Source organism: Pelmatolapia mariae, linkage group LG8 (genome assembly GCF_036321145.2).
Source record: "Pelmatolapia mariae isolate MD_Pm_ZW linkage group LG8, Pm_UMD_F_2, whole genome shotgun sequence".
NCBI lineage: Eukaryota > Metazoa > Chordata > Actinopteri > Cichliformes > Cichlidae > Pelmatolapia > Pelmatolapia mariae.
In genome coordinates, this window is record NC_086234.1 from 26,508,138 (window position 1) to 26,580,226 (window position 72,089).

General features: G+C 39.8%; 2 protein-coding genes and 1 long non-coding RNA gene across 3 annotated transcripts in view; 2 read left to right on the forward strand and 1 right to left on the reverse strand.

The window, feature by feature from the left end:
- The first annotated feature begins 10,369 nt into the window (after nt 1-10,369).
- Nucleotides 10,370-26,791, forward strand: hs3st3l (heparan sulfate (glucosamine) 3-O-sulfotransferase 3-like). Its single transcript, XM_063481696.1, has 3 exons — nt 10,370-11,202; nt 24,500-24,729; nt 25,222-26,791. The coding sequence occupies exons 1-3, from the start codon at nt 10,703-10,705 to the stop codon at nt 25,608-25,610; spliced, it is 1,119 nt and encodes a 372-aa protein (XP_063337766.1). The 5' UTR covers nt 10,370-10,702; the 3' UTR covers nt 25,611-26,791.
- Nucleotides 26,792-26,907: 116 nt separating this feature from the next.
- Nucleotides 26,908-53,661, reverse strand: gsg1l2b (gsg1-like 2b). The gene is made up of 5 exons (XM_063481697.1): nt 53,198-53,661; nt 52,197-52,244; nt 48,303-48,455; nt 33,258-33,369; nt 26,908-29,903 (listed from the first exon to the last, which is right to left on the reverse strand). Exons 1-5 carry the CDS (start codon nt 53,496-53,498, stop codon nt 29,603-29,605), a joined length of 915 nt encoding a protein of 304 aa, XP_063337767.1. The 5' UTR covers nt 53,499-53,661; the 3' UTR covers nt 26,908-29,602.
- A 6,673-nt stretch (nt 53,662-60,334) lies between these two features.
- LOC134633313 (uncharacterized) overlaps nt 60,335-72,089 on the forward strand; it is a 17,878-nt gene continuing 6,123 nt past the window's right edge. Inside the window, exons 1-2 of the long non-coding RNA XR_010094707.1 lie at nt 60,335-60,471; nt 61,003-61,024. This is a non-coding gene — a long non-coding RNA (uncharacterized LOC134633313). The remainder of the gene's footprint in view (nt 60,472-61,002; nt 61,025-72,089) is intronic.

A 72,089-nucleotide genomic window follows, 5' to 3' on the forward strand; every position in this document is an offset into this window, starting at 1 on the left:
GACAAATTTTGGAACACCTGCTTTGTCCTACAAATTAATCATCTGGTATCCGGTCATGATTGCAAAGTTTCTGTGAATCAACACTTAAACTGACGAAAGGCTGGTAACTACACTAAGCATCTAATCCCGATTGAAATCAGAGGTTAAAGGTAGCACTAATGTAGTGGTATGAAATGCAAGAGGGAAAAAGTTAATCCCTTTTTCAGCCGTGTATGATTACTTTTTCCTCAACATACCCTGCTTTGGTGATCCAGCACTTAAATATGGACATATATATATATGCATATACAATCACTTTATTTATATAGGTGTACAGCACCTTCCATTTATTGTATGAGAAAAACACAGATGGATAGCTAATGGGTCAAATAAACAAATGATAATGAATATGAATAAAAAGCCCTATTGTTTAAATCGGACACAATCCTGAAACGGTGCAAAACTGCAAATCACTTTATAGCCATGAAAATGTTCTTTCTTATTGTAATCAAGCAAAAGCCTGAAGTTGGACAGAATGCATAATTATTCCAGCAAATCCATATGAGCAATGCTCTGGATTAATTTTCTTTCATTGTAAGCCGTGGAATGAAAAAACGAAACAGCTTTCACAACAATGATACGTCCATTAGTTGCAGAGGCCGTCTCTGAGCCTCAAAATGAGCTTGTAAATGATATAAAAACACACTTGCGGAAACAATTTTGTGAAGAGAAGTCCTTTTGATGACAGCAGGTTTTATAAAAGGTGAAAGAGAAAACTGGATGGGATTACTCTCATATTGCTATGCTTTCTCTCTGTCTTTAATCCCCTTGCAGAGAGAATCCCTGCACAAACCCTGGATAACAGATTTATCTGGGATAACGTCCATGTCGTTACACTGTCTCCCCTCCTCTCAGAGGCAAAGGGGAGCAATAATCCGTCTCTCTTTACAATGGGATGTTAAACAATACTAGCAGATGTGTCTGAAAGCCTGCGGAAATGAGGACAGGCTTTCCAGCAGGTAGTCTTAATCTCTTTTTTCTCCCCGTATCTGTCTCTCTCTTACGCACTCGTACACTTTATCTCTGCACTCAGCCCCGCTGAGTGCCGGGACATTAACCTGTTGTCTCTAGTGGTTAGAGTCAGGTGGTTAGGCTGAGTGAGGTTGGATCCTGTCAATGTTTGTTATGAGTATTCATCCGTGGCCTATGTAATAATACATTTTAATGGCAGAAAACTGCGAGAAAAATACATCACACCACTGGTTCTCCTTGTAAAAGGCAAATCAATATGGAATGCAAGGTCTTCATGCTTCAGCTCACTGCAGACGGGTCAATACTAAAAATGCATCAAGACCCAGAGAGAGGCTCTTTGCAATTACAATTCATTATTATTCCATTAGGATCCATAAAGGAACACTTCTGTCGATACATACAGAGTCTTGCAGCACCTGTGGGCTCATTCCAGCTTCTGAACTAACTCTAAATGTTGTCCATCCCTCCATGTGGAAAAACCTTCATCCCTTCAGCTGCGCTAATCTTTTAACTTAGGGCTTAAAGGGTGTGGCTCTGCTGATTAGCCTGACTGTGAGGACACGTGGCTATGCTGATAGCCATGTTGGCACCTGAATCAGGGCATTAGGGCAGATTAAGGCTGGCCTAATACCCCCCCCCTCGGAGAAGTTCTTGAGATCTAGAGAAGTCACAACCTAACCCAACTGCTGAACAAGACTTTAGTCAGGTAAGACATTGAGACACAATATGACCCAACAAGTCCTCACTTTTACCTCTTACAACTTTAAACACAAGTTCAAGCTCCCAGTTCTGTCCTGTCTAAAGGTTAGTAAATGCTGGTAAACGAACACATAGTTTGTAAGCACTTTCTAACACAGCTACTAAAAGGCCAATGAGTTTAAAATGTGAATAAAATGTAATTGTAGGCCATAAAAAAAGAGCACGCGCAAACAAGATTGTTGTTCTGGGAAAAGGTAGTGTCTGTGTTATGTCTACGTTATGATCTGTAGATTATTTGGATAATGACTGCAGTAATGCATGAACTAATCTTGTAACCACATATTTTAATCAAATTAATGCCACAATTTGACTTTTAGACATCTACCTCTTCCATAAAGCATAAAAAGAACTTTGATGAATTTTTAAACTGAGATTAATTTAGCTAAAGCTAATGTACTCTTCTTCTCTAAAGTGGTTTCTCCTGCAGTTCAAATGCTTCATTAACATGCAGAGCAGTGTTTATATTTTTAAAAATCTTATTTTAACCAGGAAGTGAAATGCCTAAGATTAAGACTCTTTTGTGAGAATGAACCTGGCATCAACAGGCAGTAAGGTTTTTCAATGGGAGGAAAAACCAACGCTCCTGGAGAACAGGAGCGTTGTGCAACTTTGAAATTTTCAAATTTCAACCACAGATGCTTTTCCTTATGAACTTGATCACTACAATTTATTTAGAAAGATGCACTATGCGTCACCACTTAGGTTATTTAGACTGCTGTAAAGCCTTAGGGCCTCGTGTTTGACGCCTCTGCTTTCTGCAAACCATGTCGTATAATGCATAATGCATATAATTGCATAATCGTATAATGACATCTTGAACAAGTATTGAAGTGATAAATAATAATACAGCTTGACTGTGTCATGTATATAAAAGATAAAAACACTGAACCTTGGAGTGTTTTATTATTTAAGGCTGAACATGAGAAAAAAGCTCCTAGTTGTCACTCAAAGGTGACCATAAATAACATTTAACCTTGACACAATTTCAATGGTTAGTAATGTGTAATAATTATTTCTGCTGTAAAATGATGCATTTTACATGGAAGTCTCTGGGACTGACTCACTTTTGGAAGCATTTGAGGAGGTGAATGTCATTATAATTATGGACAATGTTTTACATCATTGTGATCAATTCACAAATCAAACTGCAAACAGCAAGTGTGGCGTTGATGATCCAGTCAGTCCTGTGTTCTACACTTTTTACATGTAACAGTGTGTGTTATCATTTATCCAGACATGTTATTAAGATACAAATCAGATCTTAATATAATAATAATTCTTTATTTAAAAGACAGTGCAGTTTAATATAGTCCAAATATAAAACATGAAACTGATGTACTGCACATAAGTTTATAGCTATTGCTAATTTAATATTTAAATGCTGTACTGTATATCTTCTAAACACTGTAACAGATTATATATGATTGTGCATAAAGACTGGATCAGAAGGTAAGGATTAGTCTCCCATTTATTTCCTTAATTATTAATGATGATGATGATATCAACTGTACCTATGAGGGAATTTGCCACTTAACCTTTTATGTATGCCGAACATTACCATTTACTTTTTGAAAAATTCCCTTTTATACTGAAGATTTTGACATAAGCTTAGCAGCTGCTGACAACAAAATGTTGCTGCCAGTAAAGTTACAAGTGTTAAAATTGGATTTTAAGTGCCTTCACTGTCAAAACATAATTGTGAACTTATTTTCTCTGACATGATTTTGAGAATGTTTTGATGAAAGCTGACTAGCTGGTGCTGGAATTGAATTTCGAAGACTGAAATCTGACTAATATTTCTTCTTGCTGAGTTTAACCTGTATTCTGAAAAATAAATTTAACTAGTAGGGATAAAAAGCTCATAAATAAAACCTGGTTGCAACCTACATACTTACATCACTGAAACAGCTGAGTCGATCAGTGGAGCATGACCTGGATTTTCTAACCACGCAATAACCTCATCGTAGCTGCGACATGAAGGGGTCAAAGAAGCACCTTGCTCATTAAAACCAAGACCATACACACAAGAAAGCCTTGAGGGCTCACACAAATGAACTGAACACACACACACACACACACACACACACACACACACACACACACACACACACACACACACACACACACACACACACACACGACCCTTCTGAAAGCAGCATAAGTAGAGCTTATCCTTCTTGGAAAGCCTTGATCTGATCTGATCTGGCACCTACCTCTGATCTCTGTTCACCCTATGGGTCAATCACACACTCACACACACACTTACTCGCTCTTCACCAGGGCACTGTGTGGTTTCTTGGCCAGCATGTGAATCAAATGACAGGTGGAAAAGGTGCTGGGAGAGCAGGAGGTGCAGCCTCTGATCAGGGTGTGGCTCTGGCAGGACTCATTGGCCCAGCAGTCCTCTAATTTAGAGACATCAACAGGACACCAAGTCTCTTCAAAAGAACTGTAGATTTGTTTGGTACTATATGTGCGGTGATCATAATGCTTTACTCAAACGATTCATTCTGACCCAAGTAGCATTTTTACACTCACACACAGTTACTGGAAGAAAAGCAGGTCAGAATTGAATTACTTTGATCCTATAGTATTAGAAACATCTAGAAAAGCTAAATGATTATTTGATTTTACTCAATTCATGTTTCTAGGCAGCAAATAAGAGGTTGGCTAGCTCAGTTTATGGGGGTCTCTGTCAAACAAGTTCTTCACAGGCTCAACCATACTGTATGCCTAATGTGGACTAATCTTATACAATCTTGTCAGTGCTCTTAATGCTCCTTTAGCATAACGCCTGCTGTTGAGACATCAGAAATCATAATATACGATGAGCTTCTATATAGTGAAGTAAAGCTGAGTGATAAACAGTCAAAACTCTCCACTATAGTCACACTATATGTATTCGTGCAAGTTTTTTTCATTGCACTTAGTCTGCTAGGCAGCTAGTTTCTGTGTTGGATGGATTCTTATTTATCATAGACTGCATATAAAACATGGTCATACTCTCTACATTTTGAAGCCTGAATTTAGGAATATAACTGCTGCTGTAGTTTTTGGTACTTTTTTGGAGTCAGAAGTTAGCCCTACTGTATTTGGATAGAAGGTGCAGTGTGTGCTAATGCTTGCAAGCTTGGTTAGCTTGTAACTGTTAGCTTGCAAGGTTAGCTGGCAAACTGTTTAGGTGGCACCAGTGTTGCCAACTCCTTAGCAAGGAAAATCGCTGTTGGCTGTCCTAAAAGTTGCTAGCTTTGGCATGGGCGAGGTGCCCACGTCAGCACCTGCTGCTTTAGAGTAAGAGCGATACGTGCTTTCATGTCAAAAAGTCATCATAAATAAGTCTCCAATAACACCAGAAAAAGTCGCCAGATTTGTCGCTAGTCACTTTATTAAAAAAAAGTCGCTAAGGGGGTCTGAAAACTCGCTAAATATAGCGACAAAGTTGTTAAGTTGGCAACACTGGGTGGCACCCATGTGGTGGAAAGGTCAGGTTCAGTGATTTTAAAGTAGGGGGAGTGAGGGCTCCCCCTACTTTAAAAAGTAACCAGACACACACATCTAAATGTATTTTTTGTACCTATAAACATGATCCTAATGTTTTTCTTGCTATTTTAACACTGGTGTGTATGTGACCGACTTACTTTTGGTGCCAGCCACTAGAGGAACTCCAGTTTTTGGCACTTGTGCTTCATTTTTCAGCCTCTGTAGTTTCTGCATGGATATGTCTCCAAGTCTCTGGTGGCTGGCTGCAGTATAGGTCAAACCCTTGCCCTGCCCCCCAAAATACAAGTGTGTCTCAAAAAAACCCATATGAAATATGTCTTCAGTTGTACAAAGTACTTTTTTATTTTTACTACTTCGAAAATCAGTGCTCCTTTTGTATGTATTGCACTGTATGAAAAACTTCCCCTCACACCCCCCTGTTTGTCTTTGTAATTTATGCTTGTAGTTTCACAGAAAGATTACTACCCTTTGAAAATAGGACGTTTCAAACTGGATTGACGCAATAAAAACATACAATGACTCGTGTCACGCACTAATGGCAGATGGGTTTTAAAGAGCATGGTCAACCAAATCCCCCCAAAACACATTTTGTCTCATTCTCGATGCCATTAAGTGAGAAAATATGCTCTTCTCTCTTTTTTGGTAATATGGGTGCGGCGACCTTGTAAGCACTCCACAAAAACCACTTCAGCACGGCCTGTGGTGCTGAGAGATGTTAATACCAGGTCCTTATGTTTGAAATGGATGGTGAGGTCAGTTTGTTAGTTTGTGACTGTGATTGGCTTGCAGGTATGAGGCTCTCCACTGAGTGAGTTATGGCTGTAATTTAGCCCTGATTACATTTACCATTACTTTACCTCTAATTAGACTGTCAATCAGGGCAGGTGAAGATGAAAGATGCAGTCAGACTGGCTGTATAGGAATTATACTAAATTCAGGGTTGGTGACAAATGCATTGATTCAAGACGAGCTCGTGTTGCACAAAACCACCTCTTAACCTTCTGAAATTAATTACACCGTCAAGTCAAAGAAATGTAAACAAAAGTACAGAGTGTCTCGCGTTCATATATTTATGTTTTTTAAATAAACACTCTCCATTTTATATATCGGGATACAGAATGTATTAATCACCTTGCTCTGTTCCCATTTCGGATAATGAATCCCCGCCTGGGTTTCAGCCCTGACCTCAGGGTCACACTTCATAGACGACCACTTCATCACAGAACAATCTGCAGGGCGACTGCAGACAAAAGACACACAGCCTCACCTGATGACCTTGCATCTTGATCCATGGAGAAAGGTTGGAGAATAAAATAAACAGGAAATAATAGGATATACAAAGTGTAGTTGATCATCTCTATGGAGCCTTAGTGTACGTGTTTTTTATGTGTAGTTGGAAAGAAAGGAACACTTAAGGGTGACTTTGGTATAAGTGTTATTGAGTAATTGGGGCATATAATGACTCTCTTATTTCAGGGTCAATTGAGCAGTGGATGGAGTTTTTACTGAACTGACACTTAGGGGTTGGGTGGTTTTGGAAATTTATCAGAGTAGGGATACTTTTGATGGTCTCACCAAAAGGGATCTTAGGCAGTGGCAGTTAAGTTAAAGTAATTGATATTTTTCAATGTCCTGTTTCTTTTTATACATAAGAAAAGCGCATAAGAGCTGGCGATAAGTAGTATCTCCAAAACCAATGTTGATGCGATTGTATTTTTTGGGCTTATTTGGGGCAGGTCTGGCTTTACTTGTGTCACCCTTGTTTCATTTTTTTTTTGCCATAGCTGCCGTGGCTGGAGAGGGGCATACAGGAGCCCAACAATAAAATCAGTGTGAGTAATGTTGTCTGATTGCTGAAAGGGTCAGCCACGCTTGATGTTTTCAAAATGAGTCTAACATTTGTCCCAGTGATCTTTGGGAACACTCCCAAAAATAAGTGATAATAAGTAACAGTGGCTAGGATGTGCCTAAGGCTTTGACTTTATGTATATCAGGTACTTTCACATTGACAAGTACGAGATATCTGAAAACAACACAATCTAGGGAATGGAAACTACTTCATGTAAGCACTTTGCCCCAATCAAAAGCTGTTCAAACAAGTGATTGCATTCTCACTTGAACAGTTTGCTGCAGATTGCCCATGATTTTTCTGGGTAGAGTAAGTATGCTCTGACTTCTGGCAAAACTGGATCAGATGGAGTAGGGGATGCATGTCCTTGCCTAGACCATTTTGCACTATCCCAAAACAGGTGTGGCGCAAAATACTTGCTATTACTTCTTTTCCCACCAACACAGTGCCAATTCCTCATCTAGAATCACTTCTATGGATTTACACAAAGACTAATTTGCAGTTGATTTGCATCAGTGGCTCAAGGATTTGCAGATACAGGCCACAGATTTTGTTTTCCATGGTTTTCTTTAAAACAAAATGATTCCAGAGTCAATCATGTTTGATTCCCAAACTTCCACAGTGGCGCCAAATCAGCGTAAAATTCAAATATGTACAAAGACTGTGGCAATGGAGCCTAAAACACCACAGAATGCAGACCTTTCTTCTCCAGTTGGACCTGATGGATGCTTATGAGCTCCACAAGATGATACAGGGCATGTTTACGGAGACTCCAGTGACATCATGGAGTATTTGTAGTATGGTACAGCTGGTGGCTTTCATCGTGACCCTGATTCAGGGCTCAAGACGTGGTTAAGCAATAAAGCTGCTATGTACACCACAAATGCAACTGCAGCTATGACCCCTGCACACCACCTCTCAGAGCTTTACCAGATTTACCAGGGAACTGACAGGGACAAGAAGAGTCCATATGGCCTTCATGATGGAGAGAATAAGGTTGGAAGAGTGGGGTAAGAGTGAGCATTCACAGAGTGGGATGTATAGGATACCATTCTCCACAGGTGTATTTAAGGAATAAATAGTTGTTGACAAAAGGAAGGAATGATTTTACTTTTTGGTTTTTGAACATCCACAGGTGCGCTTGTGAAGGGCCCTATCTGGCCCTTTCTAAGTCTTTGGTACTCCAGTGAACCCCAGTAACAGCGATTATCCACACCTTAAAAAAAATTTGTAACACAGAGAATCCTTCCCACAAGTTTATTCAATTCAATTCAATTTTATGTTCACAGCACCAAATCACAACAACAGTCGCCTTTATATTGTAAGGTAGACCCTACAATAATACATACAGAGAAAAACCCAACAATCATATGACCCCCTTTGAGCAAGCACTCTGGCGACAGTGGGAAGGAAAAACTCCCTTTTAACAGGAAGAAACCTCCAGCAGAACCAGGCTCAGGGAGGGGCGGGGCCATCTGCTGTGACCGGTTGGGGTGAGAAAAGGAAGACAGGATAAAGACATGCTGTGGAAGTGAGACAGAGACTACTTCAAGAGAGCATCAATGATTCACCCAGGAAGTAACAAATGAAGCCAGAACAACATCTAAAGACCTGCAAACACTGCTTGTCTGAGTTGTGATACAAGAAAGAGAATGGGCAAAAATGAGGGAGTTCCAGGGCAAAAACCACTGCTGACCTAAAAGAACACAAAAGCTCATCTCAAATTTGCCAAAAAAAGACATTGATGATCTCAGTGAAATGTGGTGGTGATAATGTAAAATGACTTGACCTTAAACTGGTCATTCGTGCTCTTAAAACCCTCCAGTGTGGGTAAATTAAAACAATTCAACAAAAGCATGGACCAAAGATTCCTCCCCAGTGATGTAAAACACTCACTGCCAGTCACTGCAAATACTTCATTGTTTTTCGTGGCACAGCCAGTTAGGTTGGCATTTACTTTCTCACATAGGGCCAGGTGGGTTTGGACATTTTTTTCCCTTAATAAATGAAATGATCACTAAAAAACAACATTTTAAATTTGCTTGGGTTATTTGTTTGATGATCTGATACATTTAAATGAGGCAAATATACAAAAACCACAAAAAAATCCTAATAAATCAGGAATGGGGCAATACTTTTTCACGGCACTTCAGCTTTTCACAATACTTACTTATGAATAAATGTATCACTATAATAAATAGAAGTATGATTATGGCTAAATAACATAAAGTTTATCTTGCTGTAAATAGATGGTGGCTCTTATTAATCTATGCAGGACAATGCAGTGGTTTTATGGCATGGGTCACATCTGCTATGGGATAATGACAGGGGTAAGCCAAATGGAACATGAAGTATGTGCTTATTTGTGTGGGTAAGTGAACGTGTGCGTGTATGTGTGTGTGTGCATGTGTGCACACGCGCTGTGCAAGTGTGGTTGGGAGGGGGAATAATGAGTCTCCTATGAGCTATTACCCCTACCTTAGCTCCGCACTCTGCAATAATAAAAGCCAACATTGCAGAGCTCCCTAACAGGAGACTGCACACTCAACACACTCCTGATGCCAGTGATAAAGCGTTCACTTTTGACACGCAAACCTTTTTCCTGGATCAAAAATAAGTACGCTTTTCGATTAATGTATCGATACCATTTGTCAATAGTTTGGGAGTTTATCATGTAAGGGATCAGAACAGAATCACTGCATCCTACACAGAAAACAAGGTTTCAAGGCATTTCTGAATGATTCACTGTGGGCTAACAGTCTGTCATTTGAGGTCAGTCAGCTAACTATTGGCGGCTGTACTACATCTAAAACTGTCTGACCCTTAAGCCAATTATGCCATAGGTTTTACAGTGCAGAGTTTCAGCTCTAAGTACGATAAATCCAGATCCAAATGACACCAATACTTCTTTGGGGATCCATCAGAAGAGTTTTCCACCTATACAAATATGCAATGGAGAGAGATAATAAGACTTGATGCGCTGATTTGTGGCATAAAGTCCCAGAAATTAATCATTTGTTTTGATAATAATGATTATTGAACATGTGAGGTGATCTTTTTCTTTAATAACTTCTATAAGTCTTCCCCAAATAAATAATACTGTAATTAAAAGAGCCCCAGGCCATAACCCCGCAATCAAAGGTATCTGAGGGAAAAGACAAAGAGAGAGAAAACTGTGGACGCGAATCCCCTTAGGATAAGCCGTGGTAGAGAGACGCAGAGTAATCCAGTGAAGTGGGGAGAGAGAGAGAGAGAGCGAGAGAGCGAGAGAGAGAGAGACCCGCTGCAGCGAGGCTCGGATATCACAGCGTTATTAGTTCCCCTAGGTTGCCAGGGTGGGTGAGTAAGTGGGCGCATATCCTGGATGTCACGTAAACACTAGTTCCAGTGATTTACTGAGTTTGAGCGGCTTTATGGTTCGAAGAGTTCTCAATATGCTCCAAACACGCGACGTGAACGAGCAGGAGAGCAGCGGAGCGGACTGACAGAGACTCTCCAAGAGTTCGCGGGATGTTCACGGCGTTAGGATGTGAGCTGAACTTGTGGTAGAATGGCCCATTATCACACATGGGCCTGTGAGGAATGGCAACTTTTTACCACCACCACCACTCCAACCATCATCATCACCACCACCCTCCGAACACGGACCTGCGGCGGCTTTTCCACCGGCTCACCATCGCGTCCTCGCTGAGCATCCTCTGCTTTTCATTGGTCTACTTTCTCACTGGATGCTGCGAGTCGGAACTGACAGAAAACTCTGAAATAAAGTCGCCCACGAGCGAATTCCTCGTGTCGGGGTCAGGATGGCCGTACGAGAGAAACGGAACCAGTTTTGCCAAAGAGGGTGTCACCGCAGCTGGAGAAGGCGCATTCGGCAGCGAGCATCCCGAGCTGGAGGCGAACAGCTCCGGGAAAGAGTGGACAGCCACTCGGAGGTTACCCCAGGCGCTGATCATAGGTGTTAAAAAAGGAGGCACCCGAGCACTGCTGGAGTTTCTGCGGCTCCATCCAGACATCCGCGCCCTGGGGTCTGAGCCGCACTTCTTTGACCGACATTACGCGCGGGGATTGGACTGGTACAGGTACGCGCACTTTACGCACAGAATCCAGCTCACCAGAAGTGCTGAACGTACTTTAGTTTTTGCATGAGTTGCTCTTTGTTTTATTTTTCCTTTACAAAGTTTATCCTAAGAAGATGTGTCTTACAGAAATCTGTATTTTTTAAAAGAGAAAACCAAAATGCTACAGTGCCCTAATGAAACCCGTCATTAGTGATTCTTGTTATTTAAATGACACAAATGATTCCAGTATTAGGTTTTTGTATTACATTCGAGAGCCAATTAGCAACCGCCAGCTTCATCTTGAAGAAACGAATGTCGTTGTGTTGTTTGCGTACCCAAACACATCTACTGCTATTCCGAAGAGGTTTAGGTGACAGTCAAAGAGACTTTGCCATCTGGCTATGCCAATCTGTGCATGCGTACACGTGTGTGCTTGCCATACTTGCTGTGTGCGTGCATACGTGCCTGTTTGTTTGTAGGGCTGCAGAGAAAGAGAGCAGAGGCCTACCAGACTGACTTCTCACAGAGCAGCAAAGTAATCATCTCTGGAGCCAGAGCCAGATGTTACTGTTGTCATGTGGCTCAGTTCTTGGGCTGTTTCATGACAACTTGGAAACACACACACACACACACACACACACACACACACACACACACACACACACACACACACACACACACACACACACACACACACACACTCCTCTAGGTCCAATTCAAGTTACTTAGACCTGGTAGAGGGGACTTTGAGGGAAAAAAAAGTTCCCAACAGATGCTGGATTACACATTTTTGATTTTCATTCTGCTTTTCTAACTGTGCCTACTGTAAGCCTGTGCACCCACAGACCCGCAAACTGCTCCAAATATGACAGATTAAAACTGTATCCAAATCTGGATACAGTGTTGCATGCTGTTAACCAGCTTACAGTATATTACAGGGGCTCAATAATGACTCTCATTGGCCTGGATCTGGGAGCCTGTTTGATACGTCAGCAGCAATTTAACCTATGACTCAGAGAGATAAAGTGAGAGAAGTAATATCTGCTTCCTGGGGAGTGTTTTTACATTGATGTGATCACATGCAAAGACAGGAAAACACACCACAGCCACCATCATGTCAAAAACTGTGGGATGTAAACATAATGAGAAAATTCCACAAATCTGGAAGTACTGAGAAAGCCACAGAGGCCTCATCTGTCTGCCTGCATGTCTGCTCTGTGTGAGAGTGTGTATGTGTCTGTGTGTGCCACAAGGTTATGTGTACGTGACACCAGATTGTCACATCTTACCCTCAGACCAGATGGGCCTCGCTGCATGTTGGGCCACTTGACATCACTGTCAGCTCTGTCAATTGACCTCTGACTCTAGGTCACTTTACGCTGAGAGTTAATGATGTGTTCACACCACTTCATAACAAGCAGTTCACAAAGGACAAAGGACACGGACCCCTTTGTTTCTGGTTATTGAAAAAATTCTTAAATTATTATTGTTTTTATTTGTATTTTTTAATGTTGATTTAAAAAAGACTGCAGTTCAAGAAGTTATACTATATATACATACACATATATATATGTGTATGTATATATATATATATACATATATAGATAATAATCATGTGAACAAAAGCCTTTCTAGTGAAAGTCTCGGAACTCCTATTACTCCTATCACTGCAAAGAAAACAGTTTAATCACACTGCTGAGCTATTTCTCACAAAACGAAAGCCAATCTGTCTTGAAGGTCAAAGCTGAGCTGTAGAGGAAACTTTTCAGCATTATAAGAGAAACACAGCACTCAAAAAAATTACATTTATTTGATATCCGCTGTAACACCGGGCAGCATGGTAGTGTGGAAGTTAGCCCTGTTTCCTCACAGCAAGAAGGTCCTGAGTTCGACTCCACTGTTCTGTGTGGAGTTTGCATGTTCTGTGTGTTCTCTCCAAGTATTCCAGCTTCCTCCCACAGTACAAAGACATGCAATTAGTCGGGTTAGGTTAACTGGTTATTCTAAATGGCCCATAAGCAAATGGTTGTTTCTCTCAATGTGTTAGCCCTGGCTGGGAGCCTAACACATAGAGTGTACCCTACTTCTTGCCCTATGGTAGCTGGGATAGGCTCCAGCCCCGCACAACCACAAGGATGGATGGATGAATTCTAACAAAGAAGTAAATATTGCCAAAAGCTTTAAAAACTTTATTTTGGGGCAAACTGACCAAAGTTTTTTTCAGATTTGACTGGGCTTTCATACAGTTTTGTGTGTCAGTGAACTTAAAGTTATTATAGACAATGCTGAAAAACAAACTGAGTAAATGGGTGCATAGAAGTATTAAAGATGGCTGCCAAGTTATGAGACTTACTTCTGGAGTGAGCACAAATTGCTTCCTTAGCTACTGGTCACACAATCGTTATTATTATTATGTATTTCTTGACAATTAACATTAAAGTTATTCTTGTTTCTGTGCAAGTTTGAAAGAAATGAATACATAAATTCCAAAATATCCTTAAAAAGGCATCCTAATTTTTTTTTTTTTAACAAAATGTAGTTGATTTTGTTTTGCTTCTCTTCTATAATTTATGTGTGAAATGTAAATGCCAGAACATGACATGCAAAAATGAAATTAGCATATTTTTGAGGGGGGTTAGCTTACAAGTAGTCTTATTATTATTATTATTATTATTTTCGATTAATTACTTGAACCAAAGATGGAGTTTGTATAATGCAAACATACAAGCTAGCAACAAGTATAAACAGAAATAGCCTACTCAAAAATGCAGATTTTCAAGACAAAGCTGTCTTAGTTGTGATAACATTAGTTGGCGGGGAGGTTGTTCCATCCTTGCAGAAGTCCACTCTGCAGGTGGGGGAGAGACATAGGAGAGGTGGAGAACAAACCTAACCTGGGTGTCTGTTGTCTTGTGTAGTCTGGGAGATGATTGAATGTTAGGGTGGGTACAGTTTCCTCTGCGGTGGGGTAGGGTGGGCTTCCCTGGGTCCTGTGGGGCTTGGCGGTGCTGCTGCCGTAGGCCCTGGTCTGGATGGGCCTGGACTCCCTTGCCTTGGTGGGTGCCAGAGGACGGGGGTGCCTACTGGGGTCAGCGGGGGAGCTGGCCCTAGGGAGGAGCATCTTGCCCCTCCTTTCTTTTCCTCCCCATCCCCGGCTGCCTCCCTCTTCCCGCTCCACCACACCCACCCACACAGGTAGGGCCTTGTGGTGTGGGTGTGTCACCAGGGTGCAGGGGAGACATCCCCCCCCTCTGTCCCCTTCTGGCCACCTGTGCCTCAATTTTATTCCACAACTTAGACATCCACATTATTCACACTGTCATAACACACACATATATATAGGGCCTTGAGGGTGACCACGCCAACGGCGTCCAGTGAATGGTCTGAGTATTCAACCCTACCTCTGGCGCCGGTGCCCACCTCTCAATTTTAAATCCATGTAGACATTGAGGGTTCTCGGGAGGGGCCGTGCTAACACCTGCTGCTCTCCGGCAGCAGCACCATGCCCTCCCCTGTTTTAAATGCACTTTAGAACAACACGCAGCAACACTACACATGAGCGGGAGGAGGGAGGTATGGGGTCTTCACACACCCCCGTTCTCTGCCAGCCATCGGGGCGGGGGGCTGGGAGGAGGTGTTGGCTGACAGATTGGCCTCCCTGCTTCTGCGAGGCCTGGGGCGGCCTGCTTGCCTCCACCCCAGGGGGAAAGGGTCACATCTCTTGGGTCTGGGTGCCGTTTCCCCCTCTGGGGGCGAGGGTACCTGGACCCGGGGTATAGAGTATGTTTGGGGAGTGCGATTGTGTGTACATGTGCATATATGTCTATTCCTACGTTGGATGAGTGCTGAGTGTTTGTATATGTGTGCATGAGGGTGGGAATGCATGTTTGTGTCTGTGTGTGCCTGTTTGTCTGTGTTTATATGTCAGGTCAGGTCTTAGACTCCACCTCCCTGGGAACACCCAGGCCCTCCAAAGTGTGGAGGCCTATCTCCCCTCACCACACTCCCTGCCGGTAACTGATGCACTCAGGGGTCGGTGCATTGGTGGTTCTTGGTGTCCGGGGCTGGGCGCTCAGGTATACACCAGCTCACTCCCGGTGGCTACTTGGCGGGGCCTGGTGCCTGTCGCTCGGTCAGGCCTCTTCCGGGGCAAAGGGGGCCCTCGAACCTCCGGCCTCGGGGCCTGCAGCTCGGTTCACTCTGGCACAGCTGGCTGCCGGCAGAGCCGGCGGGCGCGCCAGTGCAGCCCCCTCTGGCTTCTGCTCCGTGGCTACTGGGTGACCCCTTGTCTGGGGATCTCCTCAGCCCTTCCCAGGAGGGTGGCACGGATGCCCCTCCGGTGGTACTCCTTGGGCTCTCGCACTCTGGGGTCCCTGGATGTCTGGAGCCTGGATCTCCTCCATGCCTGCTTCATGCCCTGGGGGACGGGGCTATGGCCCCCCACACCCTCTAGCAGACCGTTACATGGGGAAACCTTCTGTATACAAGCGCGCTGATCCACACGGGTGTGCACATGGGTGTTCACTGTTCGTAGACATAAACTACACCTTTCTTAGCTGCTACTTCAAAGCACATTGTGCGCTGTCTGTGCTGCACAACAACATTCAATATTTAGTATTTATTGCTGTTTACACTTAGCTAGATTAACATGATGGTGTTGTGTTTAGTATGTTGCTTTGTTTTTTTTTTTGCTTGTTTTCTATTCTTTTTCTCTCAACAGGTGATCCAGGAGATTTTTTTTTTCTCTTTGTCTTTGTAAGTAAAATATTAAAAAAAAAAAAAAAAAAAGATTTGCACAGAAGGGTATAAGCTAAGCGGTCACTTGATGTGTGTTTGCAATGATATCAGCTGCTATCAGCTGATCTACCAGGACTGTGGCAGACTGCCTTTGAGTTTGTAGTCTATCTATAACAGAATGTTCATTTTTGTCAGTCTGGATCCATGATTAATATAATTCATAAAAACAAGAAGCTAAAAGAGGTCAACGGCAGAGACTTCACATGAGAATTTCATTTCACTGTATATATGTAACCAGGACTACTGTGTTTTGTTGCATTACCAGCTGCTTCTAATTTAGGTCTGTATTTTTATATATAAATTCAGTCATGTATATGTTGATGGTATAAAGTATCAGTAACAATCAAAAAAAAACAAACAAACAAAAAACAAACAAACAAACAAAAAAAAGTTGTGATAACATTAAGGCTGAATAATAATTTTACAGTTTATTTTCCCTTTAAAAAAGTCTGGCTAACCTGTACCTAGACACAGCTCTCTGTGAATGTTATTCATGGCCATTGATCAATGGTCTTTGATCAGTAGTTGTTGATTAATGGTCATAGTAAAGATCAAGAAACTGACCTCACAGCCCATTGTTCCTTCAGTTGTACTAGCTTCAGTCATTATGCAAATATGCTGTTTATAATGTCGGGGAAACCTGCAGTCAGCTGAGACTGAAGAAGTCACCTGGATGATGACGAAACATTTCTCCCACTGAAAACGCCACGTGCAGACGAGCAGAATCAGCCTTTTGGGAGCTAACCTGTAGGTTTGTCAGGCTGCTCATATTCTGTGCCACATTCCAAAATATCAATAATTATTGCTTTACAATGTTTTGCAAATGAACTATAGCTTAGAGAATACAAATAAGACTCAGAATCAACTTTTGGAAATAAGACTCATGTTGTAATAAATGAAAACGATCCCATGAGGCAAAAATGCACTTTTTCTAACAGTTGGTTAATGGAGGGTCAGCTTCAGTGCTTACTTTGTCAGCATGACATTTTTGTGAAGATACTTTTTGTTTTGTTTTTTTCAATTTAAATTAAAGAGGATGAGATATAGTGTATCTTCTTTAGAATCACCCCTCTTCCATTTGGGAGTAAAATCACATTTAGCTTCCCCAGGACTATTGAGATCAGAGTCCTTGACAAAGATCCACTAATGGTGTTGAAGCAGAGATTGGATCTGGAAGAGCGCTGTGATGGGCCCTGAGATGGACTGGAAGTTTCCTCCTTACTGTGCTGCCTGGGATCGATAGCGCTATCTCCTCGCTCTGACCTTGGGTTGACTCCAGCGTTAGAGCAGTTAGCTTTGGTCAGCTCGGCTTCTGTTACAATTAGCAGGAAGCTTTCTCCTACATTGGCATAACCACCCCCCTCCCTCCCTCTCTCGCATAGGCACACAGGGGTCATGTTACTCACAGCTTTTTTCTCTCCAAGCAACTACGGATGAATCCATTAAAATTGCTCATCTAGCAATTCACATTCTCCCTCATGATGCTTTCTTATTGAAAGATGGCATGACTGGCGGATGGAGAGCAAAAAAAGGAGGGGGTGGGGGTAAAGTGGATGAGGAAGAGATAAGGCTTGGGTGAGCTGGAGGTTAAAGGGTGAAGCCAGTGTTACCGCAGCCTCACACATCTCTGCTGACCTTTGCTTCAACCCAGGGGACTGTTATCAGAGCTGGGCTCGTGTGTGTCTGTGTGTTTGTGTGTGTGTGTGTATCTTTGGGTTTGGCTATAGACGTTCTGTCCTCCAGACAGCTGAGCTGGTTGTATTTCGTTCCTGAGGTACAGTGAGATTTATCAATATATTATTGATTCTGATTTACTGGCAGTAAAAAATGTGACTCTTTTAATAAAAAGCAGCTGTATGCTTTGTGGTTGGAGGCCCATCGATAGCCATAGATAGTATAGAAGATGAATGTAGCTTCCATATTTGTAAAGTAAAGCCAACATATATGCGTGAAAAAACTGCACCTGTGACACTTTTTGATTGCTAAAAAAACTCCAGTTTTGCTGCAACAGTCTGTTGTAAAATAGTCCCCAGTTATCTGGCTCTGTGAGCTTAGTAAACACATTTCTGACCATATCCAGTTTCACAACACTACGATGGTGAGAAGCATGCAGCTCAGGGCTTTACAACAACCAGTGGCAGATGTCATGGAGGCTACTACCTGTCTAGCTAGCTAGCCTACTAGCTAGCCAGCTAACTGTATATAAAAGATGGATCATTAGTGTTTTGATTGCAGAAATGGTCGATTTCTGGAGTAAAAACTGGCTGTATTTGGCTGAGAGAGTGTTATCTGTTAAGCATTCACAAGCAGTCAGGTGCAGTGCAAATAGACACGAAGGTCAAAGTCAATAATTCAAATTAGCAGAGCTGAGGCAGACAGCTGCAGTTTAAAAGTGTAAAGGAGAGATCACCCAGACTACAGCTATAATAGCGTGAAGAGCTATTTAATTATTTATTTATTTATTGGTACCATGGTTGAAAAAAGTTTTTTAATACTGTAAAGTTGGGCATTTTAACATGTGATTTTATGGGAGGGGTTTATCTAACTGCTATCTGAGACAGCCTCATGTGACCACTAGAGGAGCTGCAGATTCTGGCACGTCAGTGTTAGCATCTTTTTTCAGGTGTGGAGGCAGTTTCTTGTTCCGTACACACCAACTTACCTTGGCATAATATCTACAAGTTCCTGAAAGTTGATTAAAAAAAAACACCAAAAAAACTTTTATTAAGTTCTTGGAGCAGTGTGAAATCCTAAAGTTCTGCTTTATTTGTAGTTACTTTAAGTTTAGTCTTCAGAGGTGAATGTTAGATTCTTCCTGAGCCTCACAGATAATTTATTTTTCACTACCTCAACCTGAAATTTATGCTTAGCATCAAATAAGCCAATAACATTTTAAGATATTTAAAGGCTAAATCTTTATGTATTTTTATGTATTTAAACAAGACCAATTTCACTGAAACTTTTTTAAAACATAAAACTATTTGTTGAAATTTATTCCATAAATAAATAAATAAAAATTAATGTTTTAATGCTCCATTATTTTACTTTTTTTCCCCCCAAACTGGTAATTTTTGTTTCTTTTCACCAGCATTGATATCAGGGGTTTGATTTCATAGTAAGCTGTTTAAACTACACTGACTGAGAGGTTTTCTAATGCTGTGGGAGACCTACTGGGACTTTTAATTGCAATCCAGGATCAGCTGCTCTGATGGCACTGGTGCATTTGCAATTAATCCTGAACTCGTTAAGGGATGCTTTTAAATTCATACCAATACACTGCTGAGTTTGTCTACAATGGCTCAGCACATGGTGTTACTTTTGTTTTTTGTGTATGCGTAGTAGAAAATAATTATCATGTAAATAACACAAGAACAGTTGCCTAAACATTTGATGTCCAGCAGGAGTTAGAGGGAAACATGAAACCGAAATTTTTAGATGAATCTGATCTGATTTATTGATATTCTTTGGTGATATTTCACACACACACACACACACACACACACACACACACACACACACACACACACACACACACACACACACACACACACACATTTGTGTGCATATTTGTGTGTATAATTTTGATAAGATGTTATGAAACGACACACTAAAGTATGACGTAATTAAAGCAATACTTGATTTTGGTGGCTTTGTGTAACTGGGGTTCAGGTGTGATCTCTCTGTTCCTCGTACTGTACAGGAGGTAATCACCATAAGGCCTAGACGGGTGGGGCGATCTGGCTCTCATTAGGGCACTCCCCCGGGGTTTGGAAAGCAAAGGCTGGGGGTGGTCTGGGGCCCCTCTATGATGGATGTCTCCTGGAAGTGGACAGGGCACATCCACAATAGACCGACCACTTAATGGTCCCCCATACAGAGGAAATGGATGAATGGTCCCTCAAAAACACAGTCATCCATACGTACAAACACAAAAATACACACCCAAATCTCATATTTGACTCATAAGCAGGCAGCCAGGTGTGTATAATGAATTCCGCCAATATGCTGCTGCTCTTTAAATGGCTATTGTTTCCTCCTTGGATCAAACATCAAAGATTAACAGACCACTTTTTCATTCTTTGATCCAGCACACCCTCAAATCCTCAGATTCTTTGCTGCATATTTCCTGCTATACATGATGAAGAATGCAATTGCTTCACATTTATTAACACACACACACACACACACACACACACACATCACATGACACAGTATGCTACTGATGAGCCTCTAGAGGGTCCTGGCTCCTTTAGTCTCCACCTGCTTCTCTTGGTCCCAGCTGAGGCCCAACGCTGCATTACTAGTTGTACTCCATCCCTTTACATTCACACCAGCACCCCCTCACTTCCCACCCCATCATAACATTCATCCCGGGTCATGTAATCCCTACTGTCACTGGCTAAGCACCATTCGCACCAACCTACACGTAGTAACCCCTAAGCCCCTACAGGATCAGCAGCCATTGGCCTTGGCTGGCCTGCAGTAATTCACCAGGGAGGTGTGCAGAAATATTGGAAATCAGGAGACAAAAGAGTGATTCCTCAAAGGAAAAGGGGCTCATTGTAAGCGGCTGGATAATCCACGTGTTCATCTTCCTGGATGTTTGATCTCGCGCTCAGGAGTAAATGAGCAATGAGCGGTAAACGGATGCAGCTAAAACAGGAGCTTCAAAACTGCCAATTTATTAAGCTTTGTTGGAGGTGGGGGGGGGGGGGGGGGGGGGGGGCATTTTCTCTGTAACACATGGTGTCTCCAGGCAGCACCTGCCAGTGAACACAAGAGGTTAATACTCTCCGCTCTTGCAAATTTGGCAAACAACTTTGAGTTTGGAAACCTTACGTTCCTCTTACGTTCCTCTTACGTTCCTCTTACGTTCCTCTTACGTTCAGTTTAATTTAAAAATTGTCCCTAATGTGGGGACAGACCATAAAAAGATACCACTTTGTCTCACTGTACAAAAGTAATGCCATCATAACATATTAATGTTGGCATTACTTTGGGAAGGTTTGTGATGCAGTATTCCTATTTATTCACCACCTGGTGACCCCCTGAGGCTGTTTATTTGGTCTACTTTGGGTTTTGGTCATGCACTTTAGTGAAGTTCAGGGTACTTAAGTTATACTTAATTGGGAATAATATTTCTTCACATAATGTTCTTCACGAGCAGTCATGCAGAACTACATGTAGAAAAAGCGGACTTTTTAAAAATACACTTGTAATATTTAATTTAGTTTGTTACTGTTTTTACTGTCTTGAAGCAACTGTGACCACATCATTTCCTTCTGATTATGCATTTATTTTTCATACCAATAACAAGTAAATATAGAACAACACACACTATAGTTTTTTCCTAGCAAAATTACTCTGTTTTGATCCTGCCCAGTCAGCACAACTTCAACCCGTGACATTGTTTCTGATTCGGACAAAATGTTGCATACCTTTATTCAGGTATAAAATGGAACTGAAGCCGGAGTCATATCTTCAAGAACACAAAGTTCCCTATGCCAAAAGTACGATGAAGCCATATTTAGTTATCAGAAAAAACTAATGGCTATTTTGTCAATCAATTAGTGTGTCTGTGCTAACCTCATAGCAGAAGCATATTTGGAATACATCTTATCTTTTGATGGTGCTCTTAGGAGCAGTAATTAGCTCTTTGTGCTTAGGTAATGGTATGGGGGCTCTTGGCTCTCAGGCTATTCACAGACAGATTGCTAATGGAGGTGCGTTTGTATCCACTCCCATCATTCCTTCATCAGTCACCCACCCCTTTCATTTAAAACACTCTAGCAAATGCTCTGGCACACACACACACACACACGCACACACACACGCACACACACACACGCACACACACACGCACGCACGCACACACACACGCACGCACACACACGCACACACACACACACGATCTTTTAAAGGGTCTGGTAAAAATCCACTACACCCACCATTTATGTCTTCAGAGCATTTGTGTGTGTGTGTGTGTAGGATGTTTTTTTTTTAAATGTGTCTTTTTCTGTGTGTGTGTGTTAGACTGTGAGAAATTGGTCCACAGGGAGACCAGAAGCATGACAGCAAATGCTTGACTAATGAGTGAATAATGAGTGTATGTTTGTGTTTTGCAGAATGTGTGTGTGTGTGTGTGCTTGTGTTTATGGGGCCATGTAACAGACTGTACGGCTCCTCCTGTCAAGGGTATTGGAGTTAAAAGGGAAGTCTTCAGGCTAAGTGGTGGTGAGCACTGCCTCACACTGATCAGATCAAATGAAATCGCTCTGAGTGTGTTTGTGAAACTCATAGAAGTAGGGCCGTGTGTTGGGTAGTAGGTAGATGTATTGACAGTAGGTTGCAGGTGCGACCTGACTGAGCTGACAGGTAGAACATCAACTGACCGCAGTTTCTCTTTCTCTTTATCCTCTTTTTGTAAAAAAAAGTATTCTTCTTCTTCTTATTAAGGTGTCATTTATGAGAACATTTTTATTGATTCTGTTTTCTGATACAACCTTTAAATAGGAGGCACACACACACACACACACACACACACACACACACACACACACACACACACACACACACACACACACACACACAGAGCGAAGATACCTTATTACTTATGATTTGTTTCCATTATGACAGAGAGGGATGAACCAGTGATAAACCAAAGACCTTGTATTTAGCAAAAGTGAACAACTTAAGGCAGCAGTAATCGGTCAGAATACTTTACAATTGTCATCTTGAGGTGCTTTATATGGTAAAATAAAAACAATAATATATTAGAGAGAAACACATCAATTAGAATATTATTTAAGGATTTGGCAACAGTGGGAACAAAGAACTCCTTTTTAATAGGTACAAACGTCAGAAGCAGGCTCACAGAAAATTACGACCAGCTTCCAAAAGTTCTGTGGAGCGTTTTAGTTTTTCTGAATACCGTCACTAAACAGGTTTATAGTGTTAGTGACATTTATGACATGACATGAATCTGGTGTATGTAGCAAAGCATTTAAAAGCAGCCAGTGATCTTATATACCTAAATTATATAGCACATAATAGCATTGTGGATATTAGTAGCAGTCAAATTATGAACATAATTCTTCATTCTGAATCTCAACTAAAGCTACAAGAAAAGTTTTGTTAAGAGAATACAGAATCCTAATTTAAGGTGATATTCAGTAGGATTAGCCATAACAATTTCCCATCTTTATTTATTATTTATTTCTATTTATTTATTATTATCATTTATCTATTTTTTAATTATTATTTCTAATAAATCTGTTTCTATTATTTACATTTTTATTCTTGGATTCTTCTTGAGTAGCTTTGCATCATTCACATTTCAAAGTAATCCTAATTTACTGAATACTGGCCCTTTGTGCAGTCTCTTAGTTCATCCATTATCTGAAACAAGCCTTTTTAGCTTTAAAACAGCTTTTGTCTGATTGGCTGTTCTATTTCTCAAAGGTGCCCAAAATAACTAACTGAATAATTGATAATGGAAATAAAGACACATAAAAAGGTTAAATCATTTTTATCTTCGCCAAATTTGTTGTGATGTTTTTATCATGGAAACTGATTGTCAGTCATCTTACTGCTAAATGAGACCATTTAGGGTCTACTAATATTCAGTATCATCAAATATAGAGAGGCTGTCTTTACATTTCATGTAAAGATTAAATTATAACAGGACACCTTGTCCATTGGGGTCCTTTTGGAAACAAATTAGATTTTCCTAAATCCGCTGAAACCCTGTGTTTGCCTTAATTACCTATTTAGAATGTATCAGCTCTTTAGCTTACAACCTAACACCAGCTGAAATGCTGATTCAGAGCTGGTTATGATCATTCCACTGTGGCTGCTTGTGTTTGGTCAGCCAGTCAGGTGTGTGGCAGGTGTGTTAGCAGATGTCCCTGAATCCCCAGACAGTCCTTTGGGGCCTCTGGAGTCTTTTATCTCTAAATGAGTCCCATCTGCTGGGCTTCTGCTGCGGAGGTGGAGGTGAACAGAGTGAGATGCATTCAAGGAAATCTGTTTTACGTACCTGCCTCTTTGTCTGGTTCACAGAAGAAGTCTTGCTCGGATACTCTGATGCGATGTGTGTCAAAATGATTAATAGGGTCATATGAGGGAATGTGTAGAGACCTTTGTGATTACTGTACCGATTTTAAAGAAAATATCTATATGTATCCGTATGTGCAGATACGTGTTTTAACCCCATGTTGCCAGCCTTAATGCTAAAGCCTAAGCAATTATAATTAGATTAAAGACATTAAAAAGGCACAAGGATATAATTTCAAATGCTGAACTAGTCATTTAAAACCTTTATTTTTACTCTTTAAATAGTCACATGCTAGACAAAATCTCACATGGTGGATAATGAAGAAAATGTACTAACATTAAAAAACATCGATCCATCATTTTTTCAGTGGAGTAATTCCTCCATATACACGCATATCATACCAGCCTCAATCTTTTGCAAGGATTTATGTTTCTGACTTGTGTAAATTCATCTGCTCATCTGCAGAAGTATAATGCCTAAAGCCCTGGATGGCCAGATTGTTATGGAGAAGACGCCTCGTTACTTTGTTACCGTGGAAACACCAGCGCGAGTCCATGCCATGTCTAAAGATGTGAAGCTGATCGTAGTCGTCCGTGACCCTGTGACCCGAGCCATATCTGACTACACACAGATCATCTCCAAGACCCCAAACATCCCCGCCTTTGAGAGTCTAGCCTTCAAGAACCAAACCACAGGTACAGATACAACTAAATGCAAGGATTTGATTGTACTTCTCATGAAGATGTTTTCATTTTTTTTTATTATGGTTTTTTTTTTCAGTTTGCCCAGTATTAAGTCAGCTATGCATAGCATCTCTAACTTTATGAGTCAGAGATTAGTTTAATTCCCAGACAGCTCCACTATCTGTAGGCATTTGCAAATGCTGCCACAAGCTGCACCAATTTAATAGTCTGTAACAATTAGCATTTATTTACACCTGCCAAAGTGTTTTACATCCAACATTTTGACAATGAGAAGTTTCCTTTTTCCTTACTAGAAGCTTGGCATACTTGGTGTTTACAAGACATCAGCATTCATCTTGGTTCTAGTGATATAGATGATTGGTGTGGGGTCAAAAAGTGAACACAGTGGGCGAAATCCTCGTCATCTGACCATCCTTATCTAGGAGTAAAGATGACATGAATCACATGCATTGCTCTCTCTGCCTCCCATGTCTTTGTCTCTAGGTCAGATCGACTCTCTGTGGAGCCCGCTGTGGATCGGTCTGTATGCCCAACACATGGAGCGTTGGCTGGCCTGGTTCCCCAGAAATCAAATCCATCTGGTCAGCGGGGAAAGGCTCATCTCAGACCCAGCCGGGGAACTTGGCAAAGTCCAGGACTTTCTGGGCCTCCAGAGGATTGTCACAGACAAGCACTTCTACTTCAACAAAACTAAAGGCTTCCCCTGCCTCAAGAAGCCGGAGGGAAGTAGTAAACCGCACTGCCTGGGCAAGACAAAAGGGAGGACGCACGCCTCCATCAACCCAGAGGTGATTCAGAGACTGAGGGATTTCTACAAGCCTCACAACCAGCGCTTCTATCAGATGGCAGGACAGGACTTTGGATGGCAGTGACCCTTTGACGGGGTGGAACTTGAGGCTTTTTGTTGGCACTGCTTTGAATAGACGCCTGTGCTAACATGCCATCTGATTGAGACAAATGCAGCGACTCAGAGTGCAGAAGAGAGAGCCAGTTATCTGCTTATGACCAGCCAAGCAGCACTGCAGAGACTTTGTTAATAAAAACCCTGTGTCAATCCATTCAACTCTACCAATCAATCACCTTATGTTTGAAAGACAGCCATGTCTTTTTCTATACGACAGATTGCTCAAACTGGTTAACTAAGGCGTTTATGTGTAAAGGTGGTCATGAGAATGTGGTTGCTGTAAGTTGTGGCTGTATAATTGTAGAACAGTGAAAACACTGTAGCTTTTAGTGTCTCTGCAGTTTAAACCCGGTGCTCAGTAGACTGTACAAGGAACTCAAGATCTGATGCATTTTCACCCTCCTCAATTTCCATAACTTTCTCTTTCGACCTGTTTGTTTTCTAATCTTGCTGGTTAAGAATTTAAGAGCAATCAGTGCCTAGATGTTGAGCACCATCCTCCAAGCATTGTTTCTGATTTAAAGTGGGATGAATCTTTTATGCGGCGAGCAGCAGAAGGGTGAGCAAGAGAATCTTTGTATGAGCTCAGATTTGACTGAGTGGTTTTGTATTCTTGAATAATGAATGCGGATAAATGGATGTAGGGGAAGCGGTGTGGATCGCTTGCCGCTTGGCACATTTATGTGAAGGATTTAAGTTCGTATCCCGCTGCAAAACCAGCATCCTGTGCTGCACCTTGAACAAGGTAAAGGGAACCACTGGAGGACAACAGAAACAAGACAAGTTAAATGAATGCACAGAGGTTCGACCCGTCGATGAGCCATTTCAGTGGACCTTGATGTACGAAGCTTTTCCGCTTCTGCTTACAGGGTTGTCAGTTTTCAGTTTGCATGTATTTGCACTAGTATGAAAGCATAAAAAAGGCACCTATTTTTCAGCAAAGATTTCTTTCCCACAGCTCTTCTTGCTCATTGTTTTCTGTTGCTATGAGCTCTTACTGAGCTCGAATGACAAATGATTGACTTTCTATTGAATGGCATTAGTGCAATTGCTTTGCAAATGTAAGGGCTGCAGATTGCCTCGGTGGTAAGATTAAAAAAGTCTGGTGGTATCTGTAATAAAGTGAAACAATACTTTAATGTCTGAACAGTCACGAGTGTGGTTACTGAGTTGGACTACAAGGGTGACTGAGTTCAATCTTTTGATTAAAAAACATCTTTATGTGTGCGTGTGTATGAGGGCAGTGTTGGCTCGGCAATTTCTGCTCATTTCAAAGTTAGGCAACACCGCCATCTTGTGGTGAAAGCAAGGAACTGTGGGGTTAAAGCCCAGCAGAAAATATGATTAAAAACAACTTCTTTATTATGACATATGCTCCTTGATTGCCTTCAAATCAAATCTTTTCATAAAAATGTATTATTCATATTAACATATTAAGCTTAAAACAATTATCCACAAAAAAGCAACTAATGAACACTACACAAAAATGCCACTGTAAATAAGTCATGACATACTTGTAAAAACACAACAATCCATGCTTCAGCGTATACTGCAACCCAGGAAAGTCAAAGATAATTTAAACTCAAGAAGAATAAGCTGTCAGGTCATCTACGTTTACATTTCACTTTAAACAGAACAAATAAATAAGGTACACAAAGATATACTTTGAAATGCACTTAAATGACTGTAAGTAGCAACAATCCCAGTGTGTCAATACAAGAAAAATACCCCCATCATCAAGTAAATATTAACACAGAGAGCTTCAAAAGACGCGCGGTTCTCTCGCTGATGGGTTTTGGCAGTTTGCACAGACAGCTACATGTTTCCTCGAAAGCAGTTACTTTTTCAGAGAAACAGCACTGCCCTTATTCATATGTTGTGAGCGCAGAGCATGCTGCGTGAGCGGAGGCATGCTGCTGGAAGTAAAGGCACTCAGCGTGGCCTGCAGGCATCCTCCACCCCCAGAACCTTCTTGCTATACACCTTAAAATCATCTTGTGTTTCCATGTGTTAGACAGAGCAATGCTGCTACGGTTCCTCGATCGTGGTCGTACTTCTCGGTTCTAAAGACCTAATGCAGTGTGTTTGATGCCACTAAATCCCATTTGGTTTACATGTTTGGTTAGGTGTGAGGCAGTGTATCAATATATGGATACTGTCGGTCCAGCAATGTCTATTTACAGCTGAGTGAGTCATGGACACACGCAGCTTTAGCAACTTTGTACACCTTCATCAATAGTTAATCTTTAAAATTCAGCAACCCAAGACTCTTTACGCCTCACTGAACTAATTGTAGATGTTGGAGAAGCGATCAGATCACTGTCCTTTCTATGGAGCTTTTCTCTTGGCTTTTGTTAGGTTCCTCAGCTTCACCTTTTCTCATTTATACTAACGGCCACCATGGGGTGACTCCTACATGGAAAATAAGAACGACTGAAGAGCGGCCTCTGTACAGCCAATGAGAAAAATGTATCCTATTTCTCAGAGTAAACATTTCTGTAATGTTGCTAGTTTCAATAGATGATGATATTTTTTTTTAAATGTTGCATTTAAAATAAAATAGACAGTTTATATGCTTTGGGGCACAGCTAACCTTCATCCAGTGTCTTCAGGTTCTCATCAAATCTGAACCATGCTTGTTACGCCCCCTGATGGAGACGGCCAAAACACTTAGGATTTCAAAACATGATGGCTATGTCTATCTTTTATGAACGGGGAAGAACGACTGTGGTGGGCTCAGCGACTAGAAGTACTAGACATGGAAGGAGCTACATGTACCACTTGAGCATTGGTGTATGCAGAAGTATCCTAGTTATGTTTTGTATATGTTTTGGTTTCAGAAATCTGGATAAGGCTATAACTCAGTTTTAACAGGACAGCTATGTAGGTTATAGGGGGCTTGATTAGCTTTAAACAGTTGGCCTGAACCAACTGGATCCCTGTGGAGTCTTTTATGTATCATGTTCTGAATTTGATCAGAACCAGGATAAGATTCCAAATCAAATTTCCATGTACATTTGATGAGTTTTGAGGTAATAAACAATCACTGTGATCACTGAGATCATTGCTGAGGAGATGGCAAACCTTCATTTTGAATTTTACAGTAGTGTAATTAGCTTCAATGGCACATTTACTGTATATTGACAGTATATTTGTTGATATGCTGTGCCACAGCAGATCAGCTTTGACCATAACTTAAATGGTGAAAAGCTTTTTTTTCAGATTTTTTGTTGTTTTATCTTTTGTTTTATCACTACACAAATATACAGAATAAGTTCCTAGTAAATAGCTTCCCTGCTTATTGTGAAGGGCAAAATTATTTTCTAACAAAAGATGATATGATGATCTGAAAATGCAAGTTTGTTTTTTTTATTGACTTTTTATTCAAAGTAAGGTAAATAGTCTTCCTGCTAGAAACAATAATTGTCGTTGTAGCCTTGCTAATGACGCATGAATATAAAACTAAAACTGGATTAAGGATGTGTAAAAATCCTTAATCCAGGATTTTTACACATCCTGGATTAAGGATGTGTAAAAAACCCCAAAACCTTTAAATCTTCTGCCTTAAATATGAAGTTATTATGCTGAAAATATGTAACATCCTGCTGTGCTTTTATGGTTTTGGGTTCATGGCTGTCATCACCCGTCAGCAAGTATCTGTTGAACACAGTGAACCATTTGCAAATTAAACATCCTGTTGTAGTTCTCAGGAATGGTGAAGACCAAAACAGAGCTAAAATTAAAGCAAATGCCAGAGTTATGTTTATCAAGTGACCAGAAATATGCTTCCAAATTAGTGCTCTGATTTACGAATGCTAAATGTTGAACATTTTGGCTAATCACTTAAAATCCCCAGAGGTCTCAATCATGATCTCATTATCCTTAAAGTATTTACATCCTTGTAAGACACTGGACATGATAGTGACAGAATCATGTTCCAAAATGCTACACGCTGCTCGTCTAGCAGTATTCCTCTCCCTGTGGATCTGGCAGGTCATTGAGGTCTAAGAAGATGGAGGTGTTGGACAGCTTGCGTCCATCTGACGACAGGTCGAGCAGTTCCTCGGCAGTGCTCGGCACAGAGCTGATGTACATGTCCCACACCTGCTCCGGAGAGTCCAGCTCCAACAGCTTCTGCTTGATCTTCAGGTTCTTCTCAATGTTCCTGCGCTTGTGCTTGAACTCCAGGATGGTTTTGGTGTAGCGGTTGATGGTGGTGACTGAGGATGCCATGCAGGCCGTGAAGGAGCTCCATGCCAAACTAAGGAAAGAAACGAAAACACCATGAACTCCTTCATTTGCTCCATATTCAACACCTTTGTTCAGTTTTCTATCCTTTACACAACCTGAGCTATTCCTCTGATATACTAACATTTAAATCGTGGCCACGCCCAGTAAAAATGTCACATTCTTCAACTCTGGCACCTCCACTTCCTTACTTTAAATATTGATAGCAGACTAGATATGAAAAATGTATCCTCAAGTGAAAACATGCATAGAAACATGAAAAAATGATTTTGAAAACTTTATCTTGATAGAAAGTCTCTTTTATATAATTTCAAAACACAAAAAGCCTCTTTCCTCCAAAATTCAGTCTACTGAAAACAGGTTGTCATATTATTTTGATATCTTGGGAAAACAGTTACTTTGTGACAACATAAAATGTTGTCAAGGTAATTTTTTTGTCACGATCAAGTAATAATAATTATTTGACAAGTAAACAAAGGCGTTGCTTTGATTAGGGATCAGAAGACAAACAATAGCTAAAAAAATATACACGCCTGTTTAGATTACTTTCTAATATTAAAGTTATGAATTTTATTGCAGCATATTACACGTGTGCACTATTGTTTAAAAGTTGCTATTCACAGCTTTATAGACTAAAAGACTATCTAAATCTGTTTAATGACAGCACACTATGAACTTTTTAGCATAACGAATGGGTTTTCTGGTACAGAGAGGTGAGTCAGTAAGAGAAAGCATTGGATATACAACAATGGCTACCTCACAAAAACCATGTTTATAGATACAGATTAAATACAAGGAGGGAAGGGCAATTGGGAACAGGTGACTTTAAAGGTGCAGTATGTACAATCTCACCAGTAGATGGTAAATGGACTGGTGCTTATATCGCACTTTTCTACTTTAAGTGCTTCACACAACTTGCCTCATTCACCCAGTCACACCCATTCATACAAACACTTTTCTATGTTTTTCCTATGCAGGCGCCTTCTATCAAACATTCACAGTCTGAATGGATGCATCAGAGAGCAACTTCAGGTTAGCATTTTCAGGTTAGGGATCAAACCACCAACCTTCTAATTAGTAGGTGTGCTACTCTACTGCCTGAACTGTTTTGTTATCTCACTCAATTCAAGTTCATAAATCTCAGCTACACTGGCCACTGTAGGACAAAAAACTCTGTAGGACTGCTGGTCATCTGCAGTAAGTGTAGGGTGTCATTCTACTGTTTAGCTCAGCTGTCTGGCACACTAGCTGGCACAATGTTAGCTTAAAACCAGCTGCTGTTTTTGTTCAGCTGGCTCATTGTCCAGAGACGGTGAGTAAGTAATTGCGACAATATTGAGACTAAATAAGCATATTTATGAACCTTTTCATGTGTTAGAGCCCCGACTTCAGTTGAGGAGATAAAGCTTGAGGTAAAGAGGATGAGGACGAGGTGGAAATGAGGAAGAGACAAAAGAAGAGGAGGAGGACAGAGGCATAATGAGAAGGAAATGATAAAAAATATACATGTACTAATGCTAAATAGCTGGAGCTTGAAAGAGCTGTTTGTGATCTTCTAATTAAAAGGAACGTATAAGGCATGCAACGTATATCTCTAGCCATGAACATAAAGCACTATTATGCTACTGTGTCTACTGTATTCAAGACGGCGGTGCAAGATGGTGGCTTCCAAAAACTGGCTCTCTTTTCTATGTAATTTAGTGATTTGATCCTAAATTTACAAGAATGCATAAATTATGATATTTATGAGTAAAAGATTCTTTTTTTCTATATTAAATAACCACCAGAAATTATGTACTCTGCTGATAAAAAACTTTCTATGTGCTTTCATCGTGTTTTTGCAGAATAAAAGTACAGCCAATGTGAAGGAGGAATTGTCCTCCTGGTGGCGCTGCATCATTATAAAAACCCTGCAAAGCTGTCTGCTTTATTGAGGCATAATTGTTAGTTTAACAAGGAATAAACATTGAACTGATAAGGTTTAACTAGAGCCAAACCCATTTGTTGTCAGGCTGATGTTACTGGCCAATATTATCTGTGTGCTGATTTATCAACATTAGTATTTATAGTGATTGATAAATACAAATTAAAACCAGTAAAAGAAAGAAAGAAACACCCTTCAGTTATGTTATGAGTTGACGTTAACTGTAACTTCTGCAGCTCTGTTGTGTTTCTATATCTTTTACCCTGTGGCCTGTGTTTGTCTTTGATATTTGGAGTTGTCATTTTTACAAGTGGTACAGTTTGACCACAAGAGGGCGCTCTGAAGCTTTCCCACTAGCAACACAGAAAAAGAAAAAAAATATTGGCTAATCTATTGAAATGTTTGCCTTTCAAATCAAAATTCAATATCAGCTGGGCTCCAATTTTAGCACAAAACAAACAAAAGTTGAGAAAAGAACTGCAATGCATGGTTAAACAAAGTATTACATATTTCTGCTGTTCTTGTGTAATTTAAATTGATCAAAGATGAAATAACCAATGTGTAGAACATTTTACCAAATCATTTCAATGCTTTGGGAGGACAAACAAGTGAGGACTCAAAGGGCCAGGTGGTGAAACAGTGGGATAAGAGAGAAATTACTAAAAAGAATGTAATGGGAGGGAGCAGGGTAAGGAGAAATACAGAAAAGTAGGCTGAGAGCAACAGCACAAGAGACACAAAGAGAAAAGACTAAGCTATCTTGTAGAGTGGGCTTTTTCCTTTATCCACTTAACAAGCTCAGTTTTTGGACCTGTGATTGCAGCAGATGAAAAGACTGAAAAGTAGGCTACAACTGAGGTGCTGAAAGGTTCAGTCTGGCCCACAGATGGCTTTGCAAACTGTTAAAATTGCATAGAACCAAGGCATAATTTGTGGACAATTTACTGTACCAGGAGGCACAGGAACACAAAAAAACGCCCCTGTAAAAGCTCATGTTTGAAGTTTAACAAACTCACGTATTTGGCAGTGAGCAGAACATAAATGTTCAAATCCTAAATGTGACAGAAAAGGAGTTTCATGCAAAAAAACATCTTGCAGTTATGTCCTTACACATGGTGTTGGACATGGGAGCATGACAATGTGTAATTTATAGATGTGCTAGCTGTACAAAACTATGATTAGAAGGATCATTGTTGAATTGTCAGTTCACCGATTTTGCTACAAATAAATTAAAAAAAGATGTTAGAATTTAATGGTCAGAAAAATTCTCCAAACTCGGCTTGGAGTGACTCACAAACCTTGTTGATTTTTAGATTATACGTCCGAACAAAACCTTTGAAAGATTTCCAGAAAGTCTGGAGAATTATTGTTCAAGACCACTTTAAAAATGACAAGAATGTCTGGCTGCTTGGGAGCAAAATAGAAAGAACCAACATCACTCACATGTATGACCAGCTGTAGTCCCACGTCTGAGGTTTCCAGTCCTCTGGGCCCAGACTGACTGTCAGCTGGAAGGCTGTGGTGAACATCATGTGGGCTACCATCCCCAACAGACCTGGACACACACACGTACACAAACACTGATAAATCAATAAGCTTTACCCACACTGAGAGCCAAAGAACCTGCTAAGTGTATTTCTTGATAGTCACCACTTGATGGCAGTATTGCACAATGTAACACATGACGATGCAAACATGAGCAACCATATACATGTCAAACACTGCTATTACACAAAGTTTAAACCTCTAAGAACTCAATAAAAAAATAGAGCAGAAGAATCTTCTCTAACTACCTCTCAGCTATTTAACATATCCTTTGACCAATCCCAGGATATAATACCACAGGACTAACTAAAATGTTATTAAAAATGAGTATTAACGGTCTAATAAGTCAATAACACTGTCACATGGACTGATTAGTCATACTCTGCATTTGCTGAATCTGCATGCTTCCTTCACTACTCCTTTTACTGCAAGGGGTACTGAGCTACAGTGAGTCACTGTTTAAGTGAGTCACGCCGAGTAGTGCTGCTACCTACTGAATGTATTTCTTTCTTTTAGGGTTGGCAAATGATCACATACAGAGAGAAATATTACAGGAGCTGAAATTCTAACTATGTGGTGAGACTAGGCACAGATTCTCTGTTTCTTTACTTATTTCACACATTCTTAAAACAAAATAAATACATAAATAAATATAGGAAGCACAACCATACAATAGAAAGAAAAACAAACAGGAAGAGACCATCTGTTGGATGGCTTGTAGGATCACAAGCCAGTGATTCTTCAGACACACACAATATGAAAAATATTCTCTTATGTTGGTATACCACACATCATAAGCAGAGCTACAAAAACATTAAAAGACTGTGTGATAGTGGTGTAAACTGGGGAGAATGCCCCCCAGGTATCATCTCTCCAAGTACAAACCTGTAAAACCCGCATGTTGGCAAAATCTGTCTCAAGTCTTGCTGTCTTTGCAATGATCTGTGGTTTCTGTAATGAATCACATGATTCTTTTTCTATGTTAGCTCCATGTGGTTTTACTGTATTTTCATTAACTTTCCTTCTCTCTTTCGTTCTCACTTGTTAGCATCACCTGTGTCTTATTACCGTTCTCTCCCAAGGACTGAGTCGTTAAACATGTCGTGTTATAAACCCACTGGAGCAAAGGAGTTTAGCTCACAGTGGGTTCATGTTATCATTTAACTGGCAAGTAAAGCACTGATTTCCTTCTTTGTACTGAATTTGAAATAAAGCAGCAGAAACAAATAATTCATGAAAGAGAGAAAACTATTACATCAACTCTAAGACAAGACTTTACTAACAGCTGAAAAATCAATCAGAAAAGTCCAAGTAGAGCACAAAATAAAAATAAAACTGTGAGAAATAAACAGTGAAATGAAACTTTCAGGTGTACCAACTTTTCTTTGTCTACTGCATTATTATTTTCTCATTTATTCCTTAATAACCAGAAGAAGTAACAGCGCACCAAGGAACTGGGAACAACACGGAGAACTCTGATAAAAAAACGTAAAAAAATATTACAAAAGCTGCGGCATTTAAATCACACTCGGTTGTTCAATCTTGGCTAGCCTGTGACCCAGCAGGTGCCACTGTTTCTTATTCTTAGCTGACATGACTGGTACATGGTGTGGTCTTCTGCTGCTGCAGCCCATCTGCTTCAAGGTTCACCTGGTTCATTCAGAGATGCTCTTCTGCGTACTGCAGATGTAACGAAGGGAGCTTTGTTGCTTACTTATCAGCTCAAAGTATTCTGGCATTCTCTTCTGACCTCTGACATCAACAACACATTTTCTCCCAGTTTCTGACAATTCTCTGTACACCCTGGAGGTGATTATGTGGGAAGCACCCAGTAGATCATAGGTTTCTGAAAGGACCAGGTTGTTGCCAGGCAGACCAGCTTGCCTGGCAACAACAACCCTCCCACCGTCAAAGTCACTTAAGTCAACGTTCTTCTCCATTCTGATGCTCGGTTTGAATATCAGCAGGACATCTTCACCATGCCTACTTACCTGAAACCACTGGGTCCCTGTTACAGTGATGGATTAGTATTTTTGCCTTAACAAAGTGGCCACCGAGTGCATCTCATAAACTCATAAGATTCGCTCTGTCACACCAAACACATCATATCCTCCTTCTCTACATCCATGAATCCCAAACTGTCTGTCAGATGTACTCATTTCTAATCTTGTCCATCACTTTCAATGAAAAATTTAACATCTTCAGCTTCGCCACCAGCTCCCACTTTTGTCTTCATGTTAGTGCCACCATCTCCAAACCTTATATTATAGCAGACCTAACTAGTATTGAGTAACTTTGCCTTTCAGTTTTGCCATCCTTGTGTCACAAATCACCCCTGACACCCTGCCTGCTTTGTTTTCTTTACCTCTCCTCTGCACTTTGTCGGTGTTTTAAACCATTCATTGAAGAGAGCTTTTTGTTATGTTAGTGAGTAATGAATGTACTATTTTTCATTAACTATTAATTAATTATAAACTGGGTGTATTTTACCATTTTATTTGAAAACATGGCACAGCTACTGCTCCCAAAGCAACCTCTGTGAGCAGCTCCTGCTAAAGTAGGTATATCCAGGCCCACAATTTCCCATGATGACAAGCTGACTCACGAGGTGAAAACAATACCATCCACGGTGCTGCTGCTGCTAATAAATCTTGCAGTAAATTTCAGAATACAGCAGTGTTGGTGGAGTTATTTACTTTTGCACGTAAGCAGGCTTCTGCTTGGGAATAGGATCAACTAGTGCAATGAAAGACACGAAGGCATAAATATGGTAATTACAGCCAATCGCAGCGTGTTACTGTTTGTGAGATGAAGACCACGAGAGTCAAGGGGAAAATAGAGAGAGAATTCATTTTTCCCTAAACCCTGTTCCCTTTAAGCTTCTGTTGCTAGGCATGCTCAGCTCAAGGCCAATATGCAATTTACAAGGAAAACAACAAAGGTTTTTAACTAATTGTAATTTTTACACTACATTTGAATCAAACAGTTGAGTTACACCAGCAACACACTGGTGAAAAACATATTTTGAAGAAACATTCATCCATCCATTTTTGGCTGCTTATCTGTGGCTGGGTTGTGTTGGCAGCAGTGGAGCAGAGAAACCCAGCCCTACCCTCCTACCATTGTAGGAGGGTAGGGCTGAATTTCTCCCAGCACTGCCTTATTCTCATCTGCCTTTAATCCTAACTGCACTCCAGTAAACATTTAGAAAAGCTTCTAGCACAGATGCAATGCACCCCAATAATATAGATGTGGTGATTTATGATTCCAATATTCTGATATATCAGGTGATATTTTTTCTTTTAGACACACAACAGGAAAATAGATTTCCCTATAATTTGGTGTTAACAACACCCAACATTCGACCCCTGGTGGATTGGAGTGTTTCTCCTACATTTCTCCTTTTCTTTCTCCTTTTTTTTGCGTTTAAAATTTTCATTTATTGGCCATTATAAATGCTGTCGCTAGCAGATCATCAAAAAAGCTAATATTAGCTTTTAATATCAGTCCTCCTATAATACTGATATTATTAATTTGATAAAATACATCCACAGACAGAACTATATATAGCAACCTATAAAAGGACTCAAAACTGCCTTGTCAAAGTGTCCTCAGGGTCACATTCGTCTCGAAGATACGTGTGAGTCATTGCAATACAATAACACACACACACACACACACACACACACACACACACACACACACTAGACTAAACAAGGTAAAAAAAAATTAGCCATGCTGTTGCTACTGCTAGCACATGAGCTGTAGTTAGCAAACAAGCGACAGTTAGCTTACTTTGTGAATTGGCTGAAGTTTTTTTGTAGCTGTAGCTTTTTTTCTAGCCAAATGATTTTAAAAACCCAAACAGTAACATTCTGTTAGTTAGACGCGAATCTGAGCAAGTAAAAGTAAAGCTATGTATCTTGGGCAGCAAGTTAGCTTTCCAACTAGCTTAAGATCCATGTAGAATACATGAAAATACGAAAGGAAAATGATGGATAAGAACATGCACAAGCTTTCCTAACTAACTTAACTTTTTTCAACTTTGTTAAAATTATGAAGTTTTTGAATGTACTATTAATAAGAGATAATAAAGCTTTATACTCAGAGGAACCATTAACTGGATGCAGCAGTGCCTGCAACAAACATACTTTTTGTTCGTTCTAAACAAATTTACTCTTTAGTTTTTGTTTTATTAAAAAACATACAAACAGTTCATTAATAGCGCAGTACAGTGTTTCACCTTTTATGATGCTAATAATGAAAACTCTAGCCACGAAAGAGTCTTTCTCTATTATGCATATGTTATTTATTCATACTGCGTTTTTTTGCTCTACTTTTTAAGCAACTCTTTATTATCTGGGCATGTTTGCAGGCTAAATGCCAAAAATTGAGATTAAAACTAGAAATTAGAAAAAACTAACAGATATAGACAACACCAACGAATGACATGCTTGCTGCCATTTGTAGTTCTCCCACATTTGCAGTGTTAAATGTATTAGAATATAAGCTGTTTAGCATCTTGGTATCATTTCCTGTTACATCTACCAGTTCAGCTTCCTGTGTACTTCAGGCATAGTTTATTTACAGTAGTGCAAACATATCTGCAGGATAAAATTTTCTGCTGTGGCAAATGTGAGAAAGGACAACTGTGAAAAATATTCCAACCTGATTTTGTGTAAAAAATGGAAAGCAGCAAAGGTGTTAAAATTGCCTATCTTTGTGTAAATCATATTTAATATTTTTTTTTCTTTATGAATGGAAAAGATGGAAACAAAAAGCACGCTCTGACTTTCAGCAAGATGGATAACACTGATGGGAGATTGTACTGAGCTGGAGAAGCTAGTAGAATAAAAGATAGCCCAGACATTACAAGACATCTCCTATTTATTTACACCCTTTTCATTATGTGAAGAAATCTCATGCTCAACAAGCGTGTTTTCATCCTGTAATAGGACAACTATTGTTTGCTGGAGGTTTCAGCAGCCATTAACTGAGTCCAATCCATATATACCAAGAACTGGGTGGAAAACGTAAAGTAGAGATTAGCAGCATCTTCCACTTATCCGGTATACTCTTTGTCCTTTCATATTCTTCCTGTCTCTTCCCCTCATCTGCCTCTTGCTTGGTTTTCTGTGCTTCACTTCATTTATTATTTTCATCTTTGCACCTGATTTTTTTGTGCTGGATTTTGCCTTGCCCACAAAACAGCACAGGAATAAAAAGCTACGGATTTGTAGCCTACCAATCCGATTACCACATAAGCCCCCCCCCCCTCCACAAATCCCTGGGCCGAACATGAGTGCACCAGATTCAGTACCAAACACCTAAATTCTCATCTCATCCCTATCAGAGCTCATGTTTATTCCTCAAGATATGACAGTGCTACATTATCATAATGCTATGCAGATCAGAGGCAGCCGTGCATCAGGATGAGTGGAACAAATTGCAGTTCCGAGTCTCAGCACGTTCTGTCATCTGGAAATTATGCTTGTTCTCCTAACACAAGGTCACTTTTTTCCAAAAGAAGTCAATACATGCCATTGAAGGTTATTTATTTTTAGTGTCAAAGCACTTAACATGGACAAGCAGCCTCAGAGATGAGACGCTTTTGATCCAGTTCAGCCGTACAACATCGAGAAAGCAGTTTAGCCTAATCTGTGCTGCAAAGCTCTCTCACAGCCAACAGGGGGCACCTAGATTTTTTTAATCTGTTTTGTCATTGTGCACAAGCTACAACTGAAGTCTGACACTAAGGATTATTTGTCCTTTATCATGCTGTTTGGAAAATGACTATTCATCCAATGTACAAAAGGTGGTTGAGCTTTTAATCCTGCGTTTAGGACTGCATGAGAAATCTGTCATACGACAAAGCGGATATGAAAAAAGAAAAAATACATATGTTTTTGTGGCTAATACAATACCGGTCACAGGACATATGTCAAACTTTACACTTTTTATTTTTCGGCATGTCAGACCTGTCAAATTGTAGCTATACAATATGCACAGCAACAACATCAAACTGCAAGTAGGGGCATGTCATTAATCTGCAATGCTCTCATGTGAAAGATTATACACAAACAATATGCTTTACTCAAAGTCACAAACACACGAAGAGCAATGAATTGTTTTTTTCTCTCTCGTGGGGCATTATGCCTCGTCTAATTCCAGTCGGCTGAAGAACAGTCTTTTTCTGAGTATCTGGTCAGAACATCAGAAACAGGATGTCACAGTGTGATTTCATACAAAAACACAGCAGAGTTATTTTAGTACAGACCGAAAAACATTTATTGTTGAGAGACATTGCGCAACATATTCCCTCGTATTGGAATATTAGTAAATAATAGAACCACAATACCAAAAAGTTGGAATAGTGTATAAAGTGTAAGTAAAAAAGAATAAACCCAATTGTTTAAACTGATAAATAATATTAGCTTATTGTAATTTAATGGCAGCAACACGTCTAACAGTTTGGTACAGGGCCATGTTTACTACTGTGTAGCATCCCCCTTTTTTAACACCACTGCCCTAATATTGTCTGATATAGTATTCTACCTAGTCAACAGTGTTGGGTCTTTTTTGTTTTATTTTTCATTTTGCAATGCTTCAAATGTTTATAGGTTGAAGGTCTGAACAGCTTCACTCTTCTACTACAAACCAACGCTGTTTTAATATCTGCAGTATGTGGTTCATGAGAAATATGGCTTGCTGAAATGTGCAAGGACTCCACTGAAAAAGTCAGGAGGATGTGGCATCAATGTGTGCAAAAAAAAAAAGAATTTCAAATTTCAATTCCTCTGACTACAAGAAGAGAGCATTCACAGGCATCACAATTTTACACTGAAGATCATTATTATGAAATTTTCCCACAACTTATAGACACATGTTCTTGAACAGTGGGACTGGGGCAGCATGGTGACATGGTGGTCAGCATTGCTGCCGCACAGCAAGAAGGTCCTGAGTTTAATTCTACCATCAGGATCAGGACGGGGTCTTCCTTTGTCGAGTTCGCATGTTCTCCCTGTGTTTGTGTGGGTTCTCTCCGGGTACTCTGCTTCCTCCCACAGTCCAAAGACATGCACTTAGTGGGGTTAGGTTAAATGGAAACTCTAAATTGCCCATAGGAGTGAATGTGAGTGCGAATGATTGTCTATGCCTATGTGTTAGCCCTGCGACAGACTGGCGACCTGTCCAGGGTGTACCCTGCCTCTTGCCCTAAGACAGCTGGGCTAGGTTCCAGCGACCCTGAAAAAGGATAAGCAAAAGCAAATGGATCGATAGTTCTCCTCATCTTTACATTTGAGAAACTGCCTTTCTAAGCTGCTCTTTTTATATTAAATTATGTTGGTTAAAACTCTTTTGGACAGTTCTTAAGTCTTTAAGAAGTCCCTCCTTTTTTCAAACTGGGTAATACCAAAGTACAACCTTGTTTTCAGGTCTTTTTTAAACTGTAACTCCAGGGTATGTGCTATTTTGGCTAAAGAGGATGTTTTTTGTGTTGAAAATGTAACAATAAGGTGTTACATCATGGGTAATCAGTGTATTAAAAAGAGATTCATATATATCTTGTAGTTATAAAATTGGAACATACCCAGATTGTTTGACTGACAGTGAAATACTATGTAACTTTCACTGCTTAATACAAAACCAAATTTCCACTTGGTCAGCTGCATAACAGGTTGATCTGTACTCAGCCAATCAATGAGAGGGACGATGAAGAAGCTGAAACAGGATTACAGCGACATAGCCAGGCTGTTCCATCTGTACCACACACACATTAATGTAATAGCAAACTGCAGTAAGGGTTTTCTTTAAGTTAAAAAACTGACAGTAAAGTGGTCTACAATTGGAAAGACGTACAGATAAATGGGTTGTTGTCTTTCTTAGCTTCTTTACAATGTAAACAAATAATTTTGTTTCAAGGTGTTTCAGATGTTTTCATAGTGGGTTGTGTCTTTAGTCATAGTGCATGTTTTGCTGCGTTCCAAATGCCTCTGAACTTGGCTTTCCAAAAAAGAAAAACAGGATTTGCTAGGTAGATAAGCTAGTTAGAGCCATTCATGTATCACTAGCAATACAACATAATACTTTTTTGCTTTTAAAACAGCTGGAGCACATTCATGTATAGAGCCTGGTCAGTGCTCTGCATATGGCTTGTTTAGTCAGTCACACATACACAACATTGTCTCCAAAAGTTGATTCTGTTCATCTGGACGTAGCGTTTTGTGGGAGAAACGTCTCGTCACTCATCCAAGTGACTTCTTCAGTCTCAGCTGACTGCAGGTTTCCCCAATCTTATAAACAGTACATTTGCATAATGACTGAAACCAGCCCACTGAAGGAACAATGGGCTGGGAGGTCAGTTCCTTAATCATAATTATGCAAATTCCCATGACCATTGATCAACAATCACTGACCAAAACCCACTGATCAACAACCACTGATCAAAGCCCACTGATCAATGGCCATGAGTACCATCCACAGAGAGTTGGGGAATGGCTGCAATCACAGCATTGTAAGATGGTGAAAGATGTACCCTTAGGCCCCCTCCTCGATTCAGAGATGGTCTTTCCATCCATTTAATGTAATGTAATGGCTTTTTAAATGCCAATTACTTGGGCATTTCAACACTGGAGTCTGGGGGGGCTGACTCACATATGGATCTAGCTTCAGTTGGCCATTAAAGGAACTGCAGATTTTGGCACTTCTGATTAGCTTAATTTGTCAGTCTCAGAGATTCCCATTTGGAAAGGAAATAATAAAGTCTCACAATTCACAGTGATGCACAATCCACAACGTCACAAAAGCAAACTGTCAATATGATTAACAAGTGACAAATAAAAAATCAGGTAAATCTTTGTTATCTTTCCCATCTTATAACATCCTTGCTACAACGTTTTAAACCGTCACCAGTTTTTTAAACTGACAATAGGTTTGGAGGTCCATTTTCTCACTTGAGCCTATGCCAGGCAAAAGATGGTCACCTGAACTCATATTCTAAAGGCTTGAGCAGAGTGTTAGTACTGTTGCCATCTTGGTGATTTTAAAATGAGGAGTGAGAAAACTGATAACCAGAGGAATATGTAAGGACTTGAGTGTTGCATAAACTGATCAGGAAAATTCTTACTAAGGTCAAAGGAGCTGAAGGCTGTTTTTCCATAGACTTCCATATAGCTTGATGCCTTTTTGAACATCCCTCCCTGCTGGCCATTAGAAATAATGTATGTTTAAGACACTTGCATCCATCTTTTATATACAGTTTGTGGTGATTTGTATGTAATGGCAATGTAGGTTTGAAGTCATTGTGATTACAAGCAGGGTGGGGTGGTGCTGATGTCATGACGATAAATACGATGCATTACCCATATCACTTTTGTACAAATCTATTTGAATGAGAACTTTCAATTTGCTTTTTACTTCTTTTTTTGTAAATATTCCAGTTTAAGAAAAAAAAGTAGATAGGTCATTCCCAGTTTATTCATCTGCAAAAAAAAGAAGAAGTCATATAGGATTAAGAAGGCACCTAATACACGATATGAAGTTTTGAGGACACTTAACTAGTAAGACTATAGCTCCGTCATTGCTTCATATGCCAACAGGATCAAAAGAGAACTTGGGTTACTCTGTACTTACCCTAAAATCAAAGCAACAGTCAGACTAGGGGAATCCAACTCTAACTTCAAACTAATCAATATGTAGCCTCAGGCTCACCACATATCCATATATGTCTCTTGAATGAATTTCTCTAGATCTTCTTGGTCTCTTAAAGTTTTTAAAAACTTTGCCTTCTCATCAGGGGCCTTCCTTCACAGACATAAAGCTGGATTCTTTGAGGAAGACAAATATGACAGAAAATTTGATCCAAGCAGAGACAAAAAACCTCATTCTTGCACCAATTTCCTACAAAATACATTTCACTAAAACAGACTATTTGAACAAAAGCATCAATCAAAGCAATGTCTGTAGATCAAAGAAGTAAAGTTCCTTTAGGTTTGAGCAAACGTAATATTTCCATTTTTTTGTAATGCTTTTAGGACACTGCTCTGTATCCACATTGTTCTTGATAGAGACTCTCCTTGTCGTGACCTTTTATCAAAATGAACAGATTTTCTTTCCTACAGTAAGAAAGTCAGTATTGGGCATTAAAAGCATTTTAAAACACCTTTTATTCTGGTTTTACTGGTGATTCTATACATGCAGTATTTATGTGACCACTGAAATTACAGTTAATTTAGCTAATTAATTAAATTAGGTTTCAAGATGTCTGCAAAGTTACAAGCTTGAAGCAAGGAGAAAATGTTATTGTGGATCTGACTTATATGTTTAAGTGAGTCATAGGTAAATGTTAAGTGGCTTAAAAAACAGAAAGTAGACTAGAATGACAATGAGTAGAAAAAGCAGCCAATGTCCACAGGGAAACTTTGAAAGACCTTCAGAAAGCCTGGAAAACTATAGCTCAGGATCACTTTAAAAAATTACTGTTAAGAAACTAAATCGTTGTCAGTATGGATCTGGGAAGGTCAGGAGAGAAGTACAACAGTGAGTGTCTACAACCATCTATGAAACACAGGGCAGGCTTTGTCATGGTTCTGTGTTGGGGATCTTGATAAAACTGATAAAATTATGAACACAGAAAAGTGCCATCAGAGTTTAATCCACCATGCAAAACAATTTGGAAAGTATCTGATTGGTTTCTTTTTTCAGCATGACAATGAAACACAGAACAGAAAAACACAAAATGAACACTATCAGTCATGGATTTGCCTTCCCAGTGCCTGAATCTCAACATTGATATTGAAGCAGTGTGGGATCATTTTGACAGAGAAGTGAAAAAGAGGCAACCAACATCCAAAGAAGTGCTTTGAATGTCCTTCAAGAAGCCTGGAGAACTATCCTGAAGTCTACTTCAAGTCTGTTTCACTTAGAAGAAAGTTTGAAAAACAGTTCAGACTGTTTATATATTGTTATCATACAGCACACACACACACACACACACACACACAGGCACACGCACACGCACACACACACACACACACACACACACACACACATATCTATATCTATATATATATATATACATCACGAAGATGGCCCCAACTGGCCACGTGCTCAGTGAATACCTCAGGCAGTAGAAACCCAAGAAAGAGGAGGAAGGCGAGGAACCATCATGGAAGGACAGGCCCCTGCATGGTATATACCACCGGCAGATAGAGGAGGTGGCTGATATCCAGAAATCCTACCAGTGGCTGGACTGTTAGACAGCACAGAGGCACTAATCACAGCAGCACAGGAACAAGCTCTGAGCACAAGATCCATAGAGGCTGGGGTCTATCACACCAGGCAAGACCCCAGGTGCAGGCTGTGTAAAGATGCCCCTGAGACAATCCAGCACATAACAACAGGGTGCAAGATGCTAGCAGGCAAGGCATACATGGAACGCCATAACCAAGTGGCCGGCATAGTGTACCGGAACATCTGTGCCGAGTATGGACTGGAAGTCCCGAGGTCAAAATGGGAGACGCCCCCAAGGGTGATGGAGAATGACCGAGCTAAGATCCTGTGGGACTTCCAGATACAGACGGACGAAATGGTGGTGGCTAACCAACCGGACATAGTGGTGTAAGACAAACAGAAGAAGACGGGCGTAGTGATTGATGTAGCGGTTCCCAATGACAGCAACATCAGAAAGAAGGAACACAAGAAGCTTGAGAAATACCAAGGGCTCAGAGAAGAGCTCGAGAAAATGTGGAGTGTGAAGGTAACGGTGGTCCCCGTGGTAATCGGAGCACTAGGTGTAGTGACTCCCAAACTAGGCGAGTCGCTCCAGCAGATCCCGGGAACAACATTGGAGAGCTCTGTTGAGAAGAGCACAGTCCTGGGAACAGCTAAGATACTGCGCAGGACCCTCAAGCTCCCAGGCCTCTGGTAGAGGACCCGAGCTTGAAGGATTGACCGCCCGCAGGGGTGAGCGGGGGATTTTTTTTTTTTTTACATATATGCTGTATGACTACATGTTTCAGTCTCTGCATGTATTTCCCGTTTTCCTCATAATATATCAAGAAATGAGCAGTGCTCAAGACTTTTGCACATTACTGCATTTCGGTTTATGAATGGATTAAACAAATCCAACACAACATGCTAATTTATGACGTTATGATGTTTTAGGCATATTTCAATAAAGCCAGACTAACTGTTCACTGCTGCCTCAGGTCTTTAAATTAAGCAATGCTAAACAATATGTGTCTCTAGCCAGCGATGAGAAGAGTACTGATTCTCTCATGTCACTGACATAACAAAAGCTGGTAAGTGTGTTTCACAAAATGCTAACATATTTTGGGTGAGCTGTGCATCAAGTATAGCATCAGTTTTACTCCAGGCCTACAAGAGGCTTTTCTATAGTCTAACTAGAACTGCCTGTAGTTAAAGACTAGATACAGTACACACATATGTTACAACCTTTAAGCATTAAATAAATTAGTCAAAGTGTGGACCTGGTTGTACAGGTTGTACAATTCTTCAGCCTGTAGCCTTTTCAGTTTTTTTAAAAACACATTTTCTGAATTTGACCTGTCAAAGCAGCAAAAAGCTGTGAGTCACTGTCGTGGAGTCGAGTATCTTTCATTGCTGAATCACTGCCCAGAGTGTGGTGGTCGGGATCATTTTCACAGAGTGGATTAGAGAGAAGGTCATTGTTAATTCCTCCACCGAGAGAGGGAGGCAGACTGCAAACCGGCTGGAAATCTTTTCAGGGGCTGAGAGGCTACAACTGGCCTGAATATATGACTGGATAAATGCCAACAAGGAAGCAGAACTAAGGACTCAGTGGTTTTAAAGTTAAACAGAAACAGAATAAAACCAGTATATATCTCAAGTGTTTGCTATAGTTTTCTTACAGTACTTGTCAAAAGTGTATATAAAGCTTGGATAAACGTTCCTGCAGTGAATGTTAATTTTTATTTCGGGGTCCTCTACAGGGCATGACTTTTCAGTTTTATATTGGCAAAGAATGCGGTGACTTTATGGACAATCAATGCAATACTGTCACTATTCATTTGGTGCATTGGTATGTTACCAAAATCAGGTGAAGTTACAGGATGCTGTCTTTTGTGCATTATATAATGCTGAAAAATACATTTTTGAGTGCACAGGAGCTGCCAATGCCTCAACAGGACCTAATAAAATTTAATAGTAACCTTGCCATTAATGCTAATAAGGGAGGTTAAGAAAGTTTCACTTTGGAGTTTCAGATTCTACAAAAATACTCAGTTTGTAGAATCTAGGGAAAGGCCCTTGTCCACAAAAAACAAAATGTGGTTCTTGATAGTTTTCCACATTTCAGCACTATAGCAGTCCATAAATATTCTGTTTTTGCAAACACTTGCAAGGTAGGCTAACTTCCTCCTCCTTAAATAAATATAAACTTAATAGAGTTGTAAAAAGTGAGTTGTAAAAAGGAGAGCATGGCTTAAACCACGACAAAAACTACAACTGACTGAAAAATGTCTCAAATTCAAATTCATATGCTCTTCTTCATAGTGCAAGTTATTAGCGCATTTGATAACAAACCTGGCTGTCAAGTCTCTTAGCAATAATCAAACCAGAACACCAAAGAGACCACGATCCACCACAATTCACAGGTTTTTGGAAAGTCGGAAGTACAGAAAAACAGGACAGCCATCAGTTCTAACACCTCCCATTTGAGCCCCAGCCTACCCAAGCATGCAGTTGCCTCCATGAACTAATCATACCCTGTCCTTGTCCCTTACATTGAGTGCATGGCTGACAGCTCCTCCATCATCTCAGATTCTTTCATCATCCCGTGTACAAAGATGACATCACAACCCCTTAATGCAGAGCTAAGTATAAAAAATCTGAATTGTCTGCTTTGGTTTTGATCTAAAGCTCCAGATTTCCTCCAATGTCCTTGATCTGTCTTACTACTGTTTACCTGAAGAGGGGTAAATTCTAAAACACCTCTTTTCCCCCCCTCAGGGCATATTGTTACACTCTTTCGGGAGCTTATGAACTAGATGGGAAAAACTGCCAATGTATATCCTCATCAATATGCATGGAAGAAATCAGGTGAGAGGCACAACAGTGACTGTCTAAAGTCAATTGTAAAACATGGTAGAAGCTGTGGCTGCATTTCAGCCAGTGTTGCTGGAGAACTTGTCAAAATTACTCAATTAAACATTGAATGAGTTGAATGAATGCAGAAAAGTACTGTAAGATTTTGGCCCATCCTGCAAAAATCATCTGGAAAGCACTGGATTAGCAATAGCTTCTTCTTTTTTTTTTAAGTACGACAAATATCCAAAATAGTTGCAATAAAAGCATAACTGGATATGAAAATCAAACAATGGAACACTATCAGTTATGAACTGGACATGAGTAATAGTAATGGAAGCAACATATCAGTTTATATGTGACAAATGGAAGACAAAGACTCCTGGAAGCAGCATCTTTCTGATTTAAATTTCAATTCTTTCTTTTACTGACCAACGCTGTCTGAGCAGGTTTTGGTTACAAACACGTAGAAAGCAGAAGAAATCTTAAGCCAGATATTCAGTATCTGCTACCCACATATGATTGGCTACACTGAAAATCCTCCCTTTAACGCAAGAGGACAACAATGAGTTCTAACTTTGGAAGCCAGTTAACCTAGTTTCAAGGTTTTCCAGTTGACTTTTGGGAGGCTATAAGACTCACTAATGGCAGCAACATATAGTTATATATAGTATAGTTAGTAATATGTCCAAATAAAAGCTCTTCTCATATAAAGTGGAAAAAGATACTGACAACAATCACAGTATCTGTAATCTTTTCATTGGAGAGCACAAAACAAACATGAACAAAAATAGCACTCACTGAATCACAACTATTTGATTTGATGCTTTTCACTAACTTGATGGCAAAGATGGTAATTATATTAATGCTTCTCACCTGACAGCACAGTGAATATGGCGGCAAAGGCATTGAGCTTGAGCCCGTCGATGACGTTGCCGATGTGACACACTTCTATGGACATAAGGATGCCTCCGGTGGCCAGCAGGAGAATGTAGAGGCACTCTGCAACTATGCACAGCCACAGCACACCTGTGAAAACAGTTTGTTATAGCAAAGTAATGGCCAAGAGGAAGAAGACAAAAAATCAAGTTGTGTGGATGGTGGTGTTGAAGTGTGACGTCGTGGTGAGAGAGAAGGGAAATTGGGGCGTGAGGGAGAATATGGGTGAGCAAGGGTGAAGGAAGGAAGCAGAGACGTGAAAAGGCAGAGGAAGCGGGGAAGAGTGAGTGGAGTAAGGTGCACCGGCAACCCCATCCCCCGTATCATTAACCTTCACAGTCAGGGAGAGGATATAGAGCATGATCTACCAAGAGACGCAGAGCATTCTGAGCTGGAGTCTATATACGTGTTAGGACAAAATATCAGCGGATTTAAAAACCTGTCAGTGTAAGCTGTAGTGTAATTGCATATATCACCCAAGGGCAGGCAGTTAGTGTGTGGTTAATTAATCATAAGGTGTGTAATAAACGTAACATGCCTGTTACCCAAAATATCCCTGAATGAATTACGGACAGAAATACGTCCTTCAGCTAAAAAGTCTTTTTCTTGCTTGCTTTAAATTGACTTCAGTAAAAGATTTCTTCAGTTTAATTTAGGCAGGTGGAAAAGATAGAGGCTTTAAAACACTGCAATTAAGCCCCTTCCATAGAAATGTTTCTTTGTTTTGCTATATTCTAGTATTTTAATCATGATGCTGGCAAATGGTTTGCAAAGAGATGGATGCTCTAAACTTGTTGTACAGAGACAACGGTACAGGCTTCTGTTTAAAGAGTCTGGCATCCAAGTTATTGTTTCAGACGCTGAAGATCTCTTTATACGAGGATCTATTTTGTCTTTGCGGCGAGGCTCATATGGAGTTGCCTGGTTACAGATTACTAATTTGCTGCCCACATCTTGTATTTATGCAGCATTTTACATGTGTGCACACTGTTAATTGTTTGCATAGTTAAGGAAAAGAAAGAAGCACATGTGTAGGAGGGATTAAAGGATAAAGATGGCATTTTTTATTGAATTTTCTTCTTTTTGTATAAAACAATTGAATGAAACAAAGTGTTAGCCTGCCATCGTCTGAGGGAGAACCTCAATCTTTCAAAACAGGTGTCATTTAAGTGTTTTTTCTTATTTTAAGACAGCAATATTTTTCTAAAACAGATGTACGCTGTAGTTTTAAGGCACTACAGTTCTTTGTGTTACTGAAACATAATGAAATAAGGCATTTTTGGGGATCTGGTTTAAGTGGAGGAGTGAGCTATAAACAGAGGTGGGTAGTAACTAATTACATTTAGTCAGTTACATTTACTTGAGTAAGTTTTTGGGGAAAAAAATACTTTTAGGAGTAGTTTTACTACACTGTACTTTTTACTGTTACTTGAGTAACATTGTTATGAAGTATTGCTACTCTTGAGAAAAAATTCTCTACTCAGTGTGAGTAACTTCACTGAATGAATAATAAACGTGTTTTAACCAAAAATGCATGAGACACAGACACAAATCTACAGTTTATGTTGAAATGAGACTTCTTATTTGTTGTTTTAATGTTGTTCTATCTGCTGAGTCTGTTGTGCCATTTGGAGAAATAAAGTAACACCATATACTGTCACTGGAAGTATTCTAACATATATTTATATTAACTTCTCTAAATATTAGTTTAATAATGAATTAGAAAAGTGTTTCTTCTGCTTAGATTTATTATTTTGTAATCATGTTATGTTCATGTTTTTTTGCTTTTCAGTCTTTAAAATTTGCACTAAACTTTATATTTTTGTCTGTCTGATTATCTCATTTTTAAAAATTAAACCAGATGTTATGATCAGTTACTCAGTACTCAAATAGCCTTTTTCACTAAATACTTTTTTACTCTTACTTGAGTAATTTCTTGGATGGCTACTATAGTAAAACTATGTTGAGGTAGTGCTACTTTTACTTGAGTACAATTTTTTGGCTACTCTACCCACCTCTGTCTATAAATGACACAAAAAGGAAGATTTCTGACAGCAACTACAACTGAATCAAACCCTCCCAAAAAAACATTGTTGTCAGTTTTTCTGGAAATAAAGAAGCAGGTTGGGCACAGTGGAATAATCAAGCTTTGGATTTACATTTTCCCCTCTCTTCCCCGCTGGTGGTCTAGAAAATATTCCCATTTTTTTATGATTTAAAAAAAAAATCATTTTTTTGTTTTGCTAAGTCTGGTACAATACGTATCTTCTCTGTCATGTCATACTGCCTCCTGACAAATATCATAAACTGAACTTTTACTATAAAATTCTGACTGAGAAAACAGAATAAGAAAAACTACTGAGTATCAAACATAATATACATAATATATTCACTACGTGCTAGCTCTAATTAAAATTTAGGAGTTGACATTTTGGGAAACATTTTTGACCCTGTGAATGTGACCCACAGGAGGATCTGCTTAATTAATGGCGCTGTTGGTGCCAGGAAATATAGCACAGATATTTTTCTCTTCTGCTTGGTTTACTTTAGGACATTAATAAATAGGACATAAATAGTAGCTCATAGCAACTTGCTTTCTTTCCAACAGCCTGCAGAGGGTTACAGCAAGAAGTACAATTGTATCTAAGTCCATGAGAGCATAACCCTGCTTCCTACTTAAAAATGACATCAGTTATTAGTTTCCTAATGACTTCATGATCTTAATCACGAAGTTTAATGTGCTATATTGCAAGGTTTTGTTCATTTTTCTATGTCAGTCTCATTTGGGGTCAAAACATTACATATGATTTAGGGTGTGGCTATTTTCTGATTGACAAGTTGCTGTTTCAAGGGGGGTTAGTGTCTGTGGGCTCTCATTCACACTCACCCCTTGTTTTTCATATTGGGTTGGAAAAACAAAAGCAGGAAGTTAACAGAAAGATTATTTTGTGGCTATGGTAGTTAATCAACCAGTGTGTGACATCATGATGACTGTTTCCAACCTCCACCCAAGACCCAGATGTAGCTTAATCCCCATTTTGAAATGATACGAGAATATGAGATTGACCATTAGAAAAATGCATGTTTAACGCACTTCCCCACTGACTTTGACAGACCCAGAGACCGAGATCATCTTCCATTTGTACTCTGTGTGCTAAACACCAAGAATGCAACGAGAGGCAGATTTTAGCACAACAGCAGCGTTCGGGGCACTAATTAACTGGGAGAAAACCACGTGGATCTGATTGATTTACTGTTTTGGTTTCTTATTGCCTAGCAGCAGCACAAGCGATTAGGTCATCCACAACTCCATGGTGTCACCAATAGCTGTTGATTTTTTTTTTCCAATATAGGATAATTATGTGAGAAAAAAATCTGGGGTGGAACCTGACTCCCTTTCAAATGACAGGAAGTCAGTGCTGATGAAGAAGAAGATGAAGATGAAGAAAAAACTTAATACGCTTGGAGGCCTAAAGAAGCTTAAACAAATGTCTAGAAAAAAATATCTGAAAGAGGGTCAGTGGAGAACCAAATGACTTTGGCCAGCATTTCATCACACTGACAAAATTACTGAAACGTCCACTTCAGATTCATCTGCTTATTTAGAGTCACAAGAAAGCAGCCATACAGATGACAGAGATCTTTGGGTTATTTTAAGCCTTGAGATGACAAAACTGATAAAGGACATCACTCCTATGCGCAACTTCCCGCTAGTGCGACTACCCTGCTCTGATTGACTGAGAATTTTGCCATGTCACTGAAACAGTCTTTATTTGCATTTATTTACATTTTATATGTAAAAAAAAACAAACAAAAACCAAAAAAACTTACCTCTTTCATTTGATGGTGCAACATAAAGGAAATTTCTGCAATTCTCACCTGTAAAAGAACGTAAATTAAACATTTAATTCATGTACCAAGCTGATAGCATGTTAGACTTCATATGTTTTCCCTCCATATTCCACAAAGATAAAGTTGCGATGTAAAATTTTAAAGAAAAAGTTCCAGTCAGTGATTATGTAGTAACAAGAACACCCAACCCCCCTCACCCCCTCTTAGGGTGTCACAGTCTTCTGCCTGAAATGCAGCGTGTAGCTGTGTGCTGGCCAGAAATTCTACTGTCAGTGCAACAAATGCTTTTATGGTGGTCTGCACACAGACACGTAGTGCTTCGCTCAGCCGGCTTTTCTGGAACTGTCTCTTAAATCAGTCGAACAGCTTTCACACTCAGTGATAGAAGAACCACTGAAGCAGGTAAAATATACCTTTAACCTTGCTTTGCTCATGTTTTTGCCCGTAAAAACTATTCCAAGAATCATTCAATTAATCAACATTACATATATTTAGTTTGCTCTTTTCAGGCTCCCAGACATGATTATTCCATTGTCTGCTTGTTTAATCATGAATATTACTAAATTGTGATTAATTAGCGTTTTATTCATGTATTTGTGTTTGCAATTTAAATGTCTTTGCGTATACTGACATTACATCCTGAACCTGAGTTTATATAAATCTGGCTATGAACTTCTCTATCTGATATCCTTTGAACAATGGGCACAAAAACCTGTTGGTTAAATATAATACTTATTGTCAGATTATGACTTTCTGGTGACATTTCCATATCATTTTCTCAGTAGTTTCCGAGATTAATCCCCAAACCCAGTCCTTGTTGATGTGGAACTGAATGTAAAAGTCAATGCATTAAAATCCGGACTTTTAATTTTATTTCATCCCAGCTGGAGCAGCACGTCTCCCTCCGTGACGCACCTCCTCAGCGCGCACAGCGGTCCCGCCGTCAGTCCGCCGTTACTTCAGTAGAAAACCAAACTTACCGGTCATGTTGATGTTCTGCTCGCAGGAGAACCAAATGCCGGTGTGAAACTTCCTCAACACGTACTTGTCCTCCCCGGTCTCCCAGATGTACTGCACCAGCCGCGTGTCGTTGATGTTGGTGCTGTTGAACCTGATGCAGAAGGACTGCTTGGTGGTGACCGGTCCTGTGCAGAACGGCTTCACCACTTTCCGTGTCCCTTCGCACCAGTAGCTGGTGGTGAGAGCCGACACAGCCAGGAACAAGGCGAGAAAGTTCAAGGTGAGAGCCAACGATGCTCTCCGCCGCCGGTCTATCCCCATAACGGCAGAGGGAAGAAGTAAAGACGCCTAACTTAATCCCCCGCCCTGCGTGACACCGGATTCTGGTGACTTCTCCTCAAATCCTCATAATCCCGTTATTCCCATTAATATCCTCGGCTAATTATCACGGTACATCTGGCTCCTTCAGCGCGCCTCTCGCTTCTGTTTCTCCACAGCGGCGGACTCTCTCATTTTGTAGGTTTTCTCCCCCCACTTCCATCCTCCACCCCCACACACACCCGGCGCACTCCCCCCTCTAGCTCTCTCACACACGAACTCTTCGGTGTCGGAGCTCGGGGCTCATTTGTTCCTTCTTGGTCCCTTTTAAGAATTATCACCACACGCCACAAAATGTCATAAAAATCCCCCCCAGTATTTTTGTTTCTTTAACGGCTACTTTTCCCTTGATCATTTCTGATGTTTCCAATGAACAACACAACAGGATCTGACTGTGTACCATGCACTCAGAAAAAATGGATGTCACAGTCATTTAGCCAGTGTTTTTACACTCATTGTCTGATCAGAGGATGCTTTTATGTTATTACTTTATTTCGATAACTCACTTTTGTGTCGGTTTATAGCCCATTTATCGAAGCGTTGGGGGAGGTGGTGGGGGTCCATTCTTTACGACGGCTGTATTTGTCAGAGTTTAGAGTGGAAATGTCTAACTATTTGGCTATTATGGATAAAACAGAAGAATAGGAATGGAAACAAAATGGAGCAAAAAACCCCAAACAAAACAGCACAATCTTCCTTGGACAGTAGTGCATACTGCCCCCCAGGCTGACCCTCCCAGTCAATAAATACTTTATTTTCTTTGTTTCACTCAATTCTCCTTTATTTTTGACACGCAAAAATACACATCATATATTCAGCTTCTTTAAGTACTTTATGGTTTTATCTTTAAGGTGATTCACATTAACCAATGAGAAACAACTTCCATATATTGGGATCCCTGTATGTGTTTGAAAATTGACCTCTGCTTTCGGCAGAGGTGGGTATTTAAAAAAAAAAACTGCTATAAAACCAACTAAATTGTCACATTTGACACTTTTTATGTCATGACAACCATGTATTGACAATATCCATAATATTGAAATGTCACTATAATGTCATTAACGCACATATGATAATATAAAGTAAATTTGTAATTAGACTTTTTGTCAGCTTTTTTGCAGGCATAGTCTCATCCATGCACCTCTAGTTAATTTTGAATTGAATGAGTTTACCAAAAGAAGTACAACACAGTGACTTGAAGAGACGGATTTGACATACAGCAAATTGTGTTCATGTTATTGTGAATTTCATGATATTAGTCAAGTAGATATTGATTGGCATCAATACAGAAACTAGAAACATAATATAAACCCCATATGTTACAGCAGAATAGACTGCATCCCATTCAAGAAATGATCTGCGAATCATTCTTTTTACTTTTTCTTGTCACTATGTCAGATTTCTATTCTGTTGAGGTATTCTTGTTATAAAGAATTATTTTCTTACCTGTTAACAAATACAAGATACCGAAGTACATGAAAACGTTTTTTTCCCCCTTGACTCAAGAATGTTTTTTTTCTGTGAGATTTAAAGCTATCTTTAAAGCAGATATAAAATAAAAGTGATCAGGCAAAAGGCTTGTTGCAGTTCGGAGAGAAAATTATTTTAAAAATGCAAGGAGAATCACCATGTGACCCATAGGGAATACACGAAGGATAGATGGAGGAAGAAGGTTAGCAAAAGAGTGGAAAAGGTTTGGTGATGCAGCAGGAAAGAACATGGGGTAAAAGTGTCTGTTCTGAAATGGCCAGTGAATTCATTCAGAGAAAATGTAAAGATGACCTGGGAGGAAAAAATGAAATATATCAAAATGTGACAAGAAAACAACAAAACAGAAATGAGCAGCAAATACAGGAAACACAAGCAAATCCTGATGCAGGGACTACAGAGTCAGACTAATAGGGTGGGGACATATGTTGACCCTAAACCCACAGTTTATTAGTGTCACAGTAGTGGCGCTCTGCTAATCTGGCTAGATCACCATGGCAACATTTGGTTTAAAATCCTATATTTTCTTAGATTCCTTTATCTCTGAGCAATACTAGCTCACATATCCTGTATGAAAACCTATTTAGCCATAAGTTTGCAATGCCAATGAATAAGGCTGTGCAGTTACAGTAGAGCAAGCTGAGTGATACTGTTAAGGGAATTTGGATGCATTCAACTGGTGATGCAGAAAATGCTTGAATCGGGATTGATTTGTTGCCAAACCCATTTTATACTACCAGCATTGCAGGTGAGAATGTAGCTAATAAGACACAGATTAGAAAATGCATTAGACACAGAATAGTCAACCAATAAAATTCACCTCACTTTTTTGTGATATATAACCTGTGTAAGGTGTAGAAGAGAAGATTGTGATTTACTATTCCTAAATCATCTGATCTCCACACAGCTGACCCCTGACTATTCAGTATTCGCAGATCATTATCTCTGATTAATTGGAGGAAAGAAAAGAAAAGAAAAAAAAATCAAAATTTTCCATATTCATGGAAAAATCACCTATTCGCTGATTTTTTTTGTAAAGCATATCTCAAAATTTGCTAATGATGTCATTTTTTTGTGAGTAAATACATTTTTTATGATAACTAATTTTCAAATATTAACATGAATGTAAACACAGCAAAATATCAATAACATGTTTTTTTTTTCTTAAAAAACTTTCACTAAACAATGCAGAAATTCCCCAACACAAAGCTGTTTTTGGATGACGGTTTAATGTATATTTGGTATTTGACCAGTTAAAATAGATAGTTATAAGTGTTTTTGGATCGCGTCTCAAGCATTTGCGAATTTCAACTATTTGCACACGGTTGTGGTCCCTAACCTAGGGGTCGATTGTACAGGAAACAAACAGTAGAGATTCTAGAGTCTTTTGGGGCCCTAGGCACCCGGGCCCCCTCATCCAGCATTCATCACCATTTACATTATTCAAGTGTCTCTCCCTCAGAGTTAAGACTAGATTAGCAGTATTTGCATTATATTTCATGCTATTTTTTTTCACCAAAAGTCCAAGTGACTTCTTCAGTCTCAGCTGACTGCAGGTTTCCCCAGTCTTATAAACAGTACATTTGCATATTGACTGAAAACAGCCCACTGAAGGAACAATGGGCTGGAAGGTCAGCTTCCAGGTCAGCTTCCTGCAGTCAGCTGAGACTGAAGAAGTCACTTGGATGAGTGACGAAACGTTTCTCCCACTGAAAATGCTATGTCCAGATGAACAGAATCAACTTTTGGAGATTTACTTACCTGGATGATTGAGCATGCAACAAGATATTTTTTTTTGACTCCCAAAGAGGAAACTCATTCATTTTCAGTAAGTAGCTTGTGTTCTTGTAATTAGGTTTGTTCAACAGAATCAGAATCAAGGAACGCGAAAGATACGCCCCCGGATTGTGGATAGAATCCAATAGAATGATGCTCCCGACGGTAACACGCTTTCCAGCCGTGTATTCCAGCCCTAACCCTAACATTAAGCCTAACCCAAACCATAACCTTATCCCTAACCTTAACCACAACCTTAATCGTATTAGATAGTGTTTTCCAAAGCGATTCATGATGAGAAAGTAAAATAAATGTACATGTGTAGATTCATTCCAAACAGTTCTCATGTTTCTGAACACATAACATACAGAGGATTTGTCACATAGCATCGGTATGGTACGTTTTGGGATGAAAATGTGTTGACTCCACTTGCAAGAGGAATGAGTGGAGTCAGGTGAAGAACCCTTAGGGGGTTGGACCTGTCCTACTGTCTCTGCAAACTTATATAGCTTATTATGGTGGGAATAATTAGCTATATTGAAATAATGAAGTTAAGCTATCGTTCTCACTTTGGGGATGTATGTATGCATCCTGTAGGTAATTCTGTGATTCCTTGACTATTTCTCATAACTCAGATGAAAGACTCCTACAAACAGCTGGAAACAAAAAACACAACTAGTCCACCACTAGTCCACTCTTCAGAGGAGAAAGCCAAATACTGAAAGATTTATGATCTGAACAACACAAAACGCAAAACAACAGAAAACATCTCTTTCTGTAATGCAACAGATTTTAGGAAACAGAAGAAAGGGAACACGTTGTAATGAAAAGAGGCTATACCATGTATCTAAAAACATGAATGAACCTGGTTTTTTTCCCTTCACAAAAATGTGAAAGCTATAACCCCAGACGGTGGAGAAAGCTTCAAAATCTTTAAAATTCCTGCTTGAATATGTGGTTTATTTTTCTGGGGCCATAACATCTGAACGTTTTACAGCAGGTCCCTCCATGAAAGGAAGGAAAAACTAACTGCTGACAGCAAATTTTTATCACCCCACAAACAGGCAGATAGCACCTCCATGTAATTGCTACTAGGGGAATTGCTCTGCTTGTGTCAGGTCAGGATGGGCAAGACAGCTTTCAATCAGTGACAGAGACACACAGCGAGTTGATGAGAGTGGTTAAATGGCTGCTGTAGGTAGGTGTGAAAATACCAAGACTATCCAAAGTCACTTAATATATGGGGCAGGGTCTTATCTCTGTGCAAATATTATGTTTATATGACTGTGTCTTCTTGCTTTTCTGAGAAGAGTCAGCACACCGGGATGTCCATCTGTAATTTCCTCTGCCTACATGTTATAGATACGAAAAGAGTGAGCAAAATAGTTTGTGTGTGTGTGTGTGTGTCTTGGGAGGCTGTCAAAGAACTGCACATGTTTGTCCTGTGAGATTACACGTCACCATCTTTTCTTACATTCCCTCCCCCATTTTCTGACCTATAACATACACACTAAACTGGTGCAAAACTGCTGTAGCCCCAGAAGAGACACAGTATAGACCTCCAATACTGTAGTTTCATGCCTTAGTTCCCATTATGATTTTTCTTCCAAAGGTTGAACTAGAATCATCATAATTAATATCAGTAATGTATGCACTCACTCTGCTTTCTGTCACACCCAACATAACCTCAATCTGTGTCTGTGTGTGTGTCCTTTCCAAGGGGAATTACAGATAATCAATAGTGGGTTGCAGTGTCTACAGTGCATGGATGTGCCACACCCAGTGTTTAATCCTGTAACCCCAGACCTGTTATCCTGATTCAAGACTCTCTGTCACCTTCAGGTTGATGTATACTGCTAACATATGACAAGGAAAGAGGAATCACTCCAGCTGGAATTTCTCACTGAGAGGACATAGACTACTGCTTGACTCATTTCCTCTCTAGAGCCAGAGAAGAAAAGCTCCAAGGTCGAGCAATGAGGCACATTCTCATCATATGGAGTGACCTTGTTGGGGCCAGATAAAAAATGTCAGGTGTTTCATGATCCAGCAGCGCCATTCATTGAATCTGTGATGGCGAGCAGCACAGGCAGAGAGATAAAGAGAGATAAATATTGGAAATGTTTCATCTGCCTTGGTTTACATAGTCACCTTGGGTGAGAAGAAGGGTGGGTGAGGTCAAATTTAGAGAAAGGCAATATATACTGTGTATATATATATATATATATATATATACCGATACACTGAAGAATACCAACGAGGATATTTGGGAGATTCGAGGCATGACAGATTTGGTCTGGAAGCAGACTGACACAAGGCCTGCTGGCTTATTAATATTACCGCACACTTACAGTTAATCGATCTAACACCACCAAATTGACTACGGCAGAAATCAGCAAAAGAGTGCAATTTCAGTCCAAGCAAAAATTTTTCCATGCTTGACAGCCTTTTAAAAATAATGTCAATAAGTAATGATTTTAGCAGCTAATTCAGTCTGGTCCAGGGCAGAAAAGGCAAAATCTGGAACATTTTTGTATATAGTTTAACCTTCATTAGATACTTATATTCTGACAAATTCTCGAGATGACTAGAAATCAGACCAAGGTGCAGCTTCACAGGTTAAGAAGTGAAGCCAAAAGAACCTACAGTTCCTCAAATGGCCACTTGAGGCTCACTCCAAAACTGAGTCAGTCTCAAAGACAGTGTAAAACTGGTTTAAAAAAAGAAAACCAATGTGGGAGTTCCATTAACCTGGATTCTATCTAAAGGTCACCAGAAGGCAATAGTTGTGTTTGCAAAAAGACTTCTGGTCCTATGAAAGTGCAATAAAATGGTTTGGTGACTTGACCACTCAGGGAGGGGCGGCCTTCTGCTGCGACCAGTTTGGGTGAGGGGAAGAAGACAGGGCAAAAGACATGCTGTGGAAGAAAGCCAGAGAATAATAATAAGCAATGATTCAATGCAGAGTGATGTATAAACACATAGAGAGTGAAAAAAGGTGAGTGAAGAAAAAACACCCAGTGCATCATGGGAATCCCCCAGCAACCTAGACCTATTGCAGCGTAGCTAAGCGAGGATTCAGGGTCACCTCATCCAGCCTAACTATATGCTTTATCAAGACGGAAAGTTTTAAACCTAATCTTAAAGGAGGGAGAGAGGTAGTCTGTCTCCCGAATCCAATGTGGGAGCTGGTTCCACAGAAGAGGGGATTGAAAGTTGAAGGCTCTGCCTCCCATTTCACCACAAACAAACCAGCTGTACGACAGCAAAGTGCTCTATTGGGCTGATACGGTACTATGAGGTCTTCAGGATAAGATGGGGCTGCTCTTTCTAGTCAATGTCAGTATTCTTGCTGCAACATTTTGGACCAACTGAAGGCTTTTCAGGGCATTTTTAGGACATCCTGATGATAATGAATTACACTAATCCAACCTACAAGTAAGTAATACATTAACTTTTCTGAACGTTTTTCAGTATCACTCTGAGACATGATGTTTCTAATTTTACAGATATTGCACATGGAAGAACGCAGTCCTACATATTTGTTTAATATGTGCATTGAAGGTGATATCCTGGTGAAAAACAACTCCAAGATTCCTCACAGTCTTGGAGCTTCAAAATGGGACTTCAGAAACCAGTGGACTGTATCATGGTAACTATGTCCATCTTTTCTACTGTCTGTTGTCATTCAAAATTTGGAGAGTCCTAAGACAAACTTATTGTTTTTTTAAAGCAAATTTCTCTGTTTATGACATAAATACATTTTTATATAAAGTAACACATATTTAAATTGTATTAAGATGTGGATCCATAGTGTAGTCATTTACATTTTCCTTAGGAAGCGAAAGGACAGAGACATAAATGTCCTCGGGGTTGTGATAGGAAGTGCATCCAGTGTAAAACTGCGAAATCAAAGTTGTGATGACCCTTTGTGACAAACAAGCAGTCAGATGTAGAATGTAAACTGTATTAGAATAGAATAAAATAGAATAGAATAGAAGCATCCTTTATTGTCCCTCACTGAGGAAATTCACGCGTTCCAGCAGCAAAGCGACAGCCAGATGCAGATTCATACAAAGTTAGGAATATAAAATAAAAAAAACAAGAAATAAGAGATACAGTGACAGGGCAAATTTACAACATAAGAAAAAAAAAGATACAGTAAATTTATGGATATTTACAGGTATGGCTGATTGGAGTGACAGGTGAGTGCCATTTTATCTTGTTCAGCTGTACTACAAGACACTAACATACTTCTATGCAAGTCTTTTTTAGCTAGGAAAATATTTAATGCTACCATGAATTACTGCTGCACCTTGGCAACCAAGCTAGCTATTTCACTGCCTGTGGAGACCTAGCCACTGCTAGCAAATGCTCTCCATTTCCCCTTGTCCAAATATGGTCTTAAGAAAATACTCCATGAGCCAGTGGGTGATGTCATGGTGGCTTCATTCATCTTTTTATATCCGACCTATGGCCCAGGCCCACGTAATTTAAATGAAGTGGACAACTATTACCCTACACATAACTGCCTTTTGAGACTTTTAGGAAATCCTTTAATTTTTTAACATCCTGGAACCATTTTCAAATTTTAACAAGACTGTTAAAGCTTTAGCATTCTGTATGCACACAGGGTCTTATTGACTGCTGCATGAGGACTGAGTATACGTGAGGGGTGTGTGCCTGTATGTGCTTTACATGTGTGGCCTCTATTGGTGGTGAGAGAGTAATTATGTAGAGGGATGAATCGGCAGCCAGCATCTGTCACAGTCTGTCTGTTAGTTACAGCTCAGAATCATTCATCACAGACATGAATCAAGAAAGACAGAGAGAGATTGAGAGACTGTGTTGGGGGGAGTGAGAAGTAGGAAACATGGAAAGGAAGTGACTCACCTGCTTCCATCGTTAAATTCCTCTACTTGCATGGAAGCATATTTCACTGCCTGCGGAGGCCTGTCGGGGGTTTTTAATCAAAAAATCAAATGCAACAGACATCTTTATATTTATGGTGGAAATCTGTTCTGCACATCATCCCCAGCATGCAGATAAATGAGTAAGTGTAAAACCCAATCTACTAAATGAATGTAAAGGTTGTTTTTTTTACAGCCATATAAACTATGCAGCGTTATATGAGTCTGTTAGCTAATTGATGAACAATGTGTCCGGAAGTCTGCTATACCCTGACTATAAAGCATTAATACTTGCTCTGTTATATTCATTATGTAAATGTATTATTATAGCAATGGTCAGAACTGGCCCTTGCAGTAAAAATGGTCTTTAACATTGTAATTTACCATCAATAATAAGTAGCAGTTCTCATATAATCAATTCTACTTTTTCTTTATTGCTTTGTATTGCCACTTAATACACTCTACCTGCAGATTGCATTTCATGAGCCCTATCAAATGTATTTTAGTAATTTTAGATGTTGATTGGTGGAGACAGCCAAAGTACCCATGCCTGGTTGACAGAAGAGTACACAAGGACTCTAAGACCAGGCTGCCAAACTGAGACAACACGGGAGACACAATTGGTACCAGTGGTAATAGGAGTATTAGGAGCTGTAATCCTAAAACTGGAAGAGTGATTCCACCAGATTCCAGGCACAACATCAGAGGTCTTTGCCCTGAAGAGTGCATTTCTAGGAACAGCTAAGATGCTGTACAGAAGTCTCACCTCACAGACCTCTATTAGAGGACTCGTTACCTTACACACACACACACACACACACACACACACACACACACACACACACACACACACACACACACACACACACACACACACACACACACCAATTCCCAGAGTGTAAGAGAGAGTTTTGTTTTCTTTTCTTGTGGGAAAGGCAGGTCTGCATGAGTCTGCTAGACTGTTGCCCTGCCTCTGGTCCCAGATCAGATAAGAGGCAGAAAATGGATGCCTGCATATATTTGTCATTGAGCTAAGTTGCTCTCCACGTTTTGGCTCTGGTAAGGGTAACCCCGTCTCTTCCTCACGGCACATTCATTTAACAAAGGTATTGGATCAGTACTCAGTGTCAGCAGAATTGAAAAAACAAACAAACAACAAAACCCCCCAAAACGGACTGATGCAAACCATTTTCAGGAAAACACTGGGCTGTGCACATGAATGAAGCCACAAAAGTACAGTCCTCCGACTATGAAACTAACTTGTACAATGTTACAGCAAATAGTTAACACAGACCTCCCCATTCAATCAAGAAAATGTGAGTGGTGGGGGGATTTATGGCACTACCTGACCATGCAACATTCAGTTCTGACAAAGCATAAATCCTGCTGAACTATGGCTGCATCCTTAAACATCTACATTTATACCAGAGCATTTAATACGAGGAAGCACTGGAGGCTCAGTTCAATAAAGCTCCATCCTTATCATCTGCAACTGATTTATTCTTACGCTTACATCATATATTGTAAAAAAAAAAAGTGTCCCTTTCTAGGATTATAAGATTTCATAAATGTGGGAACATTTAAACTATTAATAGTATATATCCACACCAAACTCCAAGAATTTCTTGGTTTACTAATAACAGACACATAATCTATCATAATCTATCTTAATCAGATTTATCTCAGAGAGTATTATTTATCAGAGGGCATTCATTTATCTTGAAATGCTATGTGGGATAGAAAGCACAGATAAAAAAATAAATATATAAATAAAAACTGTGTCGTGTAGCATGGACTGAAAGCAGCAGTCTGTGCCATTTCTGTACTATATTTAGATCACGTATTGGACAAATGAATCAGTGAGGGAAAATAGTCCAACCACACACTGTATTATAGCTCCCCAAAGAGTCACCACATGAACTGTACATTACTGGGTTTTCATTAGGTGTAATCTCAAAAAGAGACAAAAATAATAAAAATGCTAGAAAAAAATTGAAACAGTCCCTGTTCCCATAAAACATCGCCTCGTGTATTTTGTTGGTTGTGTACATTTTTACATTGAAAATATTTCTCTAAGCTGAGAAAGGTCACCTTGCTGTGTTTACCACTATGGCCTGAATCTTCCATCAACCCGCTGCCCTCATTTGGTTTGTGGACGTACCACACATCCCCACACAGTCCTGCCCCCTCCTCCATCCAACTCACTGAAGAGGACGTGGTTCAGCACGTTCAGTCCACCTTCATCACCTCATCACCAATCACTCTGGTTGACCACAGCCTCTGAGGTCATCCTCTTACCTCCAGGCCCTCGTTATCTCATATATTCCATGATTTTTCTTCCCCCTTGCTGCTGATGATGTCTGCTCAGTGTGGCTGATTATGAATGCTTAAAATGACTCACAGCTCTAATGTCTCTCATTTGGTGCAATGGACAATCATTTTCAAGGTTGAGAAGGTACATTTCCACTGAAGGCTTGTTTGTGGGTGACAGTGCGTGTATGCCTGAGCGTATGTGTGTCTGCATGTTTGCTCTCCATAAATGTCAACGTGAGTCTGCACGTTGCAACGGGGTCTTTCACTTTGTCATTGCTGAATGTCAGACTTTCACTTCCTAATAAACTAATCCCACCTGAGGTTGAAACTCATCCTCCTTAAAATGTGATTTACTGCTGACAATAACGTCTAAAGCGCATCACTGAATCGTTACCTCCACAGCTAATGGAGATGCTCGGTTTGTGAGAGTCATTATTCCTTTTGCCTCAGCTTACACTCCTCGACTTCAACACATATCATTAATCAATCCTAAACATGCTGTATTCACTGTTCCTTCAGGCTGTCAGGGGGAGTGGGGAATGAGTGCAGAAATCAGCTCCCATTTGATGGGTTTATTGGCTTTGGAAAACTTATAATGTTCCTTTGAGGCAAACTAACTCCCAGGGGGCACAATTTGTAATTTTGTCCCGGAAAATATGTCTACGATGGCAAGATAATGAGACTAAATCCCCAGAATGTAATGACTCAAGTATCTTATTTAATTGAAAACAGTACAAAGACAACTTATCAAATGTCAAAACAGAAAACATTTATTGTCAAATGCTCGTTTTGAATGGGGCAAGAACAGACTGTTTGAGGCTTTGAAGTGAATTATCTTGGAAAAAGTAAAAACTATTAAAAGTGAAAACCTCACTGGAAATCATGGATACTGTATCCACAATGAAGGGGAATGCATCCATAACCCAGAATGTGGAAAAACAGTACACTCCATGAGCCCAGAGCTTGGCGGATCACTTTTAGCTACTTCAAATAAAGTAATCGTCTTTAGTAGGATTTCATCAGTCTTTCATACTGTTGTGGAGGAACTTTAATTCCCTCTTCTATGCAATGTTCCTTCAGTTTATTGGGGTTTGTGAGCAGTCATGGACAGCTTTCTGAAAGTGTCACAGCAGCATTTCAGTCACATTGAGGTCTGGAATTTTACTGGACCCCTGAAACCTTCAACCCAGTTGAAAATTTGCTGGTGTAGTATTATGGTGATCATTGGGATCATTGTTGGATGACCCAGTTTTAGTCAAGCTTTAGTTTTCGGACTAACTCTAGAATATTTTGCACACAGAGGAATTCATGGTTGTAATGACTGCAAAGTGCTCGGGTTCTGTGGCTGCAAAACAAGCCCAAATCATCAGCCCTCTTCCACCATGCTTAACCGCTGGTTGTGCTGATTTGCCAGTTATGGTTTTCACCGTACATTATGCATTATGCCTAAAGACCTTTACTTTGGTCTCTTCTGTCCAAAGGATATTGTTCCAGAAGTCTTGCGGTTTGTTTAGATGCAAGTTTGCAAACATAAATGATGCTTGTTCAGTCTTTTTCTAAGCGTACTGTCATGAACTTGAACTTTTAACATCGTTACAGAGCCCTGTGGAGTCTGAGATGTGGCTCTTTTGTTATTTTGCAATTTCTCTGTGCATTTCGCTGACCTTGGGACGTCAAGCGACTTCACCCCAGATTCAGATTATTTGGAATTAGCCTTATAACCTTTGGAGGGATGGGCAGCGTCACTTCTCTAAGACATCCTTGGCATCAATTTTCTGACCTGCAAACTGCAACATTTCTGTTTTCATAGAGGTGGTCACACTTACTCATGATCAGCTAATCAAGTATATGTTAAATTGATTATTGGCACCTTGCTGCTACTTTCCTATGCAAGTAGTAGTGTTTCCTAACTTTGTTTGTCACAAGCCGCTTTGGAACTTTTGTTAAGAAAAAACCCAACAACCATCATTTGCCATGTTTTGTATTTCATCTGGAAATGTTTTTAGCTACATTTAAAACTCTAGACCACGTTTTTATGTCCCAATACACCAAATCTTGGATTTTAATGAGGGCGTACTTTCTTCTCACCATGATTATATATACACCATTGACTGGCTTCCAGATGACGTCTTTTTCAGGGCAGGTCTTGCTTAATACAGCAAGTCAATGTCAAAACACATTCAATAAATATTAAGACCTCATGATTCATTGTAGACTCACAGTACTAATCTGGCCTCCTTGACGTTTGCACAAACACAAAAAAGGGAAAAGAATCAGACAAAATAGACCCCAGACTCCAGCGTACACTGTAATCCTCTAATTTGCTTTGATAACCAGTCTTCTCAGTTTGCATGCTAACAGAGTGTAGCTGAAAAAAGATGTGATGCAACGCAGCAGTAAACATGCCAACTTTTTTTTTTACGGCATTAAAATGGAAATTAAAATTATTTTTTTTCCTTTATCAAAAGACAATTTCTCAGTTTTAGAAGATAGTTTGTAATTCAAGTTACCATTATGAATAGGGCACACTGATTGCATTGTTCTTGCACATATTAAATATAATATCTAAAATGTAGAATTATGGCTCCAAATGCTATGGCTACACAAATCCCTAAGAACACAGTCAGGAGTTACTAAATCTGAGTCAACTGAATTTATTAGGATTTAAAATATACTCTAAGTTATGTATTAAACTGTTGCATTGAATTCCATCCACTTACACAGGTGCCAGCCGGCTCTGTGGCCTACTTTTCAACAAGCTGATTTTCTGGAGAAAGAATCTCATCCCCTTCCTTTCACTCTTCTCTTGTTTTTTTGGAAGGTTAAAGGGAGTCTCAGGTGGTGGGGCACAAGCACCAATTACACAGCAGATAGAAGTGTAACAGGAAAACAAGGATGGTCATAGGACTGAGAGGAGAAATCAAAGGCGGGCTGCTACAGACGAGTAAAGCCATAGCCAGAAGGAAAAGATAGGGATTATGCCTCTGAGACCCCAATCTTATCTGTAATATACATCTGCACCACCAAAGAGTGGACATATGACAGGGGAGAATATAAATGTGTTGGCAGGCGGATCTCTTACAAGATCAGAACAGCTGCTTGATTAAAATAACAGTGAAGTTTTTCTGAGTCAAAATGACAGACAGTGTAATAAATGATTGTGTTACAGATAATTAGAGCTCCACAGCTTTAGTTGTTCACTTAGCATGCACAAATTTTTGGCATGACAGCTAATAGCTGATGGACGATATAAGTAATGAGAGTCAGCAAGAATATTTTTAGTTGAGGCAGTCCGCTCACCCAAATCACCCTAAAAAACCCCAGTTCCCTAAAAAACACTAAGAGGGAATCCCTAAAGTCTGAAAACACTAAACTGTTAGCATGGCTCAGAATCTGATAGCCTGTTCCACTTTTAGATCTCATTCCAGATTGGCTAAACCCCCAGATTCACTAAGCTCTGACACAACGAGTGCATCTTTCTATTTATCCACTGTCTTTGTTATAGTTATTAGGTTTGGTTACTTTTGCAGTAATCTGTGTTAGTTTTTCCTGTTTTCTTCTATGGTTTTTATCACCAACCTTTTCCCAGCATGCCTTGTGTTTCCTTGGTCATGTGTGCTACTCATCTCTTTTCTGTTTAGTCATTTCTTATTTTATTTTCTTAGTTAATTTCTGTGTATTTTAATTGATTTTAATTCCAGTCTTGATTTGATTGGTTTTTTGCCATCGCTTGCCCCGCCTGTATCATTAGTGTCGTGGGAAATTTCAAATAAACTGCAACAACTTGCTGAGCGTCTTCTGAAATGGATTTTATTATAAACACTGCAGTGGAGAGAACACTCTGGTCGGACACCAAAATGGTCTCTAACGATGTCCACTGCTCGCTCATGTCTTATACACGAACTGATGAAACACAGAGACAAAGAATATTCCACACGAAGGTCTATACCTTCATCCTTGAACCCTCCCCCAAAGACAATTACGACTGTTTTTCACTTAGCCGTCTCCTCCCTCCTCCCAGAGACGAGCAGAAGGGCCCCCACTATCTATCTAAACCCCCCACATCTGAACCTGAACACCTCTGACCTACTCACGATGGCCTAACTGTGTACGTGTGATAAAGCATAAAACACACTTGTGATGCTATCCTATATGTGTATAACTAAGTGACACAAAAGACAGTTCCATCACATTAGCAATCATTTTTTCATAACTTCCTTTTTATTTATGTGCGTACTTTGTAAGCTGTCATTGCGTTTTGCTTTTCCATCTGTTTGTCTTACCTGTTCTTGAGCAGGTGCATACCTTTTCCCACTCTGTTTCTCTATTTGTTGGCTTTTCTAGACTTGCCTGTTTTGTTCAGTGTCTTCTCCCATTTTTGTAAGTAAATGATGCGTAATGAAGTCCCTTTGCTTCTTTCTAACCAGGTGTCAGTGTCCTATCTGATCAGATCTGACTATCACTTTTATAGCTTGAAATTACAAACATCCCCAAAGGTGGATTAGAGTTTATCACTTGTAGCTAATTAATATGTTGATTGCCTACAGCCTTATCTATTTTGTTATTAAAGGGTCATACAGAAGAAAACAGTCAAATTGAATTGAGCCTAAATGATAACAACATTGAAAACCACTGCCAAAAGTTGAAATCTAACTTCTTAATGTTTTATGGAAAGCATTTTTAACAGGTTTTATTTGGATTTTGTGTCTTTGCTAGACAAAGAGATGACAGGAAGTAAGGGCAGATCTTCAGTCACTGTAGATTCTGATCGTAAATTTGAACAGTTTTTACAGAGGCTATGATACAAAGCTGTTTTTCAAGCTATAGGACCTTATGTAACCACAGCTATCAGGTGGCCTTCACATAGAAGGATTTTCAGGCACTTCTGCATTTGGTTCCAACACGGAAGTTAGATGCATTTTTTATACTGTCTAACACTGAGATGAGTCTCATAAAACCTCTCACATATGGGCCTGTAAAATATCAAATCGCTATTCCATTTAAATGCATTGTTTTTGTCCAGGTTTAATGCTGAGAAAGTGAACCTAATCAGCCAATGAAAGCAAAAATAAAAAGGCAAAAAGCAAAAAAAAAGTCAGCTAATCAGTAAGTGAAAACAAAGCAAAGGCAAACAAGGACAACTTGTGCAAATCTCTGCAACTCCACTGGCGTCCACCAGCCCCACCATGCAGTCCTTTCTGCAAAAGCAATCTCTCCACGTTGGACTGAGTAATATTTCTGTATTGATTTTAATACGACGGCTGTCTAGATGCATGGTATTGTGTTTACGTGCAGGCTTGCCCACGAATTAAAATTGCATGTATCTCTTGCATTTTGAGTTTTCAGTGTACTAAACATTATTCCAGAGAATGTTAAATCCCTTGGAAAACAGTAAAGCATCTGTAACATGATGATATCTGCTATTTCTGACCAGATCTCATGCATTATATTATAGGAAACTTGAGCTACTGAAATCCTGCATGCAGCTCATAATATCACAGCTACTTTAGGGCACTCCTGCTATGTCTGAATGAAGCCTTGAGCATTATTAATGTAAAACTGGCCAATGTCTGACTCATAAAATGCTGACATTTGAATTAACTGATGAAGCCAGCAGGATGCTTTCATTTCTCTGTTTATTATTTATTATATTATTATTATTTATTATAGTACACTTGCAAGTCTTGAAAATGTAGGTGCTTTGAAAAATGCATTTTGTCCATTTACTTGTGAATTTTCAGAGCAAAAACTTTTACTATATATTCATTAAAAGATTCAAGATGTTTTAATTTAACAAGCACAAGCATTACTGATTTCAGAGTCAATAAAAATGTCAGCCCTATTGTAACTGCTATCACTTGTTATTATTTAAAATGGGTAAACTGACTCTGTAACTCATTACGAGCTGTTTGTGTTGCTATATCTATTGTGAGATATTGTACTAGAAGGAATACCAATGTTTTTCTAAGTATTGCATTGTTCCAGATTCCCCTTTATTTGTTCCCCACTGCTGTTGTCCACAAGCTCCGTTTAGTCACTATCATGCAGCACATGAGATATTAGCCAATATGGCAACTGCAGAGGGTCAATAAGCTTTTAGTTATGGTTCACTTAGACCCTGGCACCTGCTTCAGATCTATGACCAAGTAACATGGGGACTCCTGTATCAATCTTACTGCCGGGCGGAACACGGCTAATTCAATTAAACCCTGCCTGCTGCATATCCCCTTTGGGGAGGACGAAGTTGATGAAAATAATGAATGCCTCTGCGCCACTGGAATTGCAAATAGTGGTATTTCTGTTTGAAAGCGGAGCACTTGGTTTCATTGTGTGATTGTTTTGGGTGGAAATTCAACGAGATTCAATCAGCCCCGAAGGACATTAGAGTGTGGCTGATGAATATCTACGTCTTAGCAGTTGGTGTTAATCAACTAATGTGTTACTGAGTGCTTGATAGTGATAATGCGAACAATCAGAGAGAAAGTAACAGAAAGAAAAGATTGTTTTGAATGCTTCCATGAAGCTTTTGTTTTATTGTCATAGCATGTGTTGTGTGCTTCAATCTGCAGCAACTGAAGCATGGAAGCAGCTGTTAGCGACGGCTCGTTCCTGAATGAGCTGAGCTGAAAGCAGGTGAAAGAAAAGATAGAAGAATACATCTGTCTTTAAAAGTGAATTACATGTATGCCATACATGTTAAAGAAAATTGTACCTAAAGTAGCTAATAGCGTTTTATATTTAGAACAAAACTGTTATATAGGCAACTATCACCGGATTGTTAATCTACTGAAGAAAACATACAAATGTTATGATTCTTTTGGATGTACTTGTCATGGTGGTGAGTGGGTGACCCAGAGTTTTGAGTTTTGTTCTGATTGTTTGTTTGATTGCTTCATGGTTATCTCTAGTAGTGTTTAGGTTTTGTTCTCAGGGTTTCTAGTTCCTAGGTTTTCCTCCTGTGCCTCCTTTGATTAGTGTCTAAATATCCCTGTCCGTGTGCTCTGTTTCGTCTCCCTGAGTCTGTGCCGGTAAGTTCAGTCTGTGTGTTTCTGGTTTTACTTTGAAGGTCTGTGTCTCTTGTCTCATCTTGCGTATTAGGTTCAGCTGTGTCTCGCTCCTGTTTCCTCATTTCCCTCTCTGTATATTAGTGTGTCCGTCTGCATTTCTTGGTGTTTCTCTGCGTCTCTCTTTGTAACATTCTCCATGTCACCCCTGCATGTCACAGCCTTTCTTCCCATGCCTTTTGTTTCCTCATGCTTCCAGGTATCCTGGTGTTTAGCGTTTTATTTTTCAGTTCCTGTTTGCATGAGGTTAGTTTTTCCAGTCTAGGTTTTGGTAGCTCCCCGTTCATTATTTCCTCTTTTTGTCACATTGGCACTACTGAAAACAAAACGCTCACTCGCATCACAGCCTTTGCCTACATTTTGGGTCCTTCCGTCACCACACAACTACCGTAGCAGCCATGACAGTACTCCTGGAGTTTTAATTATATAGATTTATTCAAGGTAGGGTAAATGAAACATTTACGTCACACTAGCTTTAAGACCATTTTCATCATGTCTGTGTCTGAGTTATGAGTCAGATGTGGCTCAGTATTTCTGTTCTTCTCCACAAACTTTTAAAGCTGTTCAATCCCATTCAGTTTGCAGACATGGCTGAAAAATATGTGTATCTGACAGAAATTGCTGCAATTTAAAAAAAAAAAAAAGAATACAGACAGAAGTACTGCAGTTAGCTTTTTCAATAAAATATCAGTAGATGAAATTCTCTCCTGTGCATGAAATATTTTTACTGTGGTTCTCAGAAGAAATTCAACAGACTTCTCTCAGTTCTTTTCAGATGTGAGATGTCTGAGAATTTTCAGCTTGTTAAAAACATTCATTTTGAATTTGATGCAAATCAGGTTGATTGGCCACAGCTCAATAACATAACTGGGTAAGTAAGGAGTATCCCAGAGAGGTTGAGGATTTCAGCAGATATGGAGGTCAGCACTTAATGAACAATTTAAGACATTTAAGATAAAGATTTGAGAAGGGGGGGAGGATTT

Coding starts and splice junctions, on each gene's coding strand:
- gsg1l2b (XM_063481697.1), bottom strand. CDS start 53,498: ATGGGGATAGACCGGCGGCGGAGAGCATCGTTGGCTCTCACCTTGAAC. Junction 48,456..52,196: donor TGCACCATCAAATGAAAGAG/GTAAGTTTTTTT, acceptor CTGTTTTCACAG/GTGTGCTGTGGCTGTGCATA. Junction 33,370..48,302: donor CATATTCACTGTGCTGTCAG/GTGAGAAGCATT, acceptor GTGTGTGTCCAG/GTCTGTTGGGGATGGTAGCC.
- hs3st3l (XM_063481696.1), top strand. CDS start 10,703: ATGGCAACTTTTTACCACCACCACCACTCCAACCATCATCATCACCAC. Junction 11,203..24,499: donor CGGGGATTGGACTGGTACAG/GTACGCGCACTT, acceptor GCTCATCTGCAG/AAGTATAATGCCTAAAGCCC. Junction 24,730..25,221: donor CTTCAAGAACCAAACCACAG/GTACAGATACAA, acceptor CTTTGTCTCTAG/GTCAGATCGACTCTCTGTGG.